General features: G+C 40.5%; 6 protein-coding genes across 6 annotated transcripts; 3 read left to right on the top strand and 3 right to left on the bottom strand.

Annotated features, from left to right (window-relative positions):
• Positions 1–24,820: 24,820 nt before the first annotated feature.
• On the bottom strand, positions 24,821–29,376 carry hapstr1b (HUWE1 associated protein modifying stress responses b). The gene is made up of 4 exons (XM_023417443.2): positions 28,944–29,376; positions 27,108–27,188; positions 26,684–26,959; positions 24,821–26,571 (listed from the first exon to the last, which is right to left on the bottom strand). Exons 1-4 carry the CDS (start codon positions 29,137–29,139, stop codon positions 26,333–26,335), a joined length of 792 nt encoding a protein of 263 aa, XP_023273211.1. The 5' UTR covers positions 29,140–29,376; the 3' UTR covers positions 24,821–26,332.
• A 1,762-nt stretch (positions 29,377–31,138) lies between these two features.
• abcg2b (ATP-binding cassette, sub-family G (WHITE), member 2b) lies at positions 31,139–37,618 on the top strand. The gene is made up of 15 exons (XM_023417482.2): positions 31,139–31,382; positions 32,201–32,260; positions 32,358–32,475; positions 32,571–32,726; positions 33,152–33,309; positions 33,511–33,662; positions 33,962–34,054; positions 34,303–34,454; positions 34,726–34,877; positions 35,437–35,526; positions 36,018–36,142; positions 36,663–36,817; positions 36,950–37,039; positions 37,168–37,220; positions 37,305–37,618. Exons 1-15 carry the CDS (start codon positions 31,231–31,233, stop codon positions 37,450–37,452), a joined length of 1,854 nt encoding a protein of 617 aa, XP_023273250.1. The 5' UTR covers positions 31,139–31,230; the 3' UTR covers positions 37,453–37,618.
• Positions 37,619–38,862: 1,244 nt separating this feature from the next.
• On the bottom strand, positions 38,863–40,169 carry LOC111663316 (uncharacterized). Its single transcript, XM_023417484.2, has one exon. It carries the CDS (start codon positions 39,904–39,906, stop codon positions 38,968–38,970), a length of 939 nt encoding a protein of 312 aa, XP_023273252.1. The 5' UTR covers positions 39,907–40,169; the 3' UTR covers positions 38,863–38,967.
• A 484-nt stretch (positions 40,170–40,653) lies between these two features.
• On the bottom strand, positions 40,654–41,926 carry LOC111663240 (lipopolysaccharide-induced tumor necrosis factor-alpha factor homolog). The gene is made up of 4 exons (XM_023417355.2): positions 41,816–41,926; positions 41,591–41,719; positions 41,031–41,205; positions 40,654–40,919 (listed from the first exon to the last, which is right to left on the bottom strand). Exons 1-4 carry the CDS (start codon positions 41,874–41,876, stop codon positions 40,802–40,804), a joined length of 483 nt encoding a protein of 160 aa, XP_023273123.1. The 5' UTR covers positions 41,877–41,926; the 3' UTR covers positions 40,654–40,801.
• A 1,929-nt stretch (positions 41,927–43,855) lies between these two features.
• LOC111663261 (excitatory amino acid transporter 3-like) lies at positions 43,856–49,251 on the top strand. Its single transcript, XM_087176952.1, has 13 exons — positions 43,856–43,928; positions 45,247–45,387; positions 45,738–45,827; positions 46,042–46,156; positions 46,503–46,545; positions 46,640–46,702; positions 46,816–46,997; positions 47,302–47,412; positions 47,497–47,619; positions 47,826–48,017; positions 48,570–48,704; positions 48,814–48,927; positions 49,164–49,251. The coding sequence occupies exons 1-13, from the start codon at positions 43,856–43,858 to the stop codon at positions 49,249–49,251; spliced, it is 1,470 nt and encodes a 489-aa protein (XP_087033078.1).
• Positions 49,252–50,960: 1,709 nt separating this feature from the next.
• arpc1a (actin related protein 2/3 complex, subunit 1A) lies at positions 50,961–57,766 on the top strand. Its single transcript, XM_023417447.2, has 11 exons — positions 50,961–51,255; positions 51,931–52,024; positions 52,334–52,438; positions 52,947–53,169; positions 53,840–53,947; positions 54,057–54,160; positions 54,278–54,386; positions 55,132–55,207; positions 55,304–55,497; positions 56,672–56,762; positions 56,857–57,766. Exons 2-11 carry the CDS (start codon positions 51,961–51,963, stop codon positions 56,893–56,895), a joined length of 1,113 nt encoding a protein of 370 aa, XP_023273215.1. The 5' UTR covers positions 50,961–51,255; positions 51,931–51,960; the 3' UTR covers positions 56,896–57,766.
• Positions 57,767–58,386: the final 620 nt, after the last annotated feature.

Genomic DNA, 58,386 nt, shown 5'->3' on the forward strand with positions numbered 1-58,386 from the left:
TGACTTTATAACATTTATATCTCTAGATAGAATGACTTATTAAAGTTGATAAGTGAGCTGCTTTTTAGTTGCATCATGAAAATTGTAGGATTGAGCATTTTTAGACCATGACTCTTGTTAGGTGCTGAAAATCAGCATATCTTGGTCTCTGCTGCTTCGGATTTTAATCATCCTTTCTTTAATCTGTGTCCTCCAACTTTATGGCAGCGCAGCACTAAATCAGTGGAGTATCGCTTTGATATCTGGGCGAAATGGCTCCTCTCACAGCTGTGATAGTGGACTTTCTGCTGGCTTTAGTAAACGCTGACAGATGGTTTGATTGACACCACAGTCTCTGTCAGTCAGCTCAGTTTGAGCGACAAAACCAACATGGCTTCCCTGGTAGAGAGTTATAAATCTCAAGTAAGCACACAGTGGAGAGATGTCTCGCGTGACTAATGACAACTGGTCCCTGCTTCACCTCTTCTCTCTCTCTCTCACACACACTCACGTAAATAGTTCTGCCAGGCTATGCTTATGCTAATAGCTGTATGCTAATCAGGGTACTTCCAGGTGCAGAAATAGACGCAGAACATCTAGAGTAAATTTAGCTTTAATAACCTGGCTAATCACACCATTAATGTTACATCCAGTCTGACGCACATATACACAGTGTGTAGCATTGTTGTCTTTCTAATAGAGGGTTTCCACCTGACTGCTGCTTGCTGAGGGATGATGGGAAGCAGGAACAAGGAGTTGAACAAACTCTGTGTGCATCTCCAGCTACCCACTCCATGTGATACAGAGTGTAAATGTGAGAGCTGCAGCTCTCAGACTTCGCGCCGTTTTGTTTTGTTTGTTTTATTTTGTCTGTTCTATAAATGATGAAGCTCCAGACGGGGAGAGACAGAGGCACTCAGCACTCCCCAGGGAGAAAGTGCTCGCCCCTGGGCATCATCCCCTCAGCATCACCCACCTCCCCCAACCAAAATGCCCCATGACAGACAAATGAGGACAGCTTGTGCATGTGTGTGACTGAAATGAAGGATTTTATGTGAAACCATGTCCTTAACATTCAGAGGATTAATTACATTCTTTTGTGTGTATTTGTTATTGATAATATTGAGTTTGACATCCATAAAAAGTTAATATATTAGTGATTACTCATTGTAAAAGATGGCATTAATTTTAAATGTTGTTGCTTTACTCATTACCTCCTGGAAACAGTAATTTGTCAGAGCTCTGCCCATAAATTACCAGTGTTTTCATCTCTTTAAAGACTCCTGTTTACAACATTACCGACCTTGTGAGTGATCAGTGTGACCATCAACAAAAATATGTGGTGTTCTTGTCATCTGTTTACAGACTGAAAACAAAATTGCGGGAATAATTTGCTGCCCAGAGAAGGTAAATCATTCTGTCACTTTTCATTTTCGTGCTCAGCAAGAGAGGACGAGGGCAAAAGCTTTAGTTTAGTTCTGTTTATCTGACATTAAATCACTGACAAGTACAGAAATATCAAGGATGACACAAAAAGGTACAAGACAAATTTTCAGTCTGGTCCATGATGTAAATATAGCTAAGATGCAGGAGTCTCAGCTTTCAATAAACCAACACAATTCATACCTACGTCATGAATATGACTCAAATGTAAAAAACAAAAAATAATATAATAATATACATATAATAATACAAATGAATAAGAATAATGAACAGTAGAACTTAAGCAAGCTTATATTTACAAGTTTCCCATAAATATATTTGACAAATTAGTTTTTCGTGATCAAAGGTCAAGGTCACTGTGACCTCACAAAACACGTTTTTGGTTTCATGAATGCGATATCTCAGGAATGCATCAAGGGACTCCCTTTAAAGACGGCGTTCACTTGGACTCAAGAATGAAATGTTTAGATTTTGGATGTTAAAGGTCAAAGGTCACTGTGACCACACAAAACACATTATTGGCCATAACTGAAGAAGTGACACACTAATCAACCCAATTCTAGTCTTTTCTTCCTGAGAGTTAACGGAAAAGATTGATACCACTCTCATGTCTGTGCATCGAGGGGAAATCACAGTTACATTTATACTTTTATTTATACTTTTTTACAGTGTAATGCTAATACTAGTAATACTATGCTACATATGATGAGAAAATCTGTGTAATTTTAAGCTTAAAAAGAGTCTTAAAAAATTTTAACAATTTAAAATGTAAATCAAATGTGATTTTCTTATATTTTGATAAATTCACTAAAAAATTAAATTTGATTGTAAGTTTGAGATTGTAATCTTGACCCTTTAAGCTATGGAAGTTTTATCCGTATCATATGATTGGTAGATGGAGTCAACTTTCAACACAGCATGAATGTGAAGTCCTTAAAATGCTCAAAAAAAAGAGGGCGATTTGAACATGTACAATTTCATTTCTCATGTGAGATTATATGATTTAGAGGTCACATGCCTTTTTGATGAACTATATATGAATAATCTCAGATAGCACCCTGTTAGCCAAAATCACTTGAAGAATTAAGCACAAGATATTAAAGAAAAGTCGTGTGACTTGTTTCATTTTGATGGACTTGAAATTGAGTTAGCAACTTGTTAAAGAGCGTATCAGTGTCAAACACCAAGTCCATTAACGATATAGTTGTAATGTAACAAACATGTTTAAAAATGGAGTCACCTGAGCAGTCGAGGTGAGCCCTGCTGCTTTTAAACATCACTGACTTTTTTGGAGCATCGCATGGATGGGAAAAGCCCGTAAGTCCACTTTACAAGAACAATCCTTGTACAAACTTGTATTGAATTAAGCGCCCATCTTGTTTCTTAAAAGGAAATCGATGACTGGGCCTGATGACTAGGCTAGAACGATATCTTTTCCTTTCATCCTGTAATTTTTCACATTTTTTCTCATCTGTTTGCAGCAAACTCAGGCCAAATTAAATTAAATTAAATTAAATTAGCAGATGTTGGATTTTATTTCACTCTGCAGAGGACTGCACAGGGGTAACACTGTGTCTCTGTCCCTGGTGCTGATTGTGGAGCCTTTAGCCGAGCAGGAGCTGTCCAAGGTGTTTGAAGGGTTTCATGCTGGCTGTAATGTCTGCTGCTGGTGGGAAGCACTCAGCCTGTGTCAGATCGTTCTTACTTAATCACTGAGACATTATTTGTGGCTGTCTGCTGGGATATTCAAACTGTGGGAGCTTCATTCCTTGCTGAGGTGTAGACAATAGTGTTGTTTGTGTATCTACCTGATCGAGGTGTGTGAGTATCTGTTTTGTTCTGTTCATGAGACAGTTTATTTTTTGTAGAATATTTTCTTTTAGTTCCCTGTCTGTTGCTTAGTGCCATAGAAAAGGTTTTCCTTACAGGAGTGAAAAGGTTTGTAAAACTACTGATACGGGCAGATTCACTACTGAAAATTCTCAGTAACAACAGCCCCTTGACTGTGGTAGAAAATCAAATGTTTTTCACTTTTAGACAGAACTGCTAATGTTATCATAAACACCAATTGCATCCACAAGGGGTCTTTATTCAATGTAACCCCACAAACTAATGTAGATAGTTCATGATAAGGCCCAGTTTGTGCCTCTCATGTATTAACATACATTTGGGTCAGAGAGGGAACTGTGAGTTTTTATAAAAGATAATTAACCATCGAAAAACCCATAAGGTCATTTGAAAGCATGTTCTGAGGGTGTCTCCAGAATCCCCACTCTTACAATCAGGTTGATGAAAAAATGTTTTGTCCACTAAATGAATTTAAAAAAAAAAAGATTTTGAATCCATTTCCAAATCAAAACAAAAATGGCAACCTGCCAGGTACCTGAACAGGAAACAGAATCACAACTTGGGAAAAAGGTTAAAAATCTTTTTCCCAATGCAGAAGTCAGAATATTTATTCATCCTGGTGGTTAGAAGAGCCTTTGAGGATTCTGAAGAACAGAGATAAGTGCAGTTTAAATGACCTTCTGAGTTTTTCATTTTATCTTTTTCCAGACACTAATGGGTTCCTCTGTGACCCAAATGTATGCTAATACATGATATGCACAAAATCGGCTGGTTAATGATATGTCCCTGGCTTTAGCAGTAAAACTCAGCTACAACAGTAGCTAGTAAGATGGTTATTCAGACATTTGCAGTTTAAGTTAGACAGACAAACATACTTTTTCATCCATTTCTTTTGCTGTTGCATTTTTGTTTTTGGAAAGGCTTAGAATAACAATAAATCACCCTCTTGCACTACAGCCCCATGTACATGACTTTAACATTTTGGGATATCCAAAACTTGACTGTCCTTTCATACCTACGACTGCTGTTCGGGGGAGGAGTTTAACTACTACATGATTCCAGCCAAAGAGACAACAGCTTCCCCCATTGACCTCTGACGAAAAGGTTGACGGACTCAAGGTCACTGAGTAAAAAGGTAAATGGAGTGCAGGTATATGATGTTTTCTACCTTAACAGACAAAGTGCTTTACCATTTTGCACCTCATTCACCCACTTACACACAAACACAGATGCCAAAGATAGTTTCACATGTAGGACACGTGGAGCTGGGGAATGACCCGCTCTACCTCCTTGGCCCAGACTAGAGGAAAGGATAAACAAGGTGAACAAATGGTTCAGCAGCTCCTTGCTACTTGGCAAATTCAATAGACCTTTTTTCATGGCTGACATTTTGGCTTTTCACAGCATTTAAGTGAGCTATTTCCAGGGTCCTGGTATTGCCCATGCTAAAACACTGTCACTCCTTACTGGGACATTTGATGCAGCTGAACCAATGTTTCCAGCAATGACTAGTCAAAATGTTTGCCATTAAAAATGTCTCTCCAGGTTTGAAGGCGTTTGCTCGAGAGGCCAGTCTCCTGATTCCCACAAGATGCAGAGATGAGGGTTTCATATTATCTAGAATCAGGACCCAGCTAATAAAATCCTCAGATGATGACCCCTTGTTTGGCCACAGGAGTCAATGAACAGAAGTCCAGTGACTTGATGTGAGATGTTTTTAATACCCCAGCAGTGAATAGTGGGTATTATTCAGAGCCCCTGTTGAGGGCCTTTTGTCAGAGGTTGGCTTAAAGCAGAAGGGGGCTAGTGACATGTGAGTAATAAGACCACCTAAAGGAGCTGATTATGTTTGCCATTTGGGTTGACACCTGGCTCAGTGGGACACCTGTAGCTGTGAGAAAAATGAGGAACCCAGGCCAGCAGAGAGGCCAATGCGAGTCATGGATCTTTTAGCAGACAGGAGAGGCTGTTAAATGCCTGACTACTCTTCCATTCATCACATGCAATTCTCCTATTGACATCCTACGTTTAAGGATTCTGTAAACAAGATTGCAGCAAACAAATATTTCCTATGCAAACATATAGCGGAGTAATGGCGTGCTGAGCAGACGTAGTTATGCATGTTAATGCATGGAGCTCCTCCCCACGTTTATAAACACACAAGGACCGCCCACAGGTGAGATGATTAGCCTACGTTCAGGTGAAAGCCACTTTACAGGATTCACACCACTGACGGAACCACGTTTTTCATCTAAAAAGCCTATGACAATGAAAGCGATAAGACCAGAAACCAGGTTGACTGGCCATGGGAACTACCGGCTCAGATCGCGGTCAGCTGGCAAAATACCCATAATGTTTTTTAATTTTTTACCGGTCGGTCACAGCAGAGTCTTTCGTGCGTCCGGTTTCAGCCGATAAATACAAGGCTTTCTTTCCCAGTCGGACCGTGGAGCCAACACTGTTCTAACTTTGCTGATGAAGAATCCAAGGAGCGGCTGAAAACCATCCGCTTAACTCGGAACTGACTTTTCTTCTCCTCGAAGCGTAAGTAACTTAATATCTAAATAATGTTACGCGTCTGTTTTCATTTGTGACTGGCTACAGTAGGCATGATGACGTTAGCTGACTTGCTGTTACCAATATTATGAATGTGTTCAGCGAACGTTGCTATCGCGAGCTAGCTAACTGCCGACGTCGCTGCGCAGCGTGTGACCGCAATGCTAGCGCGGATTAACGGTTGTGGTTGGGATGTTTTTTGTTGGCTCTCGTGTACACAGAGTAAATTTATTCAATTAGCTTAGTGGCCGCTTTCACTGGGCTTCATTACACCTTGCTGGCTGGGAACGTGAAGGGGTGGGGTGGGGTGGGGTGTTGGGGCCAAACGGGGGCCGGAAGTGAGGCCGGGGAAGCGTTTCTTTCGGTCTGAGATGCTGGTGCTCCAGTGCGACATCTAGCGGCAGTGACGGTCAGTAGCAGGGTCTTTGTCACTGTGATGTTCAAGACACTACTGGAAAACAGTGGGGTTTTTTTGTGCAAACAGAAAACATCCCTCCCATGTTTTAGGGCCTCTTTAAATTGGCTTAATTATCGGTGGGAAAATATACAGATTAACTAAAGTGCACTACCAGTGGTTCCTCTGTGGCCCCATCCCTTGATGGCAAAACAAATATAATAATTTACCATATTTTTCGCTCATTATCTGAATTCCATCAAAACCCACACCACGTTTAAACAAAGAGGCAGAACAAACCTTCAAGAACTTAAAAAAGGTGTCTGCCCTTCCTCCAGTTTCAACATAAACAGATCTCCAGCTGTTCTGTGTCATTGAGTTGGACACGACCAAGATGAGATGGATTGTTTTTCTACGAGCCTCACTACTGACAACAAACTACATCCTGGTGCCTTTTTCTTTTGACTACCGGTACCTCTCATCATGACAGAGTGATTCAGATATCTGCAACCAGGAGTGGTTGGCAGCCTATCAAAATTGGTGACCACTTTCACATTTTTAGTATTATGGTGTCATATCATTCTGTGACCAGAAATGTGACAATAGACATTGGCTTCCATTAGCTTGACACATTGGACAGTCCGATTAGCTGGAAGTTATCCTACTTCAAAATTGTACTATCATACCTGTCACTTGATGAATAACCTCAGAGGTGAGGACACACAATGCTCTGCAACAAACTCACAAGGGGACCAGCAACTGTTTGTGCATTGACTGTGAAAGAAATGTAACGCCAGCTGCTAGAATAGAGATAATCATCTCAGTTCACCCCCTCAGACAGCAAAGCTCCTGGTGGTATGGTTTCCAAAGGTGCCCACTTAGTTGCAACATTCAAGCTGTCTAGCTATGAGCTCAAGAGACAACCAGTATGTTTTTGTTGTATGTCTTTATGGACTGCAGTGACACACAATGGTTTTTGGATTGATTTTCCCCTGCATTTTGTGCATTAAAGGTGCCATGTATTAAAAGTAAAGTTTATTATCATTATCTATCTATTATCAATAATAACAATAATAATATAAAGTACATAAACCTGTTAAATATAAATGAGTGTATTCATTGTTTTCTAAGAAAGGAAAGTTTATCAAGAAGCTAAGCTCTTCACTTTGAATATTTCTAGTTCATTAATAAGGCACATGTCAAGGTCATTAACTGTCTGTTCTGTTTAAACTACCTTTATACATGATTTCAGGAACCTATATCAACAGTGACTCAGGATTCACTGTTCAGCAGGGCAATACAGAGCTTTGTCACCTTTCTGCTCTTGTACTTGTCAGTCCTTCAGCGTGAGCACTCAAACAAGCAAAACTGTCAGTCAGGCAGAGCAAAATCAGAGCAGAAATTTGCGGCGTAATGTGAGATTTTCCTTGACGAAACAGCAGCCAGTCAGTGAAGAACCTAACAGACACCTGAAGATTATCCCTTCCCTGAATAAAACAAACAGTGAAAAAATGAAACGTACGCCACATTTGGTTTAAAATACATTCATTTTCTTTTAGTGTACAGTCAGTACATTTGTGCTGTCTCTTTACATCTGCGCTGTCACTCACTCTCATGTAATTTCTGCCTCTTATGCTTTCATTCTATCTCCTGCACTCTTTACAGCCTGCCTAACAATACCCACAACGCACTGCCACATAAAGGCTCACTGCCCGTGGCGATGGGCAGAGCCAGCTGAACTCTGGAGGCATCATCTGTGTGTGTGTGTGTGTGTCTGTGTGTGTGTGTCTGTGTGCATGTGTACGTGCTTGTGAGAAAGAGAGAGAGAGCAAGAGGATCCGCTGCTATCTTTTGCCGGTGTATTGCTCTTATCTAGAGTTGTTCAACTGCACACACACACACACACACACAAACTCAGACGTACAACACACACAGACAGCCATGCATGAAACATAGTTTGCATTAAATACTTGATGAGGTGTGTGAGGCTGTCAGGCGTCGTTCTGCAGCTCAGTGAGAATAGTTGTCGCATCCAATGAACAATTTTGTCTTGTGTAATGTCTCCTGAGCCTCAATGTGGGGCTTCAGCCCTTAGAAACAAATTCTCAGCAACCTGCTTATACAGTGTACAGTACTGTACATATACACATTACAGCCCACAACAGTGTACAACAAACATCATTCAGATGGTTACAAAATGTACTTTTTAAAATATGAACATCTGACCCGCAGCACAGCAACCTCTTAACGCTCGGATTTCCATTTTGTTTTTCCTGAAGCAGCTTTAAAGTTAGAAAAAACATCTTATTCCAGTTTGTGTGACAGAATCATACTGTGTATTTAGCTTATTCCTCCACAGCACATGATGTTTACACTGTGAGAAAAAACGTAAACCCTAGACTCCATCAAATGGACATATTTCAGATGTCTTGTGTACACATTGTCCCAACATTCAGATATATATTTTATATCTTTGGAAACCTTGGGAGCTCCATTAGAATTTAAAATTAAATTGTGTGCTTTTGAACAGCGTTTGGCTGCAAAGCATGAGTTTAAGTCATTCAAATAAGGGAAAGCACAGGTCTGATAAGGGTTTTAGTTGGTATACAGTTAATAAGTCCCAAACCAACAATTTATAAAGGCCATGCTTTGTGTTGTATGATCATGTTGGAAGGCAAAAGGGCTTATATCTGTTCCGAATGGCCTCACTAGAAGAAGAGGTGAAAAGATGTCTGTCATGCAAAGGGGCAAGACACGTTAACATGTAAATACTGGGATGATGGCGCACGTTTTCAGACAGTCTCTCCATGAAGACATTTAGTGGTGCACTCTGCTGTTCACATGGAACTTGCCACAAATAATTGTGTCAAGTGAGAGAAAAAAGAGAGTTCAAGAGAGAAATTTAATGCCTGGCTGCTGTCTGACCCCTACACAGAGTGACGTGGGTGTGAATGTTGGGATTGTCGGTTATGGAAAGTTACAGTTACAGTAAATTGTGCATTTGATGGGGACTATTTTTACTGGCGGATGAATGCACATTTTGGTTCACTAGTGACTATTAACAGCAGCAGGACAGTGAATGTGGGATTAACATGCCCGTGTTCATGGTGATAAATGAACATGTGGCCTAGTGAAAAAGTTTGACTAATTCTAGTTGTTTTTAATAGTTTTTGGGCAACAACGGAAATCTGTCACAGAGAAACATGATCTTTCAGACTGGCTGCACAGGCATTACTTGTTACTGAGTCAAGTCTTGTTGGTTTTGGTCTTTTAATGGGATTTGTTTATTATAAGTAAAGGCCTTTACCTATATGAATCTACAGGTCCAGTTGCATGAGTGACTTCCTGTGTTATTTGATTTCTTGAATATTGTATGAAATAATAAGATATTAATAACGAATAATAATTATGTATTAGCTTTGCGCTAATCCTGTACATAAACACACACACACACACACACACACACTAACATTTAAGGTCTACAGAAATAGGTACATTACACACACTAACATATAAGGTCTACAGAAATAGGCACATTATACACACACACACACACACACACACACACATGCACGCACATGCACATGCACAGACATTGTAGGTCTCTGGAGCTGTACCTTCAGGCCAGATTAGTTTGAGTGACTCAGAAGCAACTCTCCTGCTGTGTAATTGAACACTACTACTATAGCCTCTGTATTCACACACTCAAAAACACACACACACACGGGCACACATACATGCATTATGGTTACAGTATGAAATAATACATTGTGAAGAATTTTGGAAGAAAAAGATAATGAAATTGTGAGAAAGAGAAGTGAAGAGGGAATATTAAAGTGAGAAGAAAACAGGAGAGAGGAGCAAACAAGAGCACAGAGAGATGTAAGACAGCGGGGTAAGAAAGAGAGAATAAAGCAGGGGAGCCTTCTCTTTCCTTAAATACTCCTGCCGAGATGCTGCTCCACTGATCAAACGGCGAGAGAAAAGAGGTGAGGGGGCGCGCGTAGGAGGAGGAGAGAGAAAGAAAGAGATATAGAGAGCAGAAGAAAGGGATAGGGAAGCTGCTGAACAGAGAGAATGAAAAGAAGGAAGGGAATAAGAGGAATAGTGAGTGGTGGCAGCCGTCAAATTAGAATTGTAACAGGTGTGACGGCACGGACAAAGATTTGACTTCTACAAGATATTAGTGCCCTCTCGGCTCTCCTAGTTGTCCACCTCTCTTTTTTTCATGTCAGGTTTTATTTCATCACAGAGAGAAGTCAGTCACACACCTGTAACAGCAGCAGAAACACTGACATCAGCCCACTGGCACTCTGCTGACGTCAGTGACAGTGACAACCGCCATCTTAGAGATCTACAGCAGCGAGACGGAGAGGGAGACACTGTTTAAGTGTTCTGTACCTGCTGAAAGCGAACTCGCACTCTATATCTGTGTGAGTTCTTGAAAAAGCCTAATAGAGTCTGTACCCAAGTGGACTCCTAGAGCCTCCACACACACACATTCATACACAGACTGGCCTGAAGTTCAGGCTTTAACTTGAGCTGACAGTCAGAACACACACTTGTCACACTGTGAAAGTAACATTAGGTGATATCACTGTGAAAACATACACACACACACGCACACACACACACACACACACTTTTAGCATTTTGTCATGAAAGCAGATTTTTGTCAAGAAGCAACATGGCAAAGGTGAGATAAACTTGAACAGGTGTAACTCAAAACAGCCATTTTTGGTAACACTTATTATAAGTGTGCATAACTCATCATTGCTAATTAATGCATTAATAAATGCATGACTTAACATGAATGATAGTTTTTGCTTTACTGCTGATTAATACTTTTTTCACACTTGTCACACAGTTAGCACAACAACCATCTATGTCGACTAAATTGAGACTCAGTTTTGTGTTTTGTTCATGTTGACAGACTCTTTTTTAAAAGACCCTACTTTTACATTTTATTGCTTCTCATAAGTTTGACACAAATAGGGCAAAAGAGCAATTCAAGTGAAATAACTTAATTTAACCAGGACAATCCACTCTATATCAATAAAGTATATATATTAAAAACAAACAATAAAACAAAGAATAAAAAATTAAAGCGTATTAATTAAACAATAGTAACAATCTGTCAATCAAATAGACTGGTGTCCAGGTTTGACTTTACAGTTGCAAGCCTGTAGACTAGTGTGTCCCCCTATAGACCTGGAGCTGGTTAAGTTGAAAATTTTGCCTAATTATAAGGTTAGCATTTACTAAATGGAGATTTATGCATCACAACATTAAAACAGGTTGCACCGCTCCAAGTAGTTCTTACGTGGCGATTAGTTGATATTAAATATTTACACCCCCTAAATGCTAAGTGTAGCGGTTGCACTGAACCAACTGCCAACACTCAAAAGGGGGTAACATGGAAAACGGTCGAGTCGACACATCTGAGCTGACATTTGATTAAAATGCTGTTTAATAACGATGAGCTGGGAACTCTGTGGCCACTTTCCCATTCAAGTGATTGGGAATGGAAAAGTGGTCTGTGGTCGACTGGTGTGTAAACTTCAAGACCTACTCATAAATATTAACCCTGTTGCTAATTAACTTAAATAAAGGTTTGTATAGTTACATTGCTTTTTTCCCCATTTTTCATTAAACTCAGTCTGAAATCTCAGAAGATTTAATGTCAAATTACTGCCTTTGCGGTCGATGGCAACTTTATACCACCACCTTCAGACATAATTTTTGGTTACTACTAACACAAAACTGCTTAATTAAGTGTAAGTTTTTAACTGTAGGTTTAAAATGTCACTAAATTGAACGAGAAACCAATATGCTGCATTTCTGAAGTGATAAAGTGTCGATTCTACTCCTTTTTATTACTCCACTTTTTTGCTCAGTTTGAAATAATCATTACAATTCATGAATAATGGAATATTTCATAACTGTGGCTCCAGAGGTCAATAAGTATTTGACAGAAGAAGACTGACCAGGGGTTAGAGATACGTGTGTGTGTGTGTGTGTGTGTGTGTGTGTGTGCGTGTGTGTGCGTGCACGCTGAGCTGTAGTCTCAGACGTGCTGCTGTAAATGATGCACATATCCGTATCAATCAGTACATAGTCAACTCAAACTTAAATCAGACTCGAGTCACAAATATGATTACTAAAAACTCAACACAACTAGTGGCTTGTGTTCTTGTGATGCTGAGAGCTCATTTAACCCAGTAGGCTAATTAATGTATCAGTTACATATGTTTGTTAATTAGCTTAACTCAGATTTTTATGTGCCAAGTATGAAGTCAACAGATTCTTCATGAGTTCATATGTCATGCATATATTCATACATTAGTTTATGCTGAGTTTTGCACTTATTAATGCATGAATTAAAGATAAGTCACGTACACTTATATTAATGTGTAACATTACTTTATGGATCACTTTCATCAGAGGGGGAAAGTCAAGGAGCAGCTGTTCTTTTTTCTTTTTTTTTTAGCAAGATCTGTCTGTAAAAGGTGGATGGGCTTTGAGGTCAGAACCATGAGCTTTAAATGAGGAGATCATCGCTATAATACTGCATTGTGCTACTCACTTATGTATTCATAATTCATAATTCAAGCAGCAGCGCAGCGCAAATCCTTTGTTTAACCATTAGAGACATACCCCACTGAGTAATTAGAAGTGGACCCCCGCCAGCAAGGCACAGAGCATGGGTTCAGACATTGTTTTAGAGCTAATCTGAAAGCTTTTCAGCCAAGAAATTATTGTATCCATGCAAGTATTTTACATCTATACAAGGTCATTTAATATGTGGGAACAGTTGGAAAAAATAGAAATGTGTTTTGAATTATTGGGAATCAAAGAATTCTGTCTTATTCTGATAATTGAAAAAAAAAACTCATTATGTGGCTGTAAAATTAATTTTCCGTGCATCCATCCAACCACTTTCTAGACATTTATCCGGGTCAGAGCAGACCAGGCTACATCCTCGCAGCTACATCCCTTGAAAACTTTTTCCAACTTCTTCCAAATGCTCCCGAGGGATTCCTGGGTTCAGGGTTGACTTGTTGCCAGGAGAGTGAACACAGCTTTCTCTCTCTGATGGTGACAGGACTAAAATGTCATAGGGGTGACCCTGGCACCTAACACTCCTGACAGGATACATCAGGGAAAACAGGGATAAGCCGTTTCTAAATCCACAAAACACATTTACACAGGATTAACAAATTCCCTGGACTCCTCTGTTATTTGTATGAGGAAAGAGTGTTGGTCCACTGCTCTGTGGCCAGAGCAGATTCTGACTAAACTCTGAAGTTGATCAGTTGAGTGTATAGTCATCTTTACAGCGCTGTAAGCCTTTACCATGGAGGCCAAAAAGGTCAAAATGTACCTCAAAAGAAGAGTTTTCGGACAGTTTTAAAGAGGTTAGACTCTCAATTCGGATGTTCAGTCAATTTTGTAACTTTCTAAAAATAAAAATATACCCACTTTCTGCAACAGCTGTCCGAAACCCATTTCACCAAAGTGATTTTCAACCACTGTGTACATTGGAATCATAGGAATGGTGGCAGCAATCACAGGAACAACTGGTGGCAGCATCACATTTCACACATGCTTATTGCTCAACAATTGCAGTTACATCTGGAAGTCCTCCAGGGCTTTTCAATGCTTATAGATTGGTCACAAATAAAAGGTTTCTTTTGATTAGCAAAAAAAAAAATTCTTCCAAATTAACATGAGAGAGGAAATTATCTCCTGGTGTAAATTGCAGCTTGCATGTTGCAAATTTGATGAAATGCTCCACACGGCCCCAGGGTGAGCACAGGTGTGAAAATGGACAGAGCTCCAGCTGGCTCTGTGTTGGCAGAGATGGAGAGGTGGTGTGCTTTCAGATAAGGAAGGAGTGAGACCGAAATTTGGATCAAGTTCTGAACAATGGCTGGACAGATCTACTCAGTGTCACAGAGTCAATGGACAGACTTTCTCTACACAACCCACTTTTTGAATGAAGTCTGAGCAGGAAATGCTGCTACCTTTGTGCTCATAAACACTCGTAAACACTGGTTTTTCTGATGTGATGGGTAAACTGTTGAACACCCTTCTGCCAGACCAATGATATTGTTCCTACTATCCACTAAACTTTGACGAAACGTGCAAGAACAGGCACAGATTTTTTTTAAATCTGCATTAGTACCATAGTCACATGCCTACAGAGTTATTGGTTACTGTAATCATTCATCCGCTCCGTTCTCTAATGTGACTTCAAAGTAAGAAATGGGGGATAAAATCCATGGTTCTTATACACTGTAGTTCAGCCAAAGCAAATCTAAGGCTTAAATTAACTAAATTAAGTGGATTCCACCTTCCAAATTTTTTTAGTGTAGAATTTCTTCAGGTTAGTATCTCTCCACTGCTGCTCAGCAAGGACACGTGTCTGGGGGAATAAAAAGAGTGGATTTCATACAAAAAAAACCTAACTCGATTTGGCAAACTCAGACTGATAAAGCCTCATATCAGATTCAACTTGACTTTACAATGCATTTTTAAATAATGGGCTGTGTTATGAAGGGATTGCTTCATAGGCAGTATGGAGAGGGGGGATGATTACAGTATCTTTCAATGTACATATGGGCATAAGAGTATGAGATAAACTTGAAAAATTCATAACCTATCCTTTAAGCACAACAGCATGTCAGGATAAATCTCATCCTCCCCCGCGCCTTTCCACTTACTACAGGTGTAATTTTCTGCAGAGACAAGGAGACTTGTCATCCCTGATATTTCATATAAATCTTTTATCCCCCCTCAATTGGCTCCATAGAGTGTCCATGATAATCTCACCTTTCCTCAACCATGTGAGAGAAAGAGAAATAGGCAGAGAGAGACGTCATGTTTCAGAGTCAAAGTGAACTTTGTCATTCAGACCGTACAACAAAGAGTGCACAGTTTGTTAACAGTGCTAACAAACAGCAGCGCCGCCGCAGAGAGACCTCCAAGTTAATCACGAAGAAAATTGCACTTGTTGTCTCACATTTTAAACTTATCACAATTCATGGCTAGCTATTATTTTACTGACTACACTTACTTCTAGCTGGTATCAGTTGTTAGCCATGATGCACTGCAACTAAAGCTAGCTAAGTTAAGCCAAAATCAGCAGATAAAATTTTCACAGTGCTAGCTAACTTCTATATGAATTTTTCCTTATATGACATTGACAAAACTACTGTTTTAAAGGAATATATAAGCAGTTTGAAAAATTAATTTGCTTTCTTCACAAGAGAGAGGCAAGAAGATTGACGCAAGTGCATAGCTGGAGTGAAGATGTGGTTGGCCTAGCTTAGCATAAACGCTGGAAGCAGGGGGAAACAGCTAGCCTGGCTCTGCACAAAGATAAAAAAAAATGCATACTAACACCTATAAAGTTCAGAAATTAACTTGAACAATATATCTTGCTTGTTAACCCATTAAAAATAGAAATCTAAAAACAGTAATCAAATAAGTAATTATAAGTAACCATTATATTACTTACAGTGTGTATCCTGACGATCGCAGCTTGCTGTGGTCAGTAGGAGAGTTTCTATAACTGAGGATGGCTGTGAGGACTGTGAGGAGCCGAGTGGCTCAACCAGGGAGATTTTCTCCTCTGTTCTAACGGTATGATCGTCAAGCTTCATCTGGACAATCCTGTCCCCCACTGGATGTAGCTAGAGGTCCATTGGCCTGAGGTGATAATAAATGATTTTCTCTGCTGTTAACAAAATGGACATGTTGCCAAAGGACATCATTAGCTAGCTCTGTTGTAACCACTCTGAGGATGAGAAAGAAGCTGGGAAGAAGTTTCAGTACTGTATTAGGAGTACAGTAAACCCTCTGAGCAATACAAGAGAAAGGCAAGGTCTTTGCAGGAGCAGCTAATGTATGGTAGACGTATTGAAAGTTGTACACTCAGTCAGCTTACCTGTTTTTGTGAGAGTTTTGTTGTGTTTGCCACCACTGGATGCAGATTCCTTTTGTTTCCCACAGCTTCCAAGAGCTAAAGGGGTTGAGACAACAGGCAGCAGCGATGCGGTGTACTGTCTCAGACAACCATCAACCGTCAGGCTTGACGTCGCTGTCCTTCAAAGTGATTTTGAGTAGCTTATGCCCTGGGCTTGTGTAGTGCAGTATGTGAAAGTATTGTGAAGTCCTGGTCTTGGACAATCCTTGCCCCCAGAAGTAATTCCCCTGATTTTCTGCGACTAGTGCAGCAGACAGGTGGTACCGAGACCGAAAGACCACAGAAAGTGATTGTGCATTACTGCTCTCCTTATAAATTGGAGCATCACCGTTCCAAGGGATCTGTTCCCTCCCAGGCCAACTTGTCTTGCTGGTCTTATGAGTGGAAGTAGGGCTAAGTAGGTGACTTCAAGTATGCTGTTATGCAGTGTTGACATTGTGAAGAGCAGGCTAAGGAAAATTATCCAAGTCCCTCTACTACAGCACATCTCAGTCCTTTTGGAGTCAAATCCATGTTTGTAGTAGTAGGCCCATTCTGTTTTTCAGGGGACATGTGGAAGGAACATTAGTTACCTACTTAATTCTGTTTGCATGAGGAGTTTGTAAAATTTGCTTCATCTGAAGTCAACAGTTTTTTCTGATATGTGAATATCTACCCCTCAAGTATCTGAGGTAATTGGGTTTCTGCTCTATTGCAGGGAATCGCTGCTGAATACCTGAAGAGTGCAGGGCCACAGCTTGGCAGCCATTGATGTTTACTCAATTGTTTGTGCTTGTTTTTGTCCCTTTAAGGAGTTCAGCACTTCAACTTCTTGTTAAGAACTGAAATGTTGATTGTGTGAGGTTAAATATCGTCTGATCACAACACCCAGTCCAGTGTCAGAGGTTTTGGAGGTGATTATATTTCACTGATTATCAGTTTGTCTTCAAATACGGTCATGGAGTTAATAGCTGTGTTTTTGTTCTGAAGAAAGTAATCCAGTATAATAGAAGGCAGACAAGGCTAATCTTGTCTTTGCTTGTTTTCTAGATGCCTTCAAAGCGTTTGACTGGATTAATTATAGGAAATTGTTTTATAAGTTGATCGACAGGCGTGCACCCCTTTTCATCATCCATATGATGCTCTGTTGGTGCAGATCGCAGAAATTGATAGTGTAGTATATTTTCTGACTTCATCACTGTAACCAATGGTGTGTAGAAAAGTAGCAGCCTGTCGCCTTTACTGTTTAATTTATATGCAGACAGTCTGAGTTATAAGTGAGTGAGGAGTCTGTTGTGACGTTGGTGCAGATCTCCATTAACCATCTGTTTTATGAAGGTAATATTAAGATTATCTGCCCCTCAGCAGAAGCACTTCAGCAACTTCTTTCTGTTTGAAGATCTGGGTCATTTAAACATCAATATTTTCAGTGAAACTAATAGTCATTGCATGTATTGTCTGTTCCCTGGGTATGCCTTTATTGGATCACCGCGCCCCATCGGACTGTATAATAGTAATTTCAAATATGTTCATTCAATTAACTTGGTAATGTGATTACCCCCAGCCTCTGTGATGGCAACTCAACTAAGTGCCAGACTTGTTCCCTGTACATTAGGGTTAATACCTCTGCACAAGTTCAGACGACACTCGATGCTCGCCTATTCTCAAAAACTGTTCTTAATTTCGAACACTGTTTACCTTGCCTGGTTGATGCAGCTACAGTGAGATGTTTTTGACCAACTATACATAAAGATACTTTCAATGCCTTAATGAGAAAATCGTCTTACAAATTTGTATGTGTATGTGTGTGTTGTATGTTGTACATTTAAAAATCATAGACTTCTATGTCGACAGCTATACTGAGCCTTTCTGAGCCCTCTATGTAAGTTTTCAACATGATGTTTTCTGAACCTAGTATGTCTTATTTGTATTTGTATTCTGTTTATTCTATGGGCCAGTGTGTCTTTCAGACTTCAAAGTGGCATTTTATCCCCAGATATCCACAGCTACTGTTTAAATCAGAATTACAGCTGACATAACCCTCGTTTTTTCAGTTCTTTGTTCAGGTCAGTATGTCATATTAAGTGCCAGACATAGAGTTTATGCAGTATATTACAGACATGAATTGTATTCCATTAAGAAGAATATAATTGTAGTGGCTAGAGCAGTTCCCAGTGGGTGTCTCCCTCAAAGCTGAAATGAAAATTATGCCCTTTCCACTAATAAGCTTTCTTACTGACCTCCGCTGCGGAAATGGACCTAGAGACCCTTTTGAATCTTTGAGTACTACCTCCCAAATTATATGTCCAGCAGCTTTAGGAGTTCTTGGAAATGATCCTCCTACTTTCAGACAGTAATGTCACTCAAGATCAATGTGTCAATGATCTGCCTCCTCATCCTAAGGCCCCAAAGGATTTCTCCTACTTCTTTGGGATTTGAAGACTTTGGAAAGTTTAGAAGCATCAAACACTCACACTTCTTGCAGTGATTGTGCCAGTGTACACATTGTCTGAAAATGTATATTTTAACAATTATTCTGTCTCGCCCTCTCTATGACGAGAGGATATTCACCTTAGACTGTGGCAGAAGCTACAGTCTTCTGAACCCATGAGTGTTGGCCACTTTGTGTGCATGACACGAAAATAAAGTACAGACATACAAACATTTTTGCCAATAGTCACTCTCCTTTTAGCTCTGTTTTGTTTTCCACCGACTCCTGAAGGAAATATACTGCTATTAATTGCTAAATACTTCTATATCTTCACCAGCTCGTTGGTAATATTGTCTGTCTGCCGTTGAGCATTAGGGCTGAGCAGGTGGGTTTTTAGAGCTGACTGGAAATGAGGTTGATGAGAGTGGTGATACAAGACAAAGACAATAAACAGTTGCAAACTGTAAAACCAAAGCAATAAGTTGAAAGTTGAGGGGAGCTGCAGAGTTGACTTGACCCCTTTCACTTTGCACACAGTCATTTGATCTATTTTTTGTTCCAAAATTAATTAGCAGATTTAAATTTATTTACGTCATGAATGAATTGATTGTTTGTTTGGTTTTTTTTTCAAATAATTTCAAATAATCATTTTATCAATACAGTAAAAAAGGGTAAATGCCCATCACTAGGTCCCCGAGCCCAAGATAATGTCTTCAAGTGTCATGTCTTGTTTGACAAACAAAACAAACCCCAAGATATTAAATTTACAATCATGACTACATGTCCTTGTGGTCTAATGGTTGCAGCGTCTGTAAGTATGTATCTATCTCGATCTATCACAATATCTACAGTTCCCCATTTCTCTCCTCCCTCATTTCTTGTTATCTGTCTACTGTTGGCTATCCAATATAAGCAGAAATTGCCACTCTGCCAAAAACAATAAAAAGAAGACAATTATACAAAACTGGAGAGAAGCTGCAGATCCTGACATGACAAGTTAAAAATTGCAGATTTATTCTCATTTTACAACATAAAACACGACAAACTAAACCAAAAAAATCAAGAGTTTTGTCCAGTTACGAGTCCAATTTGATCTGCTACAAAATACTGAATTTTTTTGATAGTTAAATTACTTCAACACTTGATCCATTATCAAATTACTTTCCATTAATTTAGTTTGATTAACTGACTAATAGTTTCAGCACTAAAGACGAGCACTCACCAAAATCCGGCCTCATCGACACATTTCATGTCCTTGACCTCCAAGAGAAGAGCACAACAAGGTGATGGTAAAAAACCACTGAGCTGAAAACAAAATTTTCTGTTTTGCAGGTTCACTTTTTCAAGTTAATGGAGAGGAGAGTCCAGTGAGGGTTTGAATTTGAGCAATCGACCCACAGAGGTACTGTACAGGTCGGGCGCTGTCGAAGGCTAATGGCTCACAAAGTCACACCAGGTAAAGCCTACTGAAAAATTTAAAATGTACCAAAATGAAAAATATCACTTTAAGCTCAGAATATTGGAAAAATGGAGCGGCACTGAAGAGAGGGCAAGTGGGACTGTGAGTGTGTGTGTGAGGGCAAGTGTGTAGGTGTATGAGTGAGTGAACATGTAGAGGAGCTGATCCTATCAGACTCTTGTCAGGTCCTGTTGGGTTTTTCTATATAAACTTGTGAGCAAGGAGACTTGTGCTGCCCTTACACTTTTTGCCCCCCATCCAGTCTATATGTCTTTCGCTCACACACACACACACACACACACACTTGGTGTCAGTCTCTTCCTGTTTTCCTCTGTCTTTCTACATTTCCCCTTTTCTCACATCATTAGTCTCTCTGTGTCTCTCCTTGTTCTCTCCCAGGAGCTCACTGAGGATTTAGGCCTCCTCTCCTCCTAGACTCACCTACATCCTTTCATCCTGTTCCCTCCTCTCATCCTCCTCCTCCTCACTCCCCTCTCCCTCCTTTTCTTCTCTCTTCTCTCTCCCCCCTCCTTGCTTAACCTGCTTCCTGAGCCCAAAAAATAAACCTACACACACCAGCAAACACACACACACACACACACACACACACACACACACACACACACACACACACACACACACACATTACACACTGTGCACACGCATACAGAATCAAGCCCAAACCCATCTGCAGCCAGCAGCACAACATCTAATCCTTATGCCTGGGGAGGAGGGGGACCTTGCAATCATTCCTGCTCTCTTTCTGCCCCACCATTCATTTTCTTTTTTCTTCTCTTCTTCAATCATTTTTTCCCATCCTTTAATACGTGCCCAGCATCCCACTGGTAGGTGATGTTTTTGAGGATGCACTGGTACCACTTCCTCTTTTGAACCTTTCTTGTCTAGTCCAGCAGTTACCACTCATGTGCCACGAAGATGCACGCAGGCAGGCCTTCAAACCATAAAAGTCAGTTTCACACATTGGCATACCTTCTAATAAAAACTGAAATAAGCTGGTGTAGTATTTGGCTGGGATGAAACCTGCAGCCTGTAAGCCCTGCGTGGCACATGACTGAAAGCCACTGGTCTTGAAGCGATGATGCCTCGGTGATGCTGCTGTCCTGCTGCACTGGACGCTGCTGCCGCCCTGTGGCCACGCACATGAACTGCAACCCCTCTTCTGTAATGACCGTTTGATTTTTGGAGGAGTTGCATCACAACCCCCCCCCCACACACACACACACACACACACACACACACACACACACACACACACAATATACACACACACACAATATACACACACACACACACACACATACATGACCAGCACCACCTCCACCTCCCCACTCCAACTACCCCACCACCACCACCACCACCCCCACTACAACCCCTCCTCTCTGGATTGGATAAATACTGCTGGAAGATATATAACGTGTTGCTATGGTGATCAGCTCGTGGGTTCTTTTTTTTTTTTTTTTTCATGGCGTTTGTGGAAGACAGGGACATGCTGGTACGCTGGGAGCTCTGAAGATCTGGTGTGTGTGTGTGTGTGTGTGTGTGTGTGTGTGTGTGTGTGTGTGTGTGTGTGTGTGTGTGTGTGTGTGCGTGCATGCTTGCGCACGCGCGCGTCTGTGTGCAAGCATGTTTATGTTTGAGAGAAAAGGATGGAGGAGGGAGGGTTCGGGATGGGAGAGGGGAGAGGGCTCCTTTTGAAGAGGAGGAACATTCACAAAAACACAGCAGACCCAAAAATAGGAGACAATCTCTCAGACCCTGTGTTTTCATGCACGCCACGCGCTGCTCACCTACCATAGCCTATGTGCACAAAACTAAGAGCCCTGACTAGCAGCTGTCTCTGGGGAGTGTTTAACCTCTCTTCCTCCTCTTCTCCTCCTTCACTGTCTCCTCCACCACCTCTCCATCTCCCACCACCACCCCTGCTCTCCGGCTGCTCAATCTCTCCGGGGACACATTCTCAGTCTGCCTGATTGGCTTCTGTTTATGTGCATGTGCTAATGTGTTAATGTGTTTGTGTGTATGTGAGTGTGTAAGCATGCTGTCCTCTATCAATTAACGCAAGCTGGTGCAGCAATTACCATTAACCATTGTGTTTACGCTGTGTACGTCGGTGCACATCCGCACATGCACACAAGGGATAACTAGTGCATCATTGATCGCCAGCTGTCTGCCATTGAAGACTCTCTAATGGTCAAGCCCACACAAACACACAATTGCTACGATGGAGTGGACGTTTGTATGTATGTGTGTGTGTGTGTGTGTGTGTGTGTGTGTGTGTTTGTGTCTGTCTGTAAAGGTTCACAAGACACCACCAACTTTCACTCAGACCAGACGGCATAGGAGACACCTATATGTGTGTGTGTGTGAGCTGATATCAGTGCAACCCAGATGGCCATCTTCGAGGGGTTTTCTGGAACATTCAGACACTTGTTGCTTCCCGTCATCTCTCTCTCTCTCTCTCTCTCTCTCTCTCCCTCTCTCTCTCTCTCTCTCTCTGCCTCACACACACACACTTGCACAGTGCTTCTTTTGAAGTGTGAAACAGCTTGCGGTCAGCTCTGCTCCCCTTGCATGGTTCCATCAAATAGCAGCCTTTTGAGCCTTCAGATACATGATGAAACAAAAACAACCACGCAGTGTTAGCAGAGGAAAGAAAGAGCAGATATTCTCATTGGATGTGGTGTAAGACAGTGCGCTTCTTTGTCCTTATCTGTCGTGATGGACTGGCAGAGTCAGGGGATCAATCAGTGGAGTTTACTTACCCAAAAAGTGTGAGGTCAAGTGTGTACTGTTGGCCTGGTAGCTTTCTTCTACCACATCAAAACCTGCGGCCCCTCCTGTATCGCTGTCTTGTCTTCAGTTGTGGTGGATCTTTGGCAGTGATTTACTGAATATAAACAGCAGTTCATAGTCTCTAAGGATGTGTGTGGGTGTGTGTGTGTGGTGTGTGTGTGTGTGTGTGTGTGTGTGTGTGTGTTAGTACGGTGGCACTGAGGTCAAACCTGCTGTCAGATCAGAGAGGGACGTGAAACCAGATATCTGCAAAGACTTCTACTATGAACGCCTTTTTTGGTTTATTTTAGGGTACGCGTAAAAAATTGATTGGGGGCAAGGAGGGGTCAAAAAAAAGGGGTAGACATTGTAATTTTTCTTTCGGCTGAAAAGAGTCTAAAGTTTTGAGGAGAGCAGGATATGGTTGTTTTTTCTGCATGTCACCCCCTCTCTCTCCCCTGCCTTTCATGTCACTCTCTAGTGTCAGAGAATTCCTAAATTAAAACAAAAAATAAAAGACTAGATTTCAAGTGAGTCAGACTCAGGACAGAAAATCAAAAAGGGGAACTACCATCAAATTTTGCAGGAACTGGATGCATGCATTTTGTAAATTTAGACAAATTGGACTTGCAAACAAAAATTTGGCAACACAATTACAAAGAGTTTGGTGAAATCCTGGTAAAACAAAAAAGTGTTGTAGAATGTCTGTGTAGGTGGAAATGGTTCTGGTTCATTTGGACAGGCAAGTGTGGAAAGAGAAAAATAATTTTGCATGTGATTAGATGATTTTGGCATGGACTTAATGAAAAAAAAAAAAGTTCTTCCTTGGCTTATGGTCTTGATTTCTAGCAAATGTCACTGAAATGTGTTAAGTACTTGTTGAGGACTGAAAACAAGACGTCCTTGGCAGAGGTCGTAAGTTTTCCAAACTTTAATCAGATTAATTTTTATGTTATTAAGAGATGCGACTGCATAGGTGAACTAGCTACCTCTAATTATTTAGCTAATGCAGTCACATCAGAAAACTCCTGAAATGCTATAATATGAATAACTGGCTCTTAGGCTTTTAGTTTCTCAGTATTCTTTATTTGTTGTAACTGGTTCTGTTTCACCTATCGGTAATAAATATAAAAAAATTAATCTTTTACGTTTTGGAAGCATGAATATATCTAGACAGACAGATAACAAAATCCCATTTTGTTGACAAATTGAAAATCGAAAGAAGAAATTTGTAATAACATACACTGAGCAAATAAAATGATTCTGCTGGGAACAAAATGAACTCCACCAAACAAACATCACATCTCTGGTTGGATGGAGTTACCAAGAAAATACATACTTTATGCTACAAAAAGTTTTAATGGAACAGTACTGATCCAAATCTTCTCTGAATGACTGATATTTTATTATCCCTCTATTATTGTGGCATTTCAGCTCCATGTCAGTGCGTATAGCAGCTCAAGCTTCTTTTGAGATGAAAAAAGGACAAAACAGAATATAGTCTGTGTCACCCCCATGTGTTGGAAAAGTTGAACTACGTAATATGCTCCAAATTGAAGTTTGTTGACAACCTGCTTAAACTCCACTGTACAGCATAGAAAACTGAAATACACAACCACTATGATATCATTTTAGTAGACCCACTGTTCCTCTGCCCTTGGTGACTGATGACGGAATGACTGAATGCCAAGGCCTTTCCAATTAAGGTACTGAGAAGGAACAATACACTTAACCTCACAGGCACTGCAATAGATAATAGCTACATGTCTTCAGTTTTCCACTTGATTGAACTCTTCATCCTTACTTTCTTGAGACAGGCCTGAGGTAATTCGTAGAAATATCACGTTTGAGAGTAATTATTCTGCACTGAAATAAGACTTTGTCGAGCACAAATTGCAAATAGTAAAATGTCAAATCCAACCAGTAGGAAAATCAAAGACAACTTAGTTAAAGGCTTTTTTTTCTTTTAATGTCAGAATTGTTATTGTACATGGACATCCCAATGGATTTGCACTTCTTTTTACAATATGTACCACATATAACAGCACCTACATGTTATTTACACACATTACACAAGATTGTATCACAAAGCAGTGTGTGAAACTAGCAAAAAACAAGTTTCCCCAAGCCTTGTTGAACCATCGCACCCAATAGTCCGTGAATTGGCTAGACAAAATTAAATATCACAGCCATTGGCCCCCACTAGTTAACAGGCAACTGCCCCCTGAAATTTTCCAAGTTTAAAGCTTAAATCACAAGTGTGAAAATGTTTCAACTCTTTCTGAAGTTCAAGAGACAAAATGATGATGATGCACCAGTTTAAATTCTTATCAATGGGACAAATGTAAAACATAAAGTTGATAAAATGCAGCCTTTGAAACACTGTTACTGCTCTTTATGCAAAATTTTTGATGGCGATAGGGAAACTATGCATATTTGGATTTTTGTAGAGTTAATACAAAAACTTAAAATACAATTCAGGACAGTGGTGCTTGAGCAAAGAAACCTTTGCTGAAAATACATCTTGGTTTTTCCACCTCCTGTCATCCTACTACTCAAAGACAGTAACAGGGGTCACCATTATCTATGTAAAATGGATTGACCTGCTTTGTGATAAAACCCTGGTTCGGGCTGCAAAAAGCAACTAAAGACAAAATAGAATGAATTTAAGTAAAACAGGAAATAATTGGGTCAAGTGGGTGCTGGATATGCCAGAACCCTGCATCCACAAGCACACACACAGGCACTCATACACACACGCACTCACTGTTGCACAACAACCAGAGATACTGTAGCAGCTTTCTCAAAGGCAAAGACAAGTACAACACAGTAAGTGGCAGTTCTGCTGTCAGATACGCAAACACACAGAGCAGCAGCAGAATGAGATACACACGCTGACAAGCGTTTTGAGTGGAGCCACAAAACAGGGAGGCAGTTCAGCCTCCCGAGGAGCCCAAGCTTCAGTCCTGTCTGGTTTGGCCAGCACTCCACAGAAGAGGAGAAGGAAGTACGTTTGAGGGATGAGGGAACAGCAAACAGTAGGCAACAGCCTGGTTCATCTGCTTATTAGATGTGAAGCACAAAGGAGCCCGGCCAATACACAATGTCTAAACGCAACATTCTGCAATTTAAGGATTTCAAGTGTGTCGTGCTCGCTCCCATATCAGTTTCTACTGAGGGCATCCAAACATAAATGGGAAAGAAAATCTTTCTGAAGAAGAACAAAACTTTAACATGGAGAGGAGTCGTGTGAGTTGTGTGAGACAACAGGTGTGAGGGGGTGAAAGAAAATAAGAACTATGTGGGCTGGTAATAACTAAGTTTTTCTTTATTCGTAGCATTGCAACTAAGATGAATAGGAGGAAGATTTCAATGGTTGGCCAAGGCATCAGTCCTCATCAGCTGTCCAGTCGGCCACCGAGGAGAGGACAGAGGAGGGATTAGTGGTGTAGGAAAAGTTCAGAGCATCCTGTTACGTTTATGAGTTGGCGAGTCTGTGATGACATCACTACAGGGGGCAGGGCCTCGTTTACGATTGGCTGTGGAATCCAAATGGAGGGCCATCTCCTCGGCGATGAAGGTGTTGAGGTCCACGTCATGAAGACCATTCCTACGACGACTGAGGGACTGGGCGGGGTGAGTTGGGGAACCAGGAGGACCAGAGCGAACAGAAATGCTTGCCATGGCACCGCTAAGGCCTGGAGAGGAAAAAAAGAAAATGTAAACTACAGCACTCCATATGCTATATAACTCCAGCATGGCACTCTCACAAGGCAACAGCTTCTAATTGAAGACGACATTTTGACTAACCGTGCAGTGCAATTGCCTCTCTGAAGGGCTGCAGGTCGGTCTCCACAGAACTGCCTGTCTCGGGGGGAGATGGTCGGCTTGCAGACACCATGGCAACCCTAGGTGGGGCACGAGCTGTCCGTGGAGGTGGAACTTTGCCGCACAGGAAGCTGATGAGGTCCTCTCGCCTGATAGTTCTTCTGCGTTTCTTCACCCATGCAATCACCTCTTTATTTCTGCGCTGATAGCCTAAGTGAATGCCCAGGTCATAGCTCCGCTGACGGGCCTCCATACTCTCTGGTGACATGCAAGGACAAATGTTTTTGGCAAATCTGGACATCACAATCAAAGTTAATTTACTATGAACTCACTTACATACAGGACATCAAAATGCCCAAAACACAGAGAGTGAAACACAACATAGGTAATAGTCAAAGTTACTTGCCTTTATACAGGTTAGTAACAGCTGTGGCTGCATTCTGGAAGGGCACCCAGAGAGAGAGGCCTTGCTGCTGACATACTCTATCTGTCAATTAAATGCAAAAAGTTGGTCAGATCATGATAACTTTAAAATAACACTGCTGCTGCGTAAATACCAACTCTCCATGCAAAGATCACGTCTTCTCCATAGAAATTCAAGTACAAACAGTCTGATATAAATGAAATGATATAATCCAGCTGCACATATGTATACCCAAAGAGAAAACTAAGTAACTAAATGACATTGCTTTCAGCACAGAATGTTTTCAAGCTTAAATCCCACAGCTACCTTAAGGCACTATGGTTTCATTATACCAGTTTGTTAGTAAGCTTAACAATTTCAGTGTCGTTATATGACAACTAACAAGTGACTGGTGCACATTTTACTACCAATCTGAACAAAAATAACTGCAATGGTGTGTATGAAGAGTATTGATGCAGAACAGTGTATATAAAGAACTGGTAACTCCAGCCAACGTTTGGGTTTACCACAAAAATATAAGTATAAAAGTTAAAAGACTATTACCAGTCATCACTTTACAAGTTCAAATTTGTCTGTAAATCTTTACATCTAATGTACAGGAGCTGTCCATAGGGTTTCCTCTGGAAATGAAGAGGTATTAAGTTTTATGTAGATACAGCTGTGTTACAGTCTGAACATACAGTGGGAGGAGTTTGAAAGCAGAAGCATTTTAACAAGCAAGATTTATAGACTAAGTGATGGATAATGAGTGCACTAGAAAAGTAGTTGCAAATATTACAAAACATCGCAGTGTGGTCAAATAAGGTCTGCCTGGAAACTGGCGAACAAGGCAATCATGGACATTTTACTCACTTATTCACATATAGGTCAAATTAATTATCAAACATGATGTCACCATTTTCAACAGACTTTTTAAACGGGGCCAGGTTTATGTGTGTCAATGTAAGCCAATAGTAGAAGCTGACGGAAAACCATACCTTTTCCTAAAAACAAAATACAAGTGTAATGTTAAAAGAAACTCCGCAGGGCAGACCGAGACTTCAACAAGACAACATTCACGTTAATCATTTCGCCATTTTGTTCTGGATATTGACAACAAACAAGTCATCAGCAAAAGTCTATCGGAATAAGTGTTGGAATAAAATGTCTTTGTGCCGTTAACTCATCAACATCCACCGCACCGCTGCGACAATTATCACTGCATTTGACCGTCAACAAACGACTTGTTTTCAGTCGAAAAAACTCCTCCCTGTGTATCGCCATTTTGACGAGCTAGGTGTCTGTTAACGGGTGGACAAAAACATTTTTAGTGTGCCATGAGGAGGGCATATGTGCTGGCATCGGTGAACATACACACCGCTGAGTTAGCCGGTGACTGAGAGCCGCTTAGCTGAACTACTTATCAATCTGTTCAGCCACGCAGGCCCCTGACAGCTCAGGCCACTCTGAGCCAGATTCAGCCCTGTTGTCCCACACTCGGACACGGTCATCGGCTGCTAGCCCCGGCTGCTGATAATGTTAGCTTCCGTGAGCTAGCAACGGAACCAGGTCATGATATCGAGGCGTGAAGAAAATCGCAGAATCATGGCCTTGATACAGTTTTGAAAGAATACACATTCTGGTGTCATGCAACACAACCATGGAATCGAGCTGGTTAAGCTGAAGAAAAACAGCTGCGAACAGCTAACACCGTTAGCCTAGCCGGTGCCCTTTGTGTCTCTCCCCACCCGGCGTTATCATTAGCTAGCGGGGTTAGCTTTCGTTAGCACTAGCTCTGACAGTTAGCCTAACCCGAACTTCGGGATCTTTAGTACAGACCTTTGTAGAGCTGTGCTACCGCGGTGGCTGAGTTCTGAAACAGGTGCCACAGCTTTTGCTGACTTTGTTCCGTCTCCTCCTCATTTGGATCATTCTGTTCGGCCTCTGCTAAGCACTGCCGTTCCCATTTGGAGAACCAGTGCTCGGGGCCGTGCTCTTGGATCTCCGCTTCTCCCTCCTCTTTCCTCTCCTCCATAGCTAACGTAAGGCGTTAGCTAGTAGCTTATGAGCTAGCCTTTCGTGTGAAATTCAAGCTTGTTGGGTTTCCGGAGGCACTTAACTGTCTTCCTTCTGTATGTTGTAAGAAAAATACGTTACACAACCCTAACAATGTACAGAAAAGGAAACAATAGCCGTTGCTAGAGCCACATTGTGGAGATTTAACACTACGCCCGTACGCCCAGTGTAGAACACACCAGAGTAAAGAACGCGATGACAACACCTTAGAATTACTTGAGATGGCCACGCCCATTTTGTCGCTGTACTGGAAAGTGATTGGCTGCGACGACTTTTCTAGGCGGGTCTTGGGGCCAACCACGAAGCCTGATTGGATAATGGAAAAAAAGAGAAAAGGTCAGAGAAAAACAACGTTGACGGCGAGTGTGTGTTGTCTGACATGCAGCATTCTGTCCGGCAGGGGGCAACCTGGCCATGGAAATGTAGCCCACGGCTTCATGTGGCCTAAAGTATAAGGACACCCCAATCAATGGTGGAGGAAGTATTCAGATCCTTTACTGGGGTAAAAGTACCAATCCAACAATGTAAAAAAAAATACGCCATTGCATATAAATCCCTGCATATAAACCTCAACCCAGTAAAACCACAGAAGTATCATCAGCTAAATTTACTTACATTATCAAAGTAAACGTACCTGTTTTTCAAAAAGCTGGCCCTTATGGCTGATACATTATAATAAATTACATTATTGATACACGTTTTACTGTTGGAGCTGGTCGAGGTGGAGCTACTTTTAATTTGGGCCTCTTAAAAGGTTCACCAGATAAAACTGGGAGGTGGTGAAATGGGAGAGGAAATTGATTTAAAAAAACGTTCCGATACACAAATCTGCTCTCAGTTTATAGTTTTTCTGTAATCTTTGATTTTCTTTCAAATATAGGGCAGTTTAGCCTCCTTGGAACTCAAAAGAGCTGTTTAAGTAAAGCTATCTAAGAAGTTTAAAGACAAAAACATGTCAGACAAGGAAACACAACTAGGCAATGCTTTTTGTAAGGGGGTCACAAGAAAAACAAACTCATGTTTCAATGTAAAATTTTAAACTGAAAAGAAACTAGTCACAGCTGTCAAATAAATGTAAAAAAAGAAATTTGCCTCTGAAATGTAATGGAGTAGAAGTGTGAAATGGCACAAAATGTACATCAAAACTGTTGTTAAGTACAGTACATGAGTAAATGAAAGTCTACATGTTACTTACATGTTACATTTTAACCACTGAAGTATCTCAAGGGGCGAAGAGTGAGTCATGAAGTTAGTAAACAATAGTAAAACTACCCTAACCCTAACCCTTAAGAAATGGTTTCCCAGTTTGGTGTGGATGAACTTGACTAGCCTGCACAGAGTCCTGACCTCAACCCTATCCAACATCTTTGGAAACTGGAATACTGACTGCAAGCCAGGCCTTATCACCTGACATTAATGTCGGACCTAACCACAACTCATGTGGCTGAATGAGAGCAAATCTCTTTTTCCAGTTCCCAAAAAGAACTAATATAGTTGTAGTTGGTATGTATTTGAATTATGGTTGCCACCATGAGAAGACAAAGGTCCTGGCCCCTTTGTTGTATGTTTGCATGAACTCTCTGTATTTGTGTGGGTCCACAAAATTCTGTATCTGTATAAACCTGTCTAGGACATTTTCCCTGTCTTTGGCTCTGGCTCTCCCATGAGCCTGAATATGAATAAGCATGTAATGACAACTCTTGCACTACGTAAGCTGCAGTATACACAATATAAACACTGTCATCTGTTATTATCAACTCTTGCCTGTCTTGCATCTTGGATGTAGTTATTGCAGCCATTGAGATTTTGGGGGGAAAGTTCAATGTCACACTATCTTTTTGGCAACACCCATAAATCTATGGGCTAAGGATTGAGGGAGTGCAAAGATCAGGTGAGTTATGACAGAAACTTACTGATTGTATGCCCTCTCACCTACCTGTCTCTGTTAGACTGCACAGGTGTCTGTGTTACACTGTACCGGTCTCTCTCTTTAAACCCCACTTTCTGACTCCTTTTCTTCCTCTTTGTTGGTAACAGTGCAGTTTTGAAGATGTCTAAGGGGGAGCAGGTTGTTTGTGGCCTTGACGAGTATTTCCAGGAACGAGGGCCGACTGTCACATTCAGCAACTTGCACTACTGTGTTCAGGAGACGAGATTCTGCCGCAAGATTGGATCTGAAAAATATATCCTGAAAGATGTGAGGTAGGATATGAAAGTTACCCGTGAGTATGTGCATGTACATAGGCGTACAATTATATCAAGATAACAGCATTATCAATGGGTAGTGACTGTATGACATGCTATACAACTGATGGAACTGGTGCATCTCCTTTTTTATGCAATACTGTATGCATCATGGTTGTTATTCTTTGACATCTGACAATGAGTTTTGTAGTCATGGGTTGTTCAAGTTGTGGCTGATTTCATCAAACTTGTACATTTTAAAGAATTTTAAAGGTCCTTGCGTTTGTGTATTATTAAATTTAGAGTTAAGGCAGGCTGAGAAAGAATAGGAAATTAGGAAAACAGAGTCAATGCTCTGGTAGATGTCAAATGTCTGAGCCAGAAGGGATACATTTACATTATCCATAAGTCTTTCCCCATTGTATTGTAATCATAGCTTTGGTTCAGGGCCATTAAAGCAACATGCAGTAAGTTAAATTGAGTAATTAAAGCATGAATGGCACTCAAAAGGCAGCAAATTTTACAGCAGTAGAGATTTCAGTGTCACTTTTGCGATGCTCATTTATTTCCTGCTGTACAAATTGTTATCCAAAAGGTCAGTGAAAATATTAAAATGAATTACATAGATACAGAATAACTTGATACACACTGATGAATGTGTTGATGAATAAGGTTTTCCAGGAGAAACAGTGTGGGGCAGTGGGGTGGGATTCCAAACTATGTGATTGAGAGTTGAGAGATTTTTACAACCTATATTAAACTCAACAGAATAATAATTCTCAAGGAGAAATATCCTCTGTCAAAAGAATTGATTTAACTTGACGTGTTTTTTACAGTGGCATCATGAAACCTGGGATGAATGCCATCATGGGCGCAACAGGAAGCGGTAAAACATCGTAAGAGACATGTTCTTGTGTATACAAACACACAGGCATTGTTTCACACACATTTATAACTCAAGCCAAATGAATATCAGTCACTCTTTTTTTTCAGTCTGCTGGATGTAATAGCAGGAAGAAAAGACCCTGCCGGTCTGCGCCAAGGAAACGTCTTGGTGAACGGAAAAGCTGTCACATCTGATCTCAGGCTTAGCTCTGCTTATGTGGTTCAGGTACACAAATATCAAACATACACACATTTTCTTTTACATTATATACTGTGGATTCTTCTTACGATCCTGTGTGCACAACATCCTTGTGTCTCCAGGATGACATCCTGATGGGAACTCTGACTGTGAGAGAGAATCTGTTGTTCAGTGCCAACCTCCGTCTCAACCCTGAGCATCACTCCTCCACAGATAAACACGCCAGAGTAGATGTCATCATACAAGACCTGGGCCTTACAGACTGTGCAGACACTAAGGTATATCATATATCATTGTATATCATTATAATTAAGTTGTTGAAAGAGTATTAGAGTATTACAATGTCCTGTTCAATCATATTTACTTTTTTATATCTTACCCAGGTATCAGCAGAAGCATTTATTTAAAAAAATCTTCTTCCACAAATGTCATTCACTTAAGTATTTCTATAAAAATAAAACGTGTTCTTTATCCCTTCCCAGTGACTTCCCTGTCCAGTGTCCCTTGTTTTTGGTTGGCAGACATTTATATGTATTTTTAGATATAAAAACAGCCCCAAAAGTGCATGTTCAAATACAAGCTCCTCAGTTACAATAACTGGAGTATTTACTTATTGCCACCCTAGCTGTTCAGCTTAGCAACCAAGCATTTTTATTTGTGTGCCTATGTGTGTGTGTGTGTGTGTGTGTGTGTGTGTGTGTAGATAGGGACAGAGTTTCTGCGTGGTGTGTCAGGAGGTGAGAGGAAGAGGTGCAGCATCGGGATGGAGCTCATCACTTCTCCGTCTCTGCTGTTTCTGGATGAACCAACTACAGGACTGGATTCCAACACTGCAAACTGTATCATCAGTCTACTGCAAAGGTACAACACAATTACTAATTAATCACACATTAGGCAACCACGTACTCGCACATAAGTTACAAATTACAACTAAAGCATACAATTCTGTGGAAGACAGCCTTTATCGATGATCTCTGAACCAGCAGCACCTTCAGTTTCCACTGCCGTCTTTGTGTTGTTAACTATGTGGGAATAAACACATTATTTTAAATGTGTGTTCAGGTTGTCCAGGAGAGGTAAGACAGTGATCTTCTCCATCCACCAGCCTCGCTACTCCATCTTCAGACAGTTTGACCATCTGACTCTGATGCATAAAGGGGAGGTGGTGTATGCAGGAGCAGCAGACCATGCACTGGAATACTTCACAGACCTCGGTACGTAATGATTGTGTTTACTATGAAAGGTGTAGGATGCTGACTAGGACTCTGTTATAATATTATATGATGATCCTTATATAGGAAAGGGAAAGATATTGTATTGTCATGTGATGTCCTGATGCTTGACAATATTTTATATATAGGATTCTACCATCTTGATATGAAATTAAAAATAATCTAGTTGTCTAGATGAACTACTGTTCTATTTGAATTCTCAAATACTATGTGAGAATATTGTTTGCTTTCATAGAGGGACTTTAGTTTGTATCTGTGTGTGTATGTGTGTGTGTGGATAGGCTACCAAATTGAGTCCTTCAACAACCCTGCTGATTTCTTTATGGATGTCACAAATGGAGAGGCGAAATCAACATTTGAGTCAGTCACCGCAGGTATGATTACAGACTCTAAAAATAGACACACACATAGTTTATGTGAAACCAACAACCCAGTAAGCATGTTTCTTGTAAATCAGGTGAGAAGACATGTAGGTGTCCAGGTAATACTGGGCTAAACCAAAACGTCCTGACATATTACTTGCCAATAACTGGGAAGAGTTAATAGCTGGTATAAAAAGAAAAGTTAATTATATTGTCTGTTCCTGTCTCCAACATCTTGTGGCCGCTCTGTCTTTCCACAGCTGAGTGTAGAAACCCATTGGCAGCAACATATCGCCAGTCACAACTGTGCCAGAAAGTTCGTGAGGAGTTGGACCATGTGAACCAGAGCACTGCTGAAGGGGTCGCAGGTCAAGATGAGACAGCCAGCTATGCTACCTCTTTCCTCTATCAGGTCGGCCAACTCTGCAGTTCAGAAATCGATAAAAGACCTTGTGCAGAACATCTTTCTTACTTGGTCCAAATAATTATCCAGTTGAGGGAATTAAATTATCAATCGTTATTCATTTTATGATTAACAGAAATTGCAATGAGTTTATAATGTTACAGCGCAGTGGTTAGTGCCAGCTGTTATGTCAGTGTGCTTGGCTGCCCGCTGAATGAACCCACTTTATATATTTTATTGTTTCTCTTTTTGTGTGTGTGTGTGTGTGTGTGTGAGACAGATGCGTGTGGTGTGTGGCAGGACAGTGCTGAACACGCTGAGGAATCCTCAGACCTCTTATGCCCAGTTGGCTCTCAACATCTTTTTTGCAGTTCTGGTGGGACTCATTTATTACCAGATGCCCTTGACACTGCCCGAGGCTTTACAGAACAGGTACTGTGTGGCTAACCTGCCAAACTAGTGTCTGCTCTATTTTCACCTCTCTGCACACTCCTCACTCTATAAGTGTCTTGCTTTTCCCCAGCTCATCTCAAGGCCAAATTACAACAGAACTACTTAATAATAATAATAATATCAAAGATGTTTCTCTGCTGTTTAAAGGGTGTTTTCTGTGCATGTATAAATGTCATAGGGAAATGTGGTGAGACAGCAAATGTGAATATATCCGTTTCAGAAAAAGCTGCAAGAACGGAAACTGTCAAGACAAGGGTGACAAAAAGATCAGAGAAAGTGATTAACTTTTTACATAAAAGTCAAGGATACAAGCAAGCACTGGGGTATGATGGCTAAATTCAGTTTAAATACTGCAGATTGGAGAGATAAGAAGCCATAATGTCAAGATGAGGAAACGACTTTTATGATGCTGTAACACGCTGAAATTTATGGGGAGAAACGTAGGTCAGATTGTCATTTGCTGACATTTTCTGTTTAACTACTCGATGAAATGATAATCAGATAAGTCTCTCTCTCTCTCTCCCTCTCTCTACAACAGGAGTGGTGCGTTCTTCTTCCTTATCATCAACATGGTATTTGGGAATCTCTCTGCGGTTGAACTCTTTATCAACGAAAGGGCAATCTTCATGTGAGTGAAAGATAAAGGGTGTGTTTGTGTGTGTGTGTGTGTTTGTGTGTGTGTGTGTGTGTGTGTGTTTGACATTGAGTCAAAATAAATGACTATACAACTAATACTATGTGCACGTTCATCATAGTGAAGGAACATGTGAGTCAGAGCAACAGTGTGTCTCAACAATGTGTTTTTAACAGTTTAAAAACAAAACAATGGGGCTCTATGACGCAGAGCACTTCATTATATCAGGCTTCAGCTATACAGACAAAGGGGGATCAGTTCATTCTTGGTTTCGTTTTTTTTCATGAGATTTGTTGACAAATAGAAAATATATAACATCACAAGCCTGATACTCGAACATACAAGGTTAGGTCAAAAGCTTTCTATTCCATTTTATCATAATTTGTCAGTGAATACTGTAAATCTTTTACGATCCCATGTCTTTAACTCTGTCACAGTGTTTGTATCTGTGTGTTTATTGAGAGTCTTTGTCAATGTTTTTGCAGTCACGAGAACTCAAGCGGCTATTATCGTACTTCTGTCTACTTCCTGTCCAAGATCTTTGCTGATCTCATCCCCAACCGCATCATCCCCATCTTTGTGTTTTCAGCCATCGCCTATTACATGATGGGTAATTTACCTGCATACAAGCACATACATACACCATATTACTGTATAACATGCTGATGAGGAAAACACCCTGAAGCAGCCAGTCGTCAAGTATAGAGAAGAACAAGTGCTGTTTTATTCACAGCCATGAAATGACTGTTGCACCTGCTGTTATTTAGGACTCCCCATCGTGCCTTTGATATTTTACTCATTTGACTGAGTGTGAAAGCTGCAAATTATGTAATGAATAAGGGAACAGTCAAATTCTTTCTGCACAGCCTTTGTTTTTTTCCAAGGGGGTTCCAGTTTTGAGAAATTAAAAATCTACATGACAGGGACCCAGTTTTGTATGTCTTTCTAATCTGATATCCCACTGTTGACTGCTATTTATCTGTAACACTCCGTTTGACCTTACTGCCATGTTTGACCCCAACAGGAAGAAGCTGCTGAGAGCAACACTCTGGAGAGGATTGAAGTGCTCATTCTTGTTTAATACAGACTTCTTCTGTCTTCCTATTTACATGTATCGACCGCTCTCTCAGGGTTGAAGCCTGCCTTCGAGGCCTTCATGTGTTTTGCTCTGACCATGTCTCTGGTCAGTCTGGCAGGAGTCGCTCTGGCTTTCCTCGTCTCAGCAAGTGTCTCTTCATTTGCCATGGCTAACATCCTCATTGCTCTACCCTTCGTCTTCATGATGGTGAGATGCAAAGACACATACATACCATATACACCACTGTAATCATAGTAATGTTTTGCTTATAAATATAGTGCTGTTATGAGTATAGAGTATAATTATCTCCCTTTTTCCCTCTTTGTCCTCCTGTTTTAGGTTTTCGGTGGTTATCTTGTCAATCTCAACTCCATGCTGAGCTGGCTGTCTTGGCTGAAATGGATCAGTATCTTCAGATATGGATTGAATGTAAGATATGGAAAATAGGCAGAGCAAGAGGAGGAGGGTTGTGGTTATGAGAACGAGATCAGCTCAGTTTAATATGTCTTTATCTGAAGCGAGTAAGTTGTTCAGCCCCGTCTCCTTGTCTCCCTCAGGCGGCATTCATCAACGAAATGAAAGGACAGTTGTTCTACAGCAACAGCACCATGTGAGTGTGATAACAGCCTCCCCTTAAAACACAATAACACACACACACACACACTCACACTGAGCATCTCTCGTCTATGTGCAGCATTCCAGGGGAGCTGTTCCTGAAAAGCCAGGACATCGACTACTCTGTGTGGGGCTTCTGGCAGAACCAGGTGGCTCTGCTGGGAATCATAGCTGTCTGTATGTTCCTGGCCTACGTGCAGCTGCGACGAATCAACCGCTGGAAATGATGCCTGTCCATCTGCTTATGTACGCCACAGATGCACTGTGTGTTTATCTTATTTATTATGAAGGAAAGAAGGAAAGCTATTGTTTTAATATGTGTGCACCAGATGAAATAAGCTTTCTAATGTGATTATTTATATTATTTAAAATCAACATATTTGTCAAACAGTACACATGGAACCTCCTGCTCTCTTTGTGCCTCTCTCACGCCCTCAAACATAAACAAACACACGTGTTGTTGCATTCGACTCCCAGGTGGATAAGCTGCCACTAAGCACACTTGGTCTGTGCACGAGGGAATGTACAGCAACAGCCAAGCCAACATCTAAGACCTCACAAAGCTACTTACAGCGTGTGAGACATGAGCCGCAGTAAAGAAAAGCTTAAACGAATCTACATTTCATGGATAATCTGTTAGTTATATTTAAAAACAAGTCACATTTCTCAGTTCTCCAACTAAATAATAACAAATTTATTCATACCATGCAGAAACAGTCAAGGAACTGTCATATTATTTAAGTTTAATAAACCTTTTTATGCAAATTTTACAAAAATATTATCCAGAGAAAATACACATATTATCATAAATTATGAATGCAGATTCTTTAAAAACCTGATTTCAGAACAATGAAAAATGTTACACACCGAACACAGAAGTACTTAAGCTAACTCCTTAAAACTGATTTCCTCTCTTGGTTTCCATTTAAAAAGTACAGTCTCATTACCATATATATATATATATATATATACTGTATATTTATATATATGCTGTATATACAAGCTGTATCATGTTGGTCCCAACTCTTCATTGAAGCCATATGATGTTTACACTTGGTCTCTCTGTGTTTAAAAATATTCTACATGTCTTCTGCATCATTTTCCCTAAATTCTGACATATTTCTCCACTATAGTTTGAAATAAACGAGTCTGTGATTTGGCTGCTCAGAATCAGTTTGTAATGAATATCCAGTCGGTCAGTTCGGCTGTGTGTAAAATGAGTTTTACTGACATGTATGTATCAGCAGCATAAAAAGTGAAGTGTGTAGGGAATGCTGTGATTTAGAAAGATTACCCATGTTTCTATCTGAAGAGACGTTGAACAAAACAGGAAACAGCGTTCTTTCCAAGTGGTAGTCTCTTTAGAGAGAATCTGCTGTGTATTGGATACACATTAACAAGGGATATTACAGATCATGATACACTGTTTTGCATGGAGTATTTTAGAAACACTAACAATGCCTCATTTCACCTTGTTGAAAAAGTATAGATCAACATAGAATAAATATTGGTTTCATGTAAGACATTTTAGTGTTTCCTTGCACCTACAGTGTTTTGTGCACATTGTGAATGTTTTGCACAATAACCCAAAAAGCTGCACTGCTTAAGTTTGTTTAAAAATTATTTTATCTTATTATTTTTCATCAAGTGAACATCTAACCAGAAACAAGCCAACAAACACACAGAAACTGCAGTTCATTCACAGGTCTGGACTCCTTTAACCAGAGCTGCTCATTTCCTCTTTAGAAACTTTGCACACTGCTGGCGCTCTTGCTCAGGCTGTTCCCCGCTGCCACTGGCGTGTTTTCCAGCCCACGAAGCCACTCGGTACATTTCAGCACCACGCGCTCATCCACACCATAGTCCTCTTCCTCATACTCCACATCATCGTACTTGTGTTGCTCGTTCAGAAGTGAGATTTTCACAATTGAGCTTATGTCCGCAGCTCTGCTGGTTGAAGCGTTGTGCCTCTGAGTTGCCGGTTGATGCCGTTTAGAAACGTTTTCCCTCCGGCGTCTTGAATCTGCGGCGCTTCCTGAAACTCCAGCTGCGCTTTCAGCGTTTCTGGCTGCTGAGCGTTGCCGCCAATCGCTGTTCCTGCGCCGGAGCAGCTGAACGGCCTCGGGTGTGAGTGTCAGGGTGAAACGGGCCTCCTCCTGATGCCTGGTCCTCGTCTCCACCTCTGGTTCACTCCTCACGGAGCCCCGGCCTGCGTGTCTCTGCTGCTGCTGCTGCTGCGGCTTCGACAAGGACCCATCCGAGCTGGAGGCAGGGAAGCTGTCTGTTAGCGACGAGGGCAACAACCTGTCCCTTCTCTTTAGGTGCAGCGCCGCTTCTGACACCTCTTTGGGCGTTGGCAGATGGCTCCTGGGTTGGCCCTTTTTCCCCAGCTGTTTGAGGTTCAAAGTCAGTCGCTCCTTCACCGAGTTGCCCTTGTCCTCTTTTGGGACCCTCATCTTGGCCGCAGCAGCTGTAGATGAGCCGCTCTCCTTCCCCGTCTGTCCCGACACAGAGCGTACAATCGACACTTGTGGGATGAACGGCATTTTGGCAACACACAGGATCAGGTAGGAGAGGAGTTCAGTTTTGCGGCTGAAGCGCTGGAAGAAAAAAGAAGAAGGCACGAAAGAGGGAAGTGATTTACTGAGGGAAGTGAGATACTCTGACGCATCCTCAGCCATGCGGGGCTCAGCACACAGTTTGCTGCTACCGGGATCCAGTAGTGCGCATCTACCATGGAAGAGCTGACATCCTGAAACGTCTTATACCTGAGCAGCAGGAGGGGTGTGGCACGGCACGGCACGGCACGGCACACATCAGAAGGCGTGTGACCTCAGAGGAAGGGGATGTAGGGTTTTGCTGCATCTCACATGGTCATTACTCCCAGGCTCAGAGATCTAAATAAAACCTCAGCTCTAATCCTCCGGTGTCATCAGCGAGGGCACGTTTACACACTACACACTACACACAGTGCCGGCGCACATGCAGGCTTCATCCGCGCTGTATTGATGACTGGAAATAAAGTAAGCAGGGAATATTTTTAGTGCCAACTGTGAAATCAATGGAAACCAAATGTAACATAAGCATGGAGGTTAATTTTTGACCTTGAATATATTACCATCAGTTGACAAAATAATCACTTACTAGCCTTTTCCACAGCATTCAGCTGCAGCTCACGAGCTTCATCAGCAGAAGGAAAAAGGCAGTAATTACAGTTTTGTTTTGTCAAATGCTAATTTAATTTGCTGGTATTATTTGTTTGGAGAAAAATATATTATATCCCGAGGTGTGCTCATTTTTTATAAAGACAGAAAACATGGAAAAAAGCTTGGCACAGAAAACATTTTTATTTGATTGATTGATGATTTTGTTACAAAACATGATTATAATATAGTTAAAAAATGTTTATGTTCTACATAAAAAAAAGAATACATCTCCTTATATATATATTATACATTTAAACATAGAAATCCATCTGTGACATTATCCTGACTGAGTTTGACACAGGTGTGCAGACATTTTACGACAGTAGTCAGTTTGAAAACTGAAACTGTTGGTAGTTCAGCCTGTGTGTGTTCATTCGCAGCACGTCCTCCTGTGTACATGGAGAACCCGTCGACAGTGGGGACAGGTGTGATAGGCATCCTTGAAGTGCTTCACAAAAAATGGAATCAGGCAACATCCAAACACCAACCTGTGAGAGAGAAACCATACTTTCATACATTCATCTTTTCAGTGTGTGTGTGTGTCTGTGTGATCGATGCTGGGTAGTTACATAACCAGATTTGAATACGTCTCTCCTCACCCGCAGAGCACAAACACAAGACACATGAGCCACGCATGCCTCCCGACTTGGTAGTCGACCTGTGTAGTGACCTGAGTCTGACAGGAAGGGCATGTCGTCAGGGCCGGAGAGTGATACAGTTCAGTCTCATAGCTCACAAACTTCAGCCTGGGGTTGGATGCAGGGAGAGCAGATGCTAGAGAGAAGACACCAGAGGATTAAAATGGCTGCTTATGTTTTTTAATTTTACTTTAAAATGAGATCACATGTAGAAATTCTAACAACTCAAATGTATGTGAAAATTATGTTTGTGCCCAGTATTTAGCAATTTAAAGAATGCTTTTCTCTCTGAAATTGTATCTGAATAAAAATGTTTTTCAAAAGCATGGCATCCCGTCACATGTAACAAGCAGAGGGCTGACACTGCACCAGCTCATCACTCAGCTCCTCCTAATCATTGTCACTGAAAATCAGCACTTGAGTGTAAAGGAAAACATATCACCAAGTTGCACTAAGAAAATGTGACATTCAGACCGACACTAGACATTCAAAATGGAGGCAGGGTTTAAGCGAGCATGTACCTGGTAGAGGTGAGTGAGTTTGAGTGGAGCAGCCATTTCCTGGAGAAAAGAAGGAAGGAGGAGATCGTGGAGGGCTGAAAGGTGAGTGGATGTGGTAGATCCGCACATCTTGCCCTGTCTGACTTTCATCTAGGAAAATAGATAGAATTAGTTTTTTTTTTTTTAAACTGTGACAACTGATTATTTCAGGCTCTGCAAACCAAACATGATGAGCGGGTATTTTACCTGGTAAGAAGTAAGGTGGAGGTGTAGGAAATGACTCATCCAGTCTTGATAAGAACTCCATTTACCAGGTGAAGTGATGCACCACAGAAAAAAAGAGAGTAAAAGCCTGAATGTGTTTTGATGTTTGCAGCCAGCAGCAGCTAATCTGCAGGCCCACCAGGTGCAATTAATTGCAATCTCCTCTGATTGGTTAAAGAACCTGTTACCCACAAGTCAATGGCAGGATGGTCTTCTTCAAATTAACAACACTGAATGTAATACAACCTCTTGGTATTAGGTGTTTTGGAGCTTTTTAATTCACGTTGACTTTATGGAATTTTAAAAAGTTGAAGTGTGTCCTGTTTGTCAAGAAAAATGCAAGGTTTACATTGAAGTTGAAGACATTTGAATGCATCAAAAACATCCATCTCCACTTCAGCCTCTAGTAGCAACAGTATACTAATATTTGAGCTCTTTCATGATCTCGCTCCACAACTGTAAATTAGGTTTTTTGGGCTTTGTTTTATGATAATTAATCTCTGTAAGCCCTATGTTAGCATGCCATATTGTAACTCCATGATGTTCAACTCACGCACAGAGCAGCCTTTCTATTTATGGTTTACTGCTGTTCACCACAAGGTGTATTTTGTGTCAAGATGACAACCCTACATGTGCCTTGCAGAGACTCTGTTAACAAAAGGTTGATTTCAGGTTTAACTTGTATCCATCCAGTGTCACCATATACATTTGTTTAAACCTGTTTTAAGTTCAAACCTAGTGTGATTGTTTTTGTTTGGTCAAATTTCTGTTGCTTGGCACACCAACAATTACCTCAGTCCCGCTCTTAATGTCTTTTCAGAAAATGGTGCAACCAATCTGATTTGTGGTTATCAAGTCATTTTGCTAATGTTTTCCATGCAAGTTTTTGAAACGCTATCATTAAAATGGTGTCAAAGGACTTTCATCATGTATTATATCTGCAATAAAATCCTTACGAACTGAAACTTTTAACAAACATTTGTACATTTTGTATGAAAGTTATTAGTAGTAAGACTTGCAATGATTTTTCTAATCCCTTATCCTAATATTTTGTATTTCAAAAGTTGGTCGTACGATAACATCCTCTTCTAAAACATGGTGTTTTCCATTTATTCATTTTCTCAACTCCTCTTCTCCTGTGTGTCAGCTTTTAAAACGCAATTCTTAACTTTCTCCTTCACTGAAGGTACACAATATATACAATATATATAATATATATATAATATATACCACTGTGACATTTAGTTTTGTTTGATTTTAATACAACAAGTGAATATACACTTAATTCAGAGGAAAACAAAGGGTCATGCTCTTCTATGAGGCTTTACTACATGTGAGCAGAAACATTAGAGGGAGGCTGCTCTCAAACTATCAAACTGATAAGGGATCAATTTATTGAAGACAAAACTTTGCACAAAGCCTTTTGATAGTCGCCATATATGGCTGTTCAAGGTATATGCATGTTTTACAAACTATGTGGACAAAAAACTACTTCTGATCACACCAAATTCTGTTTATGCAGGACACATTAATATAATTTGTGTGTCTACGCCTTTGAATAGAAGTACTGAATATTTCATATACAAAATATTTCACAGTACTCAAAGAGCTACAGATATTGAAAGGACACTTCCTCTGTCACTCGTGCCAACCCCTGACTCTATCTCACCTGAAACACGAACCTTTAACTGCCGCTGGGGATCTGACGTAATGTTTACGTTCGAGGGTCACGTGACATACCGTTATATTTTGAACCTTCAATTGACTTACGAATCAAAACAACACAACAACTGACTAAATGCTCATCTAAACAAAATAGGACGTTTTCAGTTACTGAACTTTCTTTGACTATCATCGTGAGTATTGACGCAAAAAATAACAACAAGCTTTATCTACGTGCTTATTTTTAAAATGTCATGTTTAAATGAATAATTCTATTTAGCCAAATACTTTGATCAGGCTGGCTGTCGAGCCAAGTGTGATGTTAGCTAGCTAATTTGTTTTCTTTTAGACAGCTTGAAAATGGACAACAAGCCTGGATTCATCCAAAGGTGGAATATCCTAACTATTTCAAGCCTGATCGCCGTTTTCCTCGGTAAGTTCAACTAATGTCAGGCTACCTACTTGCGCTAATTTAAAACGATTTATTAAAAGCTAGCATAAGCATGGTAGGTTCAATTTACCACAGGAAAGCTTTGGCTAGATGTGGACATGTGTCTCGACATTGTTAGTTATGAAATAGTGAAGTGAAATACATTTAATTGACAAAAACACTTTTTGCTAGCTAGTGAACCAATATTTGTTTTATTTTGAAAGACATTTTTAGGGGAAATACAATTAAATGGTGTAAAGATTAATGTGTTAATCAAGATGCAAATGTATTAGATAAGTAAGAAGTCGACAGGAATAATTTAATAGTTTATGGTAAACTAGGTAGCAGTTAATGTCCCAGTTATAACTAACTAAAAACTGACAATATCCCCTTCAGCTCCAAGCTAATGCTACATTTTATTAAAGTGAGTTAAGGCTAATGTCCACATGTAGCCACAGCAGAGAGAAATACTGATGTGAGGCCACGGTTTGTACAGACATTAAAGGAAATTACCTTCTCCTGTTGACACCACTTTAGCTTTAGGTGCATCTTTTGCATCCTGTGTATGGCTTTCTAACAGTGGTTACTCAATTTCACTAGTTTACACAGTGTCACCTAGTGGACGTTTTAATCATTGCAATTTCGCTAACTGTCGGGCCACATTGAAACACCCAAGAACCAAATGGTTTTGATTTCCAACCACATTATATAGTCAGAGTCACATGCATTTATGTAAATTTCACATGTGCTCATTGATGTGAAAGTTCAGTTCAAGTCTAGTATACTATACTATACTATACCTGTATACTGCTTACCTGTGGTGTAGTGCAGGTATCAAAAGAGCAGTATACAGTCACATAATGTTGCCATGAGGATGTCATTGTGTGTGCAAAGATGTTATAGTGTAAGGCATATTGTATGTTTGTAAATGTATCCATTTGTTGGGCACTGACAAGGAACCTTTGTATGAATGTAGAAATGTATGCACAGATTACATAGGAAAGAGAACAATACTACCGCAGTGATTAGTTCAGGAATCTATTTGTGCACTTTAATAACAAGATTTTCTCATTGTGATGTTATAATGTGACAGCCTGTACATAATTATGTTTCTGAGAGCCATATTTCATAAATATAATGCTTTGTTTTGTTGAAAATTATTTACATATTATTTTCATGATAAGACCTGTGTTTGTCAATTTGTTATGTTTTGCTTTATTAGTGCTAACATAAAGGGCATTAAACATAGTGTATGGTTTGCTTTACCTTACATCCATATTCTTAGCAATTTTAAACCCTTTTCTGTGTTGTTGTGTCTAAGGTGTTGGCCTGGGCATGATTCTGAAGACCTACGTGGAGCTGTCAGCCCCTGACAAAATCTACATTGGCTTTCCCGGAGAGTTGCTCATACGCCTGCTTCAGCTGGTTACCGTTCCTCTTATTGTGTCAAGTGTGATAACAGGTAAGCTTCAAGTTTGTTTCTCACACTGTCAGCTGTAACATGAGGCTATGCATTTTATACACATAGCATTTAAAAAATACCATAGTGGTTATTTAGCATGTATATAGATAATGATTACATTGCTGACACCGATGTTTCACAATTTGACATTTACATGTGTTTAAAAATTACCATCACATAGGTTTTAAAACACACTCATGTGACTTGTCATTCTTGAGATATGCAGTAACTGTGTTGCCTAAAGTTTCCATGACCTTACAATGATGTAACTATTACTTACAGTGATGTGATTTTACAGCTCCTCTAACTTTCAGTCTGCAGAACTCAGCTTTCATTGTTATTTTTGATAGGAATTTGTAGTCTGACTGGCACCTCCAGAAAAATCACCATACGTGCACTAGTATACTTTGTCATGACCACTCTTCTGTCTGTGACTATCGGTAAGAGGAATATTGTATATCAAAAATGCACTTTGGTTAGTTTCACTTTTTTATGAATATATCTTCATACAAACACATAGTAAGTGAAAGTATATTACCTGAAGCATCTTTTTATGCTTTAAGTGAGAAAATGATCATTTAAGTTTATACCATACCATTTAGTTTATACCTGTTTCTTTGCTTCCTATCCTCAACCGTGGACTATGTGTTGTAGGATTAATATTGGTAATAATGATGAAGCCTGGGGTCAGCAAAAATGCTGGAAAAGAGAAAGATGATGATGATGATGAAATCTTCTCCACCACTGATGCCATATTGGATCTAGTAAGGTGAGAGGGAAGTGTAAATTCTGACAATCTACGCTGATTCCTACCAGAACTGATTTCTCTATATGTTTAGGTTTCAGTTTCGACTTAAGCATGTCTTTAGATCAGTTGGTTGCTGGATCATTTAATCAGAGACTTCCTTCAGAATTGCATCCATCAATGCCTTTCTTAAGCAGAAATAACACATGTGAGGTGCTCTAAAAGGATTAATATCTGGCTAGAATCCACACTACGTTTAAGATTATCCTGCATTTCTTTCTAGATCTGCCAACATTTACAAGCTGACTAATATTTTTACTCATCAGTTTCATGGTGGTATTTATGTTTGTTTTTTCTTTACACTTTATAGAAACATGGTGCCACAAAATCTTCTTCTGGCTAGCTTTCAACAGGTAAATATTATTACTCAGGTATGCAACATGCAGTACAGCTCTTGACAGAGACAAGGTAATACTCATGATGTGATTTTTTTTCTCTCATCTTTAGTACAAGACTGTGAAGGTGGAGTTTGAAGTTGAAGAAGCTGATGACGGTTCCACCCTGGAGTCGGTAAAAACTTCACCCTTTTGTCATGATCAAGTTCACATTCAACCGTGATAATTAGTGATACATGGAGTAGCTGTCAGACTGTCGTTCTCAGTGACTTTCTCATCTTGTTTCAGAACGCCACAGAAGTGCGTCTGGTGAGCAAGCATATTGATGGAAGCAATACTGTGGGCCTGATTGTGTGCTCTATTGTTTTTGGACTGGCCCTCAAAAGGATTGGAGAAGAAGGGAAACTCCTTGTGGATATCATTAACACCTTCAAAGAAGCCACCAAGCGTGTGGTTAGAATGATAATAGGGTATGGTGAGACAGCACGTATTTTGTATTTGTATAGTCAGATGTTACATTTAGAAATTGTGGAGTGTTTCTAAATTATTTAAAGAAAGAGAGTAAATATCCTATAGTCTATCATACACATCATACGCTGATTTTATTTCTTCCATCTCCCAAACTGTCAAAAACATAACTGGTTTATTTTTGACTCATGTTGTCATGTGTAGCTTTCATCTGTCTAAAAGTTTTTTTAAAAAGTTATCAAGTTAAGCAGCTTTCCCTTAACTGAGACACTCCCATAATTTGTCAGTCTGTTGTTTCCTTTCCAGCTTCATGCCAATCGGAGTGATGTTCATGACTGCAAGCTATGTCGTTGAAGTGTCGGACAACTGGGAGACTGTCTTCAAACTCGGGATGTTTGTGGCAGTGGTCATTAGTGGGTATGTTCCCCTTTGCTCTTTCAGCACTGTTGCAGTAAGCCATTTCATTCGATACAGTATAAGCATTATTTGTTTTTTTTTCAGGCTCACTATCCATGCAGTAGTAGTTCTACCACTGGTCTACCTTCTGTTCGTGAGACGTAGTCCCTTCGTTTTCATTCAAGGGATTTTTCCTGCCTTACTGAGGACCATGCTCATCTCGCGCAGGTAGGATCTTTATTTTCGTCTTCAACATAGTACATTAAATATGAATATAGTAAATATTGTAGTAAAAATAGTATCACTTGGATTGATGCAGTAGATGTACAGAGAATATTGATATAAGTCCATTGTGAGTGAGTCCATTTTGGGACCCCAGTGTATAAGATCTATGGACATTTAAGAACCAACAATGAATGCATTGTGTCTCCAAGCAATGCAGTCTCGCTGACTTTCCGATGTTTGGAGCACGAACTCATGATTGACAAAAGAATCACTCGCTTCATGCTGCCTATTGGGATCAATATTAACATGGATGGAACAGCCCTTTATGAAGTGGTCGCAGCAGTTTTCATCGCCCAGCTGAACCACATTGAATTGAACTGGAGCCAGTTGTTTACTCTGGGGTAAGTCACAATGATGTTATTTTCACTGTCTCTCTGTTCTGTACAGCAGAAATGCATTTCTTCTTTAAAATGTAACAGTTAAAATCGAAATTGAAAATATCTAAGTTTTATGGATTTGTATTATTTTTACTGTATTTTTTAGAGTGGCACAAGCATCCCAGTTCGTGATTCTTCTTAAGGGTTATTTGTGTCAGAACAATTTGAGACAGATACAGCGATTTAACAGATTTTGATGTGTATTTAAACACCTAAGAGTTTAAATGTCCCCTATTATCCAAAAAACAAAAACTGTATTAGTGGATCAGGTAGTTGATGCTGATATACAGTATTGCGTTGTCGGTGTACAGGAAGTAGCTGTCCGTAGTCTCACTCATTAACCTTTATTCATATCTGCGCTTCATGGTTTACTTTGCTTTTGCTTTGTCCACCAGCAGCTGGACCTTTGAGTCTATGGTGTTGTTTCCAGTCCCCAAATTCATACAGTTTCATGTTTTTGTTCAGTCAAGAGTCCACTCTGGTGATCACTGATGTGGCTCTGTGTCTTTTCTACAGTGTGACAGTAGTAGCGTCCAGCGTGGGAGAAGCAGGGATCCCAGCGACAGGAACAGTCACCACTCTCTTCATTTTGACAGTCAATGGGATTCCTGTAAGGGACGCTTCCCTTTTGATGGTTATAGAATGGCTGCTGTAAGTTTACCTTGTGTTTTAGCAACGATTACTGCACCAAATATCAAACAACACGTTGTGAAGAGGATAACCTCTGCTTCTATAGTTAACTGTAGTTTGTGTCCTTCAGAGATCGCTGCAATGCTGCTGTCAATGTCATGGGAGACTGTATTGGCGTGGCACTTGTTGATCATCTGTCAAAAAAGGAACTGGAAGAAATGGATGACCTAGAAGAGGACAGGAGGTAAAAATTTTAGCAGGTCTTTTTGTGTGGTTCATTTTAACCCAATACACAGATAAATGTACAAGGCACATTGTGTTTAATGGCAGATAATCAATATGTGAGTAGAGCAGGAGAAGCCTGTGCTCCCTGCTCACAGCTACTCACATTCATCATATATCAAAGATATGGAAAATGAAAATATTCTGATTTCTCTCTATGTGTCACTCAGAAGCTGGACACCATAGTTTCTCTGATAGTGAGGACCTCCAGGTCCAGATCCATCCCAGCAGTAGCTTGGTCCCTGGACACTGCGAAAAGCCAACGGCTCCAAGACAGCAGCAGTAGACGGGGCATGTGTAACCTGTAACCTCAACTCATCCAACACAGGGTCCGAGTATCAACAGCATGAACAAAGCTGACTTTGGAAACAATCCTCAAGTGCCAAATATGTACTCAGTCCTTTTTATTTGGCATTTCATGTATTTGTTATCACATTATTTTGTATTATATTTTGTGCATTAGTAGCATGAAAAGAATGTTCAAGTGCCAAAAAATAGTTTTGATTACATTTTGATGTTTTCAGTGTACTTTTAAATAAGCTTATTGGTAATTATTTGTGAACTTGGAATTATTTGGAATCAAATCTATCTCCTTTTGTGTTTGTGTATTTTTAATTTGTGCAACATTAGCATAAACATTAGAATTAACCTTAAAAGAATTTTCAACTACCAAAAATAACTATTATTACTGTCTGTTTGATTTATCACTATTTCATTTGTTTGCTGTCACATATTTGCACCTAAGAAAATGCTCCTTTGAATAAGCCTAATGGTAGTGCTTTGTTAATTTGGTTCATTTTGTGTTTTGTAGACATAATTGTAATGGCATGGGTGTATAATAGTTTTTGAATGGACTCCTTGTTTCTTAATAAATGCCAGGAAAAAGCAAACTAGTTGACTGTAATGCATATTTCCATTGGTTAACAGGAGATGTGATGTGATTTGATTTGATTTGCATCATGGTGTGAAGCAGTGTGTCAGAGACGGAAATTATTCTTCCATTTCTATTTTAGTTGAGGCATGTTTACAGACCATCAGGATGCACAATTTGTCCTTTAAAGAAATATCAATTGGCCAAATCACAAATCATATAAGACAGAACAGCGACAGAGGTTAAATTACATTTTTGAAGCTGTCATGTGTCAGAGAATATGTGATTGAAGCTAGCTTTCAGCCTGTACATACCTGAATCACAGAGCCTGCACACATGAACCTGAAACAGCAGCAGACACCTTGCGAGCAAGACAAAATTCAATGAGTTTGACTTGTAGTGGTTGGTGCCTGTGATCCATGACCATTATATTTTTAGGATTTATATCCATATTCATGATTTCCAGGGCCTCAGGGTGCAGCAGACAGTGCTGTTGTCAGCTGAAGAAACAAAAACATTTAATCTTGTTACGTCAAGAAAAGGTACATAGGTACTGATTTCTCACCAAATGTTAAATATGCAGTGAAATTACACTTGCTTCTGAGAAAAGTAAAGAGGAAAATCCAAAATACATATACAGCATATGCAGAGCTAGGCAGATCTCACTTATGCACAGAGAAGGGAAACATCTCTGCAGCATGTATTCAGGCAGACTCAGGTCCAGGAGCTCCAACTGCAGTCAAATGAATTTTTCAGTTTCTTTCCTTCTGTCTGACAGAGTATGGAGGACTCCACCTAGCCTGGTTTGTACTTTAGTGGTGCACATTTCTAATTCATTTTCTTGGCTATTACTCAAATTTTTATAGCTATTAGAGTAAACCTGGGGCTCTGGGGGGCCTCTTTGCTCGCTGGTAATCCAGCCTTGCTCAGGAACCTAGGAATGACTCTTTCCTTGTAATGTCAGTACATACAAGACTGGCACTATGGTGTGGTACAGTCACTGCCCTGCTGGATTTTGCTTGTCCAATCTATGCACTAGATGGTGGTGTTTTGTAACCGGTTAGACCAGTTTGTGTGTTTCTACTTGAACCACTAGAGGAGCCCTTTCACCCCCGTCGTAGTTTGTGTGAGAGACTTCGACGTGAACGAGGTTATTCAGTTGAATGTATCAGCTAGCGTGATGATGCTAAGCTAGCTGTCAGCCAGGCATCCACGGGTTTTGCTGCCGACTTCGCTACCGGATGCTTCCGGTCGTATCCTGCTGGCCGTCTTGACATTCCCTCAACATTCCTGGACGAATTCGTGTCGACTGACCAGAGTCCGCGAATTCAGGTCCACTCCTGATCTAACCTTCCCCAGCTAGCGTAACTTAGCTCGCCGGCTAGCGAGACTGCACACACGGAGAACCGGACTGACGGGGTGAGTTAGCATGCGGGCTAGGGGAATGTACGGCTAACGGTGTTGCTATCATCGGGAGTAAAGGCATCTCCTCAATGGAAAAACCGGGGTCTGATATGGAGGAGGGAGGCCTTTCGGTGAACATGTGAATAGCAGCACGATAACACATTTATCAAAATGACCAATCTGGCTGCCAGGCCTGTCTTATCTCACACCGGTGAACTGTTAGCCAGCAAATCGCTTAACCTGCTAGTAACGTTAGTAATGTTTTGGTGATGTTAACGGTTTACGGAGTAAAGCTACAAACCTAATCATGGCAATATTATAGTAGCTAGCTTACTAAGTCAACCTCAATCCATAGAAGTGTCTTAAAAGTGAGACTTTGGTCAAAGTTATCTGGCTAATATTAGCTTAGTAATATTATTAAAGCTAACGTTAACATAGGCTAGTAGTAGCAGCAGCCTCTCAGTGTTTTGACTAGGTTTATATGATGTAACCAGGCTAACACAGCTCCGAGTAACGTTGCAATAAAGTTAACAGTTCACCAGTTGTCCCATTTTAGAGGTAATAAAACAGACTTGTTATATTCGCTGTCCGTGGAGATTTAACGCTGAGAGAGGCAAAGTTCAGCCCAGCTGTTCGCTCATTGTTTATGTCGCTGGTTGCTAAACTAAGTTTTGTTGTGTGATTTCGCAGAGTTCCACTTAAGGACCACACCCAGACAAGATGTCCCTTCATCAGTTTCTGCTGGAGCCCATCACCTGCCACGCATGGAACCGCGACAGGACACGTAAGGCTCAACTATCTCCTCCTTCCTTTGAATGTGCCAACTCGTCCCCCACACACCAGTTGAAGTATTTGTAACAGACAACAGATCATGTCATTAATGACATTTAAATATTGTACATATTGATGTGAGTAGCACAGCAATTTCAGCTAAGGGAAATAATACTGTGGCTGTGGTTTTTGTTTGCAGCATTTTTTGGCTTTTCCACTGAGTCGTCCAGCTTGGTATTTGACAAATACCAGGAACTGGTCTAGCTTGTTTGTTATCTGTCCCTGCATTGTGTTAAGCCGCTGTTTTCACATTGTTTTGCAGAAATTGCCATCAGTCCTAATAACCATGAAGTTCATATCTACAAGAAGAGTGGCAACCAGTGGGTCAAGACCCATGAGCTGAAGGAGCACAATGGACACATAACAGGTATTTAGTCAGACTGCTTTATTTACATTTACAAAACAAACTATTTTTTAGCTAATCAGTGTAATGTCTCAATCCATGTCTGTGTTCCTATGACTAAGCCACAAACAAAACTACTTTCATTTACACAAGTTGAGACACACTTGATACACATACATGATGCTGAATGATTTGACTGCGCAGAACATGTCTCAACTCAAGACTGTGCCATCATAATCCACTTCTTCACGATTGTTTCGTCAGTCAGTTGGATTAGGGATCCAATTAATCAAGTAACTGGTTTGTCTGTATAATGTCAGAATATTGTGAAAAATAAAAATCGACATATTGTTATAAATGGCAAAGAAAAAGTGATAAATCTTCACATTTGAGAAGCTAGAACCAGCAAATGTTTGGCATTTTTGCTTGTAAAATGATTTATTGATTATCAAAATAATCGGTGTTTAATTTTATGCCAGTCATCTTGTCTTTGCAGCACTAAATTATCTTTGTCTCTTTGGCTGTGGTGTAGGTATTGACTGGGCTCCCAAAAGTGATCGTATAGTGACATGCGGAGCAGACCGTAATGCCTACGTGTGGTCCCAGAAGGAGGGGGTATGGAAGCCCACACTGGTCATCCTCAGGATCAACCGAGCTGCCACCTTCGTCAAGTGGTCTCCACTGGAGAATAAGTTTGCAGTCGGCAGTGGGGCTCGACTCATCTCTGTCTGCTACTTTGAGTCTGAGAATGACTGGTAAGTCCGGGATAATTAGTACAACTGTGACATTTTGTAAATGTATCTGTTATGGTCAGATTAGTATTTCTGATTATTTTTGCTAAATATTGTGATGAAGAGTATTATTCAGCCATCCTTGCACCTTAACATATAGTGTGTTTTCACTTTTTTTTTTTAGATCAATATTACAGTTAAAATGTATTGTTTTTTACTTGGGACACAGTTTGTGGATGCTGGTTTAAAATCGAAGTACTGTACAGCCAACTGATGGTAATGATCCATTAACAAGGTCAAAAGAAATTTTTTCCCAGCACTGGGCCACTCTGCTCTGGTTCACTGTGTTCATTGCTACATATTTTCCAGATGTAGTTTTCCATGTGTAGGAGTATACTCTGTCTGTCTGTGGCAGGGCTGCCTGCTTCTTCTTCTTCTTCGTTGTATTTTTGGTTACATGGATGTGTTCTGTTTAACTGAAGGTCAGGGTTTGTCAGACATCATAATAAAATGCTTGATATATCACACATGGAATTTCAGAATGATCAATAAAACAAACAGTCCAGTTTTCCTGTGCTACACTCACTAAGTGTGCAGTCACTATGCACAAGTTGCATATTATTTAGCTCAACCTGCTGAAGTTTTTATATTCCACATAAAAAAAAATGAATGAATGATTCCCCTTGTGCTTCAGGTGGGTGAGCAAGCACATCAAGAAGCCTATCCGCTCCACCATCCTCAGTCTGGACTGGCATCCCAACAATGTCCTGCTGGCTGCTGGATCCTGTGACTTCAAATGCAGGTAAAATTCATAAGCGAGCAATGGGTAGTCTTTTAAAAAAAAAAAAAAAAAGATGAAAATTAAATGATTGAAACCTGCTAACCCCCCCCCCCCCCCCCCCGGCCTCTAGGGTGTTCTCAGCCTACATTAAGGAGGTGGAAGAGAAACCAGGCCCCACACCCTGGGGCAGCAAGATGCCATTTGGGGCTGTGCTAGCAGAATTCGGAGGAGCAGGTCTGTATCTCTGTCTTCACATGTATAGTAAAAAATCCTCTTGCATATGACTTGCAGCAACACTTTAAACTAAACCAGATCTGCCTTCTTTTTTTTTTTGCACATTGTGTTTGTTAGGTGGAGGGGGTTGGGTCCACTCTGTCTCTTTCTCAGCCTCTGGTAACCGCCTGGCCTGGGTCAGCCATGACAGCACTGTCACTGTGGTGGACAGCTCTAAGACTGCCAGGTATATTTTTTTCTGTGCATATAGGGACTCATTTACAGCTCGGTTACAGTTATTCTCAGATTAATTATCACAATTAATCTAGAAATAATTTGAATCATGTTAAGATACAAGTAGTTTCACTGTCTGTATCTGTCCATACCAAACTGGGGTTGTAATGAAGGATGCCTTTTGTTCTGAAAGCCACTAACAACAGGAAAGGAGATAAAATACAAAGATAACTCTTTTCCAGTAACAGATGAGTTGAGGTGTATCCAAAAAAAAGAGTAAAGAGTTCAATTCTCCCACGCTTTCATCAAAAAGCAATCCATCACATTAAAAAAGCAAACTATTCACTGGATTATTTGTTATTTCGTTCACTACATGAGGAATTTATCTTTATCTATCATATTATTGGCTACTGTACGTAAGCCATGAATTGTAATCTGATCATCCGTTGAATGCGCCAAAACTGTGAGAAAGGTAGACACTAGGTGAACCGCATCCAAGGCTAGACTTCATAATGATGGGCTGTTGACAGCAAATTGCAGGTGACATGAACTGAGGGGGCGGTGATTGACCCTCAGCAAAGATTTTAACATGTTCTGGCTGGAAACCTGCACACACTGCAGCACTCAAATCAGAATGCCTTTTATTTTGTTTTTTTGTAATAAAATCGTCCTAATTTTTATAACAGCACAACGGTTTTGAATGCGTTGGTAGTATGCTGCCTGTTAAATCTTTAGTTAATTTGTGTGTTTGTGTTAAGTCCCTCACAGCTGAAGACGGAGTACCTTCCTCTCCTCAGTGTCATTTTTGTTTCAGAGAACAGTCTAGTAGCTGCGGTAAGAATAACACCTTCAATGTGCACTGTCAATATATTTTTAATGCTCAAATGTAAAGAAGAGTTTCCACTTTAAATGTGTCGTCTCTGCCATCAGGGCCACGACTGTTGCCCCATGCTGTTCCGTTGCGACGACGGTGGAACGCTGACATTTGTGTCAAAGCTCGACCTCCCCAAGCAGAGTATCCAGAGGAACATCTCTGCCATGGAGCGCTTCAGGAACATGGACAAGAGAGCCACCACCGAGGACCGCAACACTGCCCTGGACACACTGCACCAGAACAGCATCACGTAGGTCACACGCCATCAAGAATGGCAGGAATTCATTTTAAGGCTCATTTTTAAGTTTTTATTTAACGTTTAGATGCTTGCAGAATGTAGGCATTTTAAGATTTTGATTTGAATTTCATTGTTGGTTTATTTCTTTTCCAATTTAGTCAGAATGTGTGATCACAGTATAGAGATGAATGGTGATGTTTAAGCTTTGTGTACATAGCAAATGGAAGGGCTTTTGAACCATTACAATTTTCTACAAACGTTAGTATAGGCTTCTACTGGATGTCCACAACAAAAAAAATTTAATTCATAATGGAAAAATATGAAATAAGTCAACTTTACTGCCATTTTTGTGGCTGTAGTCTCGGTAGTATTTTTTTTTAAATTTTTTTAACATTTTGGAAAATAAGATTATTCACTTTTTCTGCAAGACATTGAGGAGACCAATATCCCTTTCATGTCCAAAGCTACAGTTAGCAGCTCGTTAGCTTAGCCTAAAGATTGGAACCAGTGGGGAACAGCTAGCCTGGTGATCTCCAAAGGTGACAAAATCCACCCCCCAGCACTTGTAATGACACGTCCACACAGAAAGTGTTTCAGCCATGTTTTTCAGTCACCATGTTACACGCCTGTGACAGAACAGGTTCACTGTTTTGATCAGTCCAGTTGTTCACACTTTACGTGTTTTATTCATGCTCATAACACATGTTCATAAACGCAGACTGCAGCATATTTTTTTACGCTTCAAGTTTATGTTCTTCTATTTTCTTCTCGGGCTCTGGGCGCTGTCACAGTGTAGGTGACCTACTACTAAATACTGTGCCTGAAGCACTGAAGCTGCAGGTGCTCTGCTAACATGCTGCTCATGCTGCGCCTCCTGTGTAGACACGGTGTAAAGCTCGTTAATTTACATGTTATATCTCGATGTGGGTTTATGACAGCTTGTGTGCTGTTTTATTTATTGGTCATGCCCTGTGACTTCCTGGAGGCTTTTCATCACTGAGGTTGGCTCGGCAACCAGCATCTACCTGTCAGCAAATAGCTAATAAATGTATTTCCATTAAGGACCACTTCTTCGTCCTTACATCACCCTCTCATCGTGGCAATATAGGGAAATGCATCATTATGCTTTTCAATTTTATCACCTCTTTAAAACTTGTTAATATGTTTCTACGTTTTTGTTCCTTAGCCAAGTGTCTATCTATGAGGGAGACAAAAGGGAATGTCGCAAGTTCTGCACCACAGGCATCGATGGAGCAATGACCATTTGGGACTTCAAGGTAAATGCACACATGAGCTGTCTTCTTTAGAGCTTTGTTTTCCCAGATCCCTCAGCTCTAACTCCCATGTATTTTTCTGCGTTTACCTCCTCAGAGTCTAGAAGCTTCTATCCAGGGTCTCCGCATCATGTGAAGAAATCTTGTGAATGAATGAAGAGACGCTGCGGCCTCACTTCTCTCCCCTCGCCCTCACAGTCCTCACCCCTCCTTCCCCTTTCCACCTCCACTCCCCTCCCTCTCCTGCGACGCAGCCAGTAACATACATAACTGACCACCTTATCGAGTGTCTGCTGAAGCACTGATCAGACCATAACACACTCTTGTGGGTGTGTGCTTACACTCTCACACACACTTGCACACTACAACACATGAACAAGCATACACTACACTATTCTACAATACAATACACATTACACTACACTATACTACACTACACACACACACACACACACTGAGCTGACGTGTGACATCACTGTTAATTTTTTGTTTGTTTGTTTGTTTGTTTTTAAATGAAGGTTAACCAGGTGTCAAAGTGGGAAGGTCCTCTGACACGTATTAAACGTGATGTGAAATGTGTGTTTTTATGTTCTCTAACCTCCTGTACCAAAAGTTGAACACTAAAAGGTGCGTTTTATCCAAAAATCAGACTGTATTTCACCTCAGATTAACCTCGACGTGATCTCTTAATATCAGCGTTTAATAGATCGGAGGGCGTGACTGTTTACTTCCTGGTGGATAGTAAATCTTCTCCAGTAGGTGAAGTCATCGTTTGGATAAGAACCCGTCTATTGATATTCTGAGGTCATGTTGCTGGTTGGGCTGTAGAGAGCTGTACAGGATCTGATGGTGGAGAGAGAAAGCAGCTGTCTAAACTCTGTGCAGAGTCACGGCTGGGCAGCACTAGGCTCTGCAGCTAAACTAAAACCACACGAGATGGAGGATTTCTATGTAACTGATCATGAGGTAGACATGAAATAAAGATGAAAAACATTTACAGTACACAACTCACTCGACTGCTCTCTTCCTTTGTGTTTGCCTCTCTGACACAGTGGGCGGATAGTAACTAGACACCTGGAGTGGATGTAATATGTGGGAATTTGTGAGCTGTATTCTGCTCGGTGTTCCAGCCCCAGATGAAGTATCTCGGCTAGAACGGTTTGAAGATGCAAATGACTTAAACAATTGGGGCAGTTATTAAAAGTGCCCTGTGGGGTTTTGTTGTAAATGAAGAAAGTTGATGTTTATATTCAGTGTTTCTCAGAAAAACGTGCTGTGCGTGTGTGTGTCATGAAAACCTTCGAAAAGCCATTTAAAAGATATTTTCATGTATGTTTAAATCCATGTTTACGCACATGCGGTTCTCTGCTTCCCTGCCTCTGAGTGAGTTAATACCACATTTACTTTGCATGGTACTGTTAAGCAGAAAAATACAAAAACCAAACAGGGACCAATAGAACTACAAATGGTTAAAACTGAACACAGTAACCTTTAACAGCAATTTAAAATGACTTCATAGACCTTATTGTGCAGTGTGCAATTACAGAGTCGCTTCACATGCGCATACAAGGACGTAGCTGAAGAAGAAACCCTTTAGTGGTTTTTTATTTATCTGACAAGGGTAAGG

Source organism: Seriola lalandi, unplaced genomic scaffold (genome assembly GCF_002814215.2).
Source record: "Seriola lalandi dorsalis isolate HSWRI2012SDOR001 ecotype SW California unplaced genomic scaffold, Sedor1 jcf7180002054574, whole genome shotgun sequence".
NCBI classification, from domain to species: Eukaryota; Metazoa; Chordata; class Actinopteri; order Carangiformes; family Carangidae; genus Seriola; species Seriola lalandi.

What these genes read in the sequence shown, in the direction of transcription:
- hapstr1b (XM_023417443.2), bottom strand. Translation starts at nt 29,139, where the DNA reads ATGGAGGAGAGGAAAGAGGAGGGAGAAGCGGAGATCCAAGAGCACGGC. An exon ending in TGTTACTAACCTGTATAAAG is followed by an intron (nt 26,960 to 27,107) that starts GCAAGTAACTTT and finishes GCATGTCACCAG; the next exon opens with AGAGTATGGAGGCCCGTCAG. An exon ending in AGAGGCAATTGCACTGCACG is followed by an intron (nt 26,572 to 26,683) that starts GTTAGTCAAAAT and finishes TTTCCTCTCCAG; the next exon opens with GCCTTAGCGGTGCCATGGCA.
- abcg2b (XM_023417482.2), top strand. Translation starts at nt 31,231, where the DNA reads ATGTCTAAGGGGGAGCAGGTTGTTTGTGGCCTTGACGAGTATTTCCAG. An exon ending in ATTTGAGTCAGTCACCGCAG is followed by an intron (nt 34,055 to 34,302) that starts GTATGATTACAG and finishes GTCTTTCCACAG; the next exon opens with CTGAGTGTAGAAACCCATTG. An exon ending in TACCCTTCGTCTTCATGATG is followed by an intron (nt 36,818 to 36,949) that starts GTGAGATGCAAA and finishes CTCCTGTTTTAG; the next exon opens with GTTTTCGGTGGTTATCTTGT.
- LOC111663316 (XM_023417484.2), bottom strand. Translation starts at nt 39,906, where the DNA reads ATGGCTGAGGATGCGTCAGAGTATCTCACTTCCCTCAGTAAATCACTT.
- LOC111663240 (XM_023417355.2), bottom strand. Translation starts at nt 41,876, where the DNA reads ATGGAGTTCTTATCAAGACTGGATGAGTCATTTCCTACACCTCCACCT. An exon ending in TCCACCTTACTTCTTACCAG is followed by an intron (nt 41,720 to 41,815) that starts GTAAAATACCCG and finishes CTATTTTCCTAG; the next exon opens with ATGAAAGTCAGACAGGGCAA. An exon ending in AACTCACTCACCTCTACCAG is followed by an intron (nt 41,206 to 41,590) that starts GTACATGCTCGC and finishes TCTTCTCTCTAG; the next exon opens with CATCTGCTCTCCCTGCATCC.
- LOC111663261 (XM_087176952.1), top strand. Translation starts at nt 43,856, where the DNA reads ATGGACAACAAGCCTGGATTCATCCAAAGGTGGAATATCCTAACTATT. An exon ending in TGTGTCAAGTGTGATAACAG is followed by an intron (nt 45,388 to 45,737) that starts GTAAGCTTCAAG and finishes TATTTTTGATAG; the next exon opens with GAATTTGTAGTCTGACTGGC. An exon ending in GTGGTTAGAATGATAATAGG is followed by an intron (nt 46,998 to 47,301) that starts GTATGGTGAGAC and finishes TTTCCTTTCCAG; the next exon opens with CTTCATGCCAATCGGAGTGA.
- arpc1a (XM_023417447.2), top strand. Translation starts at nt 51,961, where the DNA reads ATGTCCCTTCATCAGTTTCTGCTGGAGCCCATCACCTGCCACGCATGG. An exon ending in AGCAGAATTCGGAGGAGCAG is followed by an intron (nt 54,161 to 54,277) that starts GTCTGTATCTCT and finishes TGTGTTTGTTAG; the next exon opens with GTGGAGGGGGTTGGGTCCAC. An exon ending in AGAACAGTCTAGTAGCTGCG is followed by an intron (nt 55,208 to 55,303) that starts GTAAGAATAACA and finishes CTCTGCCATCAG; the next exon opens with GGCCACGACTGTTGCCCCAT.